This window comes from Triticum urartu, chromosome 2 (genome assembly GCF_003073215.2).
Source record: "Triticum urartu cultivar G1812 chromosome 2, Tu2.1, whole genome shotgun sequence".
Lineage (NCBI taxonomy): Eukaryota > Viridiplantae > Streptophyta > Magnoliopsida > Poales > Poaceae > Triticum > Triticum urartu.
Genome location: NC_053023.1, coordinates 429,775,588 through 429,847,676, shown reverse-complemented (window position 1 = coordinate 429,847,676; position 72,089 = coordinate 429,775,588). Strand labels below are relative to the sequence as shown.

Genomic DNA, 72,089 nt, shown 5'->3' with positions numbered 1-72,089 from the left:
CCTATATGTCTCTAGATATGAATCATACCACTAAAATTACTCTCTCTCTCTTGTAGACACAACATTTGTTGCGGTCTCCTTTTTGTCTCCATCCCAAACTGACATTATTCATTTGTTTACCGATCAGACAAACTCCCCCCTCTCTCTCTCACACACACACACAACTCCTGCTTCCACTCCCCTTCCTGACTACCGTCTCTCTCACACACACACACAAAACTCTCGCTTTCGCACCCCGGACTCGTCTTTATCTCACAAACATTTATCGACTAGCCTATAGATAGGTTTATACACCCGCACACTCGTGCTTCCACTATCGCATACATGTGTCTCTCCCGCTCCTTGTATCTATGTAGATTTTTCTTCCCTTCTTGAGACACGCCCTCTCGATCGTGCACACACACACTATCGCCTCATTCTAAGCCGATTCCTCACACACACACTCTTTGTGTTTTTTCACACATGCACTCCGTCCTCCTCCTCTCTCCTGCTCTCTCTCACACACATGGGATTTTTGCAACAACTGGCAAGATGCCCATGCGTTGCACGGAACATGAAGATGCATTTGTATGAGTAGTTTATCTTGTGGGAGAAAAGTATGAACAAGGGAATGCCTTATTTGCAAGTGTGGAGAGGAGTGTGGGTATCTTTTTGCAAAATTGCCATAGTTTCCTTCCTATCCGTCAAATATAGATCGGACGGCCTATATTGCAGGATGGCAGGCACACGATCATCACCGACTATGCTTTTTATAAGAGTACGGATAAAAAAACAGAGTTGGTGATGATGGTGGGCCTGCCATCCTGCAATATAGGCCGTCCGATTTATATCTGACGAATAGGAACGAAACTATGGCAATTTACCCGCACTCCTCTCCACATTTGAAGATAAGGCCTTCCCTCGTTCATCCTTTTCTCCCAAAAGATCTTGATGTTCCATGGAACGCACGGGCATCTTGCTAGTAAGAGTAGATGTCGGTGTACAAAAGTAGGGGCTCTCCTTTTGACCCCTTTACTTGTGCACGGGCAGTCAGAGCCACGCGCTGCGGCCACACTTAGCAGGGCAGAGGAGGGAAGCCGGAGAGAAGCCAAAGCACAAGACTACCAAGGCAACGCCAAGACCAAAAGCGCAGGAGGGCGAGGTGGACTCCCTCGGCAAGATCCTTGCCGAGGCGACCCCACCCCCTGCAGCCCCGGAAGGGCCTTGCCGGGGCAACTTGCCCAACACCAGCAGAGCGAGCCACCCTTGAGCCCGCAGGCTCCGACCCAGACAACCGCGTTGGAACCAAGGCTCGGGGGGCGCCTCTGTGGTGGCATCCAAATCGTCGTGAAGATCATAAACACAAGATCAGACGAGGACCAGAAGACGGCGACCCACGGCAGGATCCTAGCTGGAGGAATCCACAAGACCCCCGGCAAGATCCTTGCTGGGGATGACAGCAATGTCACCGCATGACCGTTGCTGGGGCCCCGGCAAGGCCCTTGTCGAGGGCATCAGCAGGGCCACTGCCAGGCCCGCACCAGCCAAGACTCCGCCGCCGTTCGCATGCAAGTGCCAGCCCAACCAGCTGGGCAGGCACTTGCGTGGCAACATGCAGCTTCCAGGCCAAATCAGCAAGCACCTGTGTGGCGGCATGCAGGTCTTCATGAAGGCCCTACCACCGCGCCACCTCAGCTGCCTACCTGCCTACATGGTGCTGCATGCATCACTGGTCTGGGCGCGTGTCGAAGCGACGACGGATGGGACGGGCCTCGTTCCCATCCCCGATAAAGCTAATGGACACCTATGTAGCGCATTTAATGCGCTTTGTCCGGTAATGCCGTACGATAAGCTCGTGCACTGTAGGCCTTTCCACCTCCTGTGTGCCACTGTGGCAACCCCTTTTTCCTATAAAAGGAGGCCCGAGGCGACCAGGAGAGGGATTCGGCATTTTGAAAGGGCACGACCACCGTAGCTAGTTCAGAAAGCTCAAGAACACTCAATACAGCTACCAAAGCAGGACTAGGGTTTGATGCATCCTTGCAGCCCGAACCTGGGTAAACGATCTATGTGCTAGCTCCTAAACCTGCTCTTCTCACGACCCCACGCCCACCGACAGTAGAACGGATCCCAGTCAACCCATAGGTGTCGTTCCCACCGACATCTTTGGCACGCCAAGTAGGGGGGCGTAGTTGTTAGAATCTGGTCTAGTAGTTAGCCTAGCAGTTCTTCATCGTCATTGCTCCCAAGAAGAAGAAGGCCACGGCGGTCAGTTCGTCGGGATCCGGACGGCCCGTACCAGTGCGGGCGAGCAGCGGGCCAGTCGCGGACAGAACCCGAGGCGCGACCCGCGAGCACCAGCATCACTCTGACAGTCAGAGCCTGGCGAGCGGCGTCATTCGTGCGCAAGGCGACAGGCCACATGCCGCGAAATCCAGAGACGAAGCTGGGCCCTGGTAGACGGCGCGAGACCCTCCGGGGGCGTTGCCATACCACCCGCGGGCGGCGCGGTGACCTCCAAGACGCCCACTTCGGCGCCCACAGCACGCTCTTCCTAGGTTGTGCGCGACGAGCAGCGTCACCACACCGGTGACCCTGGACGCCGCCGTGGGAAGAGTCATGTGCATCATCCGCGGGACGAAGGAGGCCAGCATGCCTGCCGAAGTGCTGGCGAGGACGGCGCACAGCCGCTGGGCCGTGACCGAGCACCTTCTAACATGGTTAGAAGTCGAAGCGCGCCACAGTCCATGCAGCTTTTGCCGCCACCCACACCAGCAGAAGCCCTGGCGCGTGCGCAGCTGCTCCTCGACTTTCCTCCCGCCGCGGAGAAGATCGACGACTGGAGAGGCACTGTCCGGAGCCTCGTTGGCGTCGCCAACAAAGACGAGCCACGGCCGGCGGGGTCCTCAGGCCGGCGCTCCATCAATCCACTACATGTCGACGGTGGAGGGGCCGGAGGCGCCGCGGCCACGGTGCACTCTCCTCCTCCATGCCAACCACCGCGGATGTCGGTCAATCATCATGACGCTTGTGATGACATTTCCATAGCGTCGTCCGACCCACGGACCCGCCGCGACCAACGCCGAGTTCTTTGGAGAGAGCCCAAGAAGACGCTCGAACCACCATCGAGCGTCGGCGCGATACGCGCCACCAGTCAGACAGGCGGGTGGGGCCCGCTATGGACCACCCAGCACCAGGAGACTCCGGCGGCCTACCTTACGAGGTGGGTTGCCCAGCCTTTACCCGTGAGCTGCGGTAGTTCTAGTGGCCGTCCCACCGCACGTTCAACCCGACGTCGGCGAGAAGTACGACAGCAAGACCCACCCGTCAGAGTTCCTCAGCATCTACACCTTCGCGATGCAAGCCGCTAGAGCTCGTGACGACAATGTTCTTGCCAATTACTTCCCGTTGGCCCTGAAACCCAATGTCATGTCTTGGTTGATGCACTTGTTGGCGGATTCCATTTCTTCTTGGTTAGATATGTGCCACGAGTTCGTTGGTGCCTTCACTAGAGGCCACCACGCTCATGGCCAGGCGAGTGATTTTCATATCATTCCCCAGAAGGAAGGTGAAAACCTGCACAACTACATACAAAGGTTCAGCCGAGTGCAATACAATATCCCAGATGTCCATCTTGCCACCATGATCAGCACATTCCATCAGAATGTGCGTAACCGCAAGATGCGTGAAGAGCTGGCAATGAACAAGGTCGAGGACGTGGCCGAACTTTATGTTCAGGCCGATAGATGCACCCGGGCTGAAGAGGGAAGGAAGTACCCCGGTGAAGACGCCGGTGCGGAAACCGACTCTACCGACGACAACACTGCCACCCCAATGAAGAAGGGTCGTCGTCGCAACAGGAAACGCAAGGACAAGGCCGTGCTTGCCGTCGAGGGATCCGACGACACCAGCGCCGCCAAGAAGGCCAAGGCAGACAACCCCGGCAAGGAGATTGTCGGGTGCGCCGCTTGTCGGGCCTTGGCGGCTGCCGACAAGCCAGGGGCTCTGACAAGCAGTACTGCAAGATCCACCGCACCAAGGGCCACGACCTCCAGAACTGCCGACAAGTTGAGTTGCTTGCTGAAAAGCAAAAAGCCGAATATGAGAGGCGGGACAAGGAGAAGGGTCGGGATGGTGCCGAAGGATCCGGCAAGAAGCATGGCGGCCAAGGAGGTCGCCGCGGCAAGGATAACCAGCAAGAGAGGCCCGCTCAGGGCCGCGACAAGAAGTAGGAAGATGATGATAGCGACGAGGATGATGAGTCTGGTGAGCATGAGTTCCAGAAGGCTACGGAGGCCATGTGCGTCGATGGTGGCGCCTCGCTGCACACTTATCACCGCCAGCTCAAGCAGTGAGCGCGTGAGATTACAGTAGCAGAGCCATCATTCGACGCTCAGAAGCCACTGAGGTGGTCCAGCACGCCCCTCATCTTTGACACCGAGGACCACCCTGACCGCACAACTGCGGTCGGGTGTTTGCCGTTGTTGGTCTCACCAACAATACGCAACCTCAAGGTGAATAAGATGTTGGTTGATAGCGGGGCCGGCCTGAACCTGATCTCGCCCGTCGTGATCAAAAGGCTGCAAATTCCTGATGGAGACCTGGAGGAAATGAGTATGTTTCAAGGGGTCAGCCCAGGAAGGAGCCAGCCGAAGGGGAAGGTCACATTGACCGTGACGTTTGGGGTAGTTGAACTACAGGACAGGGAGGATCGTCTTTGATGTGGCCGAGATCTCCTTGCCCTACAACGGGATCCTCGGCCGCCCGGCACTAGCCAAGTTCATGGCGGCGTCGCACTACGCCTACAATACGCTAAAGATGCCTGGGCCGATGACCATCATCACCGTCCCCTCCGACAAGAAGGATGCACTAATCTGCCCTGACCAACTCTATCGAGAAGCAGTTGCAGCAGCTGCAGCCAAGGCACTTGCTCCTGCCGTTGAGGCCCCGGGAGGGAAGAAAAAGACCAGCAAGACCTCTCGCACCCACTCCGGCAAGCGCACCTCTTCGGAGTTGAAAGTGCTAGTGATCGACTAGAGGGGGGGTGAATAGGCGATTTTTATGAAAGTCTTCAAAACATCGAAGTTTGGAAGACAAATGATAGAAATGAACCTACTACCATGCAGCGGAAGGTAGACTACACTAAGCAAGCCATAGTCAAGTATTCAATGAAATTAAAGGACAGAGACTAATAGCAGCTAGGCAGTATAGATCAGAATGGAAGATAATACGAAGCCAATCAGAACAAGCAGTCACACAGTGAAGACAAATATCTAGTGCAAGCAGGCAATGACTTCACAAGGACCAATCAGCAAATAAAGAGATGGGGAGGATGGAACCAGTGGCTCGTTGAAGACAATGATTTGTTGGACTAGTTCCAATTGCTGTGACAACTGTACGTCTGGTTAGGGAGGCTGAGATTCAACTCAGAAGACCACGTCTTCACCTTATTCCCCTTGAGCTAAGGACACCCAATCCTCTCCCAATCACTCCGGTAAGTCTTCAAGGTAGACTTCCAAACCTTCACAGACTTCGTTCACCGGCGATCCACAATGACTCTTGGATGCTCAGAATGCGACGCCTAACCGGCTGGAGGATACACAGTCCTCCAGTGTAATAAGTCTTCAGATCACATAGACAGGAAGACTTTAGTGATGCCTGACACTCTTTGGCTCTGGGTGTTTAGGGCTTTGTCCTCGCAAGGAATTCTCTCTCAAAGGCTTCAAGGTGGGTTGCTCTCAAACGACAAAAGCCGTATACTAACTCTGAGCAGCCAACCGTTTATGGTTGTAGGGGGTGGGCCATTTATAGCCACTAGGCAACCCGACCTGATTTGTCCGAAATGACCCTGGGTCACTAAGGAACTGACACGTGTTCCAACGGTCAGATTTCAAACACACATGACAACTTTACTTGATCTGCAAGCAAAGCTGACTTATCCAGCTCTGGATAAGATTCGCTCTCATTGTCTTCGCTCGAAGACATAGGATTTTGGTTAAGCATCACTTCAATCATTCTGACTGGTTCACTTGGACCCCACTTAACAGTACGGTGGTTCCTATGACTCAACAAAGAAGAAAAATAACGACGAAACAACTAAGTCTTCGTGCTCCATAGTTTTCACACAATGTCTTCTCTTGTCACAGTCTTCAATGTGAATGTGTTCACATACCACCTTTGACTTCAATGTCTTCATACATTTTTAGGGGTCATCTCCGGTAGGAAAAACCGAATCAATGAGGGACTTCTACCTGTGTTATCCTGCAATTCTCACAAACACATTAGTCCCTCAACCAGGTTTGTCGTCAATACTCCAAAACCAACTAGGGGTGGCACTAGATGCACTTACAATCTCCCCCTTTTGGTGATTGATGACAAACTGGTTGAAGTTTTCAACGGGGAATAAAATATGTGAAATTTTAAAGGATAGGGTATTGTCTTCATAAGTGGCAAAGACTCCCCCTGAAGATGTGCATATGAGTAATTTGCTTTTGGAATGCAAATTCACATGGCAGGTTGTACTTGTGGAGATCCTCTTCAACTTATGATGACAATTCATCATGCATGATTTGATATAACGAAGATAATGACATGCATAATGAAAAATGGACGTCTGCAAAATGACCTAAGTGCGGAAGTTATCATCGCACATGCAGAATTTATCATCGCATCACAGAATAGCAAATAAGTAGCAGACGACCATCGAGTTTAAGTGTTACAACTCAAAGAACCAAATGTATCAAAAAGCGAGAGTTGTAAGCACTTGGCAAAAGTAGCAAAAAGTAAAGTGACACCCATATGGACCCGCTTGAAGACTATCAACTCATATGCTTCTCCCCCTTTTGTCAGTAAGGACCAAAAAGGTTTGAAGACATAAAGCGCCTACTCATTCCCATGAGGTGTAGGCGAGGCGGCAGGGTCGTTATTGAGGTCCATGGTGCAGAAGAACTCGGTGTAGTGTCGACACGCACTAAAGTTGGAGGAGGTGAAGTGGCATCATCTTGGTCATCGATGACTCTGGCATTCACTATCCCATCTGAGGACGAATAGTCAGAGTCTTCAAGTGAGGGAGTCCGACGCAAGTGAGCATTCCTTGGAGGAGTTGAGTCAAACTTGAATCTTTCGGTGAAGCCATCGTCTTGCAGATCAGCTTCAGCACTAAGCAATGTCAAACTCTTCCAAGACCTCCGACAGGTTTCATGTGTAACAAAGGCATTCTTGGTGGCAAGATTGCGAATGCGATTGACGTCCACCAAGAGGCTTTGCATCTGACGCTTAAGCCAGTCATGATGCTTATCCTGTTTCTGATGTAGCGCGATGAGAAGCTCTCGGTCGTTGAGAACACAAGATCGCTTCCGAGGCCTTTGGGCAATGGTGCTTCCAGTGGCGTTAGTTTGAGCGCGAGGGGCACGTGTATTGCCAGCCAAGGGATAAACACGCGAGACTGCCTGAACTCCTTCAATGGGTTGGGTGAAGCTTTGGTGATCAGCATTGTGAAGATAAATGGGATCCTTAGCAGACTCTGGGTAAATAGCTTCAACAGACAGATCAACCTCTGGCAAGAATACAAGATGATTGCGCGCAGACGGTTGATAGTTGAAGGCAGAGTGAAGCTTGATAAGATGCATTACCCATGGAGCATAGAACTTCAGACCAAAAATGTCGGAGCCAGATGTAGCCAACTGCCTGATGAAGAAGTCTTGAGCATTGAAGCTGATGCCACTGAAGATATAGAAAACCAAAGTCTTCATTGCTCCTTGAAGCTTCGGTACAGATGAATGTCCTTTGACAGGCCATAGAGTTTTTCTGATGATATGGTAAGTGGTGCGAGGCAGATACTCTTGATCTTCAACAAAGAATTCAGATGGGTATTCAGCGTCGTGGGGCAAAGGCTTCATCATGCTCAGCATTTGGCTCATGTTGGGTTCTGACTTCTGGAAAATGCTCTCCAAAGCATTCTGGTGTTGTTGACAACCTGGTTCATAGTATTCACCAGGAGTGGGCAGGCCTGTGATCCCAATGATATCAAGAGCTTTGGCTTCATGATGGACATTACCTATCATCCACTCAAGGACCCAAGTCTTTGGATCCCTGTTGTAGCCTCGAATGTGAAGAGTTGCATAGAACTGTAACAGAAGTTGTTCATTCCAGTGTTCCTTGTCAGTGACAACTTGTAGGAGTCCAACGCTTCTTCTAGACAGGGCAGGCCAGCTATAGCTTCAGTGTCAAGACGCATATGAGGAAATATGCGCCCTTGATTGTATAAGACGCAGGAATAGTAGCTGCGCTGCTGATAGCTCCAGAACAGATCCGATGAAATGCGAGGTTTGGAGTATGGATTCTTGGCGCTGTTGAAGAAGGTGTTATGTGCCACAAAGCCATTCACATTGAAGACCTCAGGAGAGGTTGCAGTGCCTGGGAATCTTGGAAGTCTTGGCTTGGGCTTCTGGACTTGAGGCTTGTGCTTGACATGATAGTCAAATTGTGGACCCGCAGCAGGTGGAGGAACCAGAATGGGCCATCGGACCATAACAAGCTGACCACGATCAAATGCCAGCTCAACTGTATGAGGTCTTGGAGGGGGTACATGAGCATTGGCATTGTCGTTGACATGGGCTGCAAGTGGCACAATAGCTTCAGGAGGAATGATTACATCTGGTGCAGCATTGGCTTTAGGGGCCACATTGGCTTCAGGTGCTTGCACTTCAGGCACCACATGAGCTTCAGGCACCACATTAGCTTCAACCATGACAACGTCATTGGCTTCAGTGTTGATGTTGGTGGCTGCCTTAGTATGGGTAACCTCCACTTCAGGAGCTGGAGGGTCGGACACATTCTCCTCGAGAACGACTTCAGGAATTGTTGGTAGTGTAGCAACTCTGGCTTCATCACATGGTTCTTCTTCATCGGCTGATGCAGCCGGAATATCTTCAGCCGGTGTGGCTTCAGACTCAGAAACGTTCATAGTTGGAGTGACGTGGGGCCTTAATCCTTTGTGAAGCCTGCGGAACGCTGGCGACGCTTGTGGAGATGGAGTCGGCTGGGCCTCAAAGTCATCGTCATCTTGTGGTCGGGGAGCACTTGGGGTGTCTTGTTGTTGTGGGTGATCAGCCCATGATGCATCCTGAGCAGTTGGCATCAGAGGACGACCAATGCTAATGAGCTCGTTGTGCGTGAGCATAGGCGATGATACCAAATTGCGCTCGATCTGAGGATGGACTTCAACATCTTCAACATTGTCGTGAGGACCAATGTCTTCAGCTGTGGTGGGGTCAACAGCTGGATTGTCTTCAGCTTCAGGAGCCTCTGTGGATGCAGGCTCATGAACTATTAACTGGCGCTCTCGATGTTCTGACGCAGGACAAGCCACTGAGATTGGCTCGACATCAAGGGGCTCTGTGGGAGCAGCCCGGTCTCTCTTCTTTGTTTTCCGTTTCTTGGTTGGGGGAGCATCATCAGTGTTGGCTTTCGTCTTGCGTTCTCTGGCTTTGGCTTCAGCTACCCTTGTTTTCTTTAGTTCTAAAGCCACTGTGGAGACCTTAGGCTTCGATCCGGTCAGACTGGCTGGGAAGACAATGCGAGGTTCTTCCTGCCTTGATGCTTCGGGTTCTGCCACAGCTGGCTTCTTCTTCTTCTTGGCAGCCATTCGGGGGTCGATGCCTGGTTGCCCCAAATCCTTGCGCTTTTCAGCTTCATTGTATCCTTGAACACATTTGGCAGCAAGGTCCTTCATGCGCTCACGAGAACCTTTGGCTTCTTCGCGTTTCTTGTGGAATGCTTCCTTGAGCTCATGCATCATGACCTTGAAGTTTTGAATGTCTTCAACATTGAGCTTGGCCATGTGCTTCTTAAACTGAGCCTTTTCATAATCGATCTTATGCTTCAGCTCAACAATTTTCTGAGCTAGAGCCAGCTCAGGAGCAATGGCTCTGTGGAAGGCGACGCTGAGGCCAATTGGAAGCTGAAGATCATCAAAGCTGACATTTGGGCTGTCGAACCACTCATCAATGAACTTGTTTAAGATTTCCACATCAAAGAGAGGAAGATCATTGAAGATTTTCGCCTCTCTCTTGCTCTTGATCAACTGCTCAAGAGCATCATCGCCAAGATCGTCGTTGTAAGTGCATCTAGTGCCACCCCTAGTTGGTTTTGGAGTATTGACGACGAACCTAGTTGAGGGACTAATGTGTTTGTGAGAATTGCAGGATAACACAGGTAGAAGTCCCTCATTGATTCGGTTTTACTACCAGAGATGACCCCTAAAAATGTATGAAGACATTGAAGCCAAAGGTGGTATATGAAGATATTCACATTGAAGACTATGACAAAAGAAGACACGTTATGAAGCCTATGGAGCTCGAAGACTTAGATCTTTCGTAGTTCTTTTTCTTTTGTGTTGAGTCATAGGAACCACTGTACTGTTAAGTGGGGTCCAGGAGAACTAGTCAGAATGACTGAAGTGATGCCTAAACCAAAAACATATGTCTTCAAGTGAAGACAATGAGAGAGAATCTTGTCCAGAGCCGGACAAGTCAGCTTTGCTTGTAGCCCAAGTAAAGTTGCCATGAGAGTTTGAAATCTGACCGTTGTGACATGTGTCAGTTCCTTAGTGACCCAGGGTCATTTCGAACAAATCAGGTCGGGTTGCCAAGTGGCTATAAATAGCCCACCCCCTACAACCATAAACGGTTGGCTTCTCAGATTTCAGTGCACGGCTTTTGTCGTTTGAGAGCAACCCACCTCGAAGCCTTTGAGAGAAAATTCCTAGCGAGGAGAAAAGCCCTAATCACCCAGAGCCAGAGAACATTGGGCATCACTTAAGTCTTCTTGTCTGTGTGATCTGAAGACTTATTACACTTGAGGACTGTGAATCCTCCAGACGGTTAGGCGTCGCGTTCGGAGCATCCAAGAGACATTGTGGATTGCTAGTGAACGAAGTCTGTGAAGGTTTGGGAGTCTACCTTGAAGACTTACCAGAGTGATTGGGCCAGGACTATGTGACCTTAGCTCAAGGAGAATACGGTGAGGACTTGGTGTCCTGAGCTGCGTGTTCAGGACTGGGTGTCCGGGACTATGTGTCCTAAGGTTTAAATACCTAGCCGCTCCAACCAGACGTACAGTTGTCATAGCAACTGGAACTGGTCCAACACATCATTGTCTTCAACGAGTCACTGGTTTCATCTTCACTTCCTTTTTCTTACTGTTACTCATTGTGAAGCCATTGCTTGCTTGCTCTATCTTTTGTCTTCACAACGTGAATGTATGATCTGTTTGGCTTCATAACTTCTTCCCACCTGATCCTTATTACACTGCAGCTGTTTGTCATTGCGCTTTCACTTTATTGAATACTTGACCATGGCTGGCCTAGTGTAATCTAACTTCAGCTGCATAGTAATAGGCAAAATCTTCTCTGTTTGTCTTCATAACTCCCACGTTTTGAAGACTTCCATAAAAATCGCCTATTCACCCCCCCCCCCTCTAGTCGATATAACGCACTTTCAGTCGTTGCTGGACAGATCAATGGCGTCATTCTCATTTCGCAAAACAGCAGCAGGGGTCAGTGCTTGACCGGTGGGTTGCATGGGCTTCTTCACTTTGGCGGGCTGGGAGATGCGTGAGAGATCTTCAAACTGCACACTGGCTTCAGGAGGTGCAGTGGCCAGAGGCTTCGCCCGTGAAACCTTTGGTGCAGGGGAAGGCTTCGAAGCTTTAGGTTTCTTCAGCTTCTTTGGCTTCGGTGGTGCAGGCGCTTCGTTAGAATCAGCGTCGTCTGCAGGTTCATCCACGGCTGTCCCTTGAACCATAATATGAGTGATGAGGCCTTCTAGGTTGTAGAAGGGCCCAACAAGATTGGGTTCAACTTCACGTGTGCCATCGGCACGAGGAGCAGAGGGGCCTGGATTGAAGTCTAATCCCCGCGACTTCTTTTTTTCTTTGGCCGAGTTCTTGGAAAACTGGAAGTTGCGCTTGAACAGATTGTTGTCATGACACCATAGCAATGAAGATGGGTCTGCATCTGCAGGCTGTGGTCTACGGACCATGCAAGGATAGAAGCCTTGTTCAATGGCTTCAGCTCTGGACCTGGGTTGAAGGGTTTTGTACAAGATGTCTCCCCAGGGTCGCTTGATGGCATTCTTCTCAGCATATTCCTGGGTCACGAACCTGTGCTTGTACCATTGTTCTGTCCAATATCTTCGAATCCATTGGATTCGGGTTTTCCGCTGATTGTAGTCCTCCTCTGGATTTGTCTTGTACAGCTCATAGAGGTCAGGAGGCAAATCTCTTGAGGTGTTTCCACGGCGCTGTCTGCCACCCTTCCTTGCAGATTTCTCTATTGCCATGAAGTTTAGACTGAAAGGCTTCAACACTGTCAAATTCTTCTGTCTACTGGTCAGACAAGAACTGGCTTCAGGAGAATTTATATGATGGTGTAAGAACTCTGCAAATGAATGCAGACTATGAGAACCAAGGGATTCGCCCACGGACATGTACCTGCGACAGCATTAAAGGTGTGAGGGAAGGGGAAGAGGTCATATGCATTCTCAGAAGATTTTGAAGATAAATTTGTTTAGAAGACATTGACCTCATAGTGTGAAGACATTTAGTCATATGTAGAGAGTTGGTTCCAGATTTGTACGAATCCACGAATAAGTACAAGTGAGGAATCTAACTACTTTGTGAAGCATAAGTGAACATACTAGGCATGCTATGAGTTGCAGAATGAGATAGATCCAACTTGTGTGAATAGAAACCACTTGTGGTTGAAAAGGATGAATCTATCGGATCAAAAAGACTGTAAAAAGCAGGTTTTATTTACCACATGAGGAACTGCTAGACGGACTGGGAGAGGAGGTCAATCAGTTCGATCTTCCGTGCCCTAACTTGGCGACGGAGGACACCTACGGCGACGGCGGAGAAGACAATGTCCGCGGTCGGCGTGAGGACGGCGTCGGTGAGGTCGCGGCAGCTAAGCGCTTCTTCGCCGGTGTCGTCGAGTGCTAGCGGTGGCGCTAGGGTTTGTGCGAGAGTGGAAGAAGAGATAATGACTGGGGTGATCCGTGTATTTATAGAGACAGGGAGGGCACAGCGTTATTACGCAGGTGCCCCTGGCGGTTCACATCTGAAGGACACGTGGCAATCATGCAACACATTGGAGGTTGTTCCTCGTTCCCACGCACGCCTGGATTGTCGGGTGGTCGTTCCCACTTCTCCGGCTTTCAGGCAAAAAGGATTGAGCATAGAAAACAGATTAATGTTTGTCTCTGTGTCTTCTGCTGACAAGGACGCAGAGAAGACGTTTTGACAGTTTCAATAGAATGGATATGATTTGGATAGATAGACTTAAGACAGGAGCATAGAAAGGTTAGGGTCCGATCACATTCACTTAGTTCAAAAGATTCAATGTGAAGACAAAGCTATAAGTGAATGCTGTAGAGGACAGAAACTAAATCGGTATATTGAAGATAAACATGAGGCCATGGTAATATTGAAGACAAACAAAATGCGAAGACTTTGCAAATGTAACGCCATGAGAAAAACACTTCTAAGGGAAGAATTTGGTGGTGGCGTTACCCACCGTATAGGAAGTATTAGACCTAGACATGGCGCACAATTATCGTGGCGCTCCGAAATCAAATTCCACGTTAATGTATTCACACTCAGAATGTAATTCTTCATTGATTGAAGACATACTTTACTTCGTGTGTTGCACATCTAAGTCATCAACATGCATAAGAGTTAGGATGTGTGCCTGATCACAGGACATTTGAGGATTCCAAGATATTTAGCTCACACCGTAACTTGCAAAACCTTTTCTGATCCAAGGGCTTTGTGAAGATATCTGCCAGTTGCTCTTCAGTGTTGACGTGTATGATATCAATATCTTCCTTCATGACATGATTTCTGAGAAAGTGATGACGAATTTCAATGTGCTTTGTCTTCGAGTGCTGAACTGGGTTGTTAGCAATCTTGATGGCGCTTTCGTTGTCGTAGTAGAGTGGCACTTGCTTCAGATGAATGCCATAGTCTTTGAGTGTTTGCTTCATCCATAGAAGTTGAGCGCAGCAAGATCCAGCAGCAATGTATTCTGATTCAGCGGTGGAGAGAGATACACAGTTCTGCTTCTTTGAAGACCAACAGACAAGTGATCGTCCCAGAAAGTGACATGTGTCTGATGTAGACTTGTGATCCACCTTGTCACTAGCATAATCAGCATCCGAGAATCCAACTGGATCAAACTCTGAGCCCTTTGGATACTATAATCCTAGTGTTGGGGTGTGAGCCAAATATCGAAGAATTCGCTTCACAGCTAAGTGATGCGATTCCTTTGGTGCCGCTTGGAATCAGGCACACATGCAAACACTAAGCATGATATCTGGCCTAGATGCACATAAATAAAGCAAAGAACCAATCATGGAGTGGTATACCTTTTGATCGAACTCTTTACCATTGTCGTCGGGACCCATATGGTGTTTAGCTAGCATTGGTGTTGTGTAACCTTTGCAGTCTTGCATTCCAAACTTCTTCAGGCAATCTTTGAGGTATTTCTCTTGAGATATGAAGATGTCGTTGTGTTGCTGTCGTATTTGAAGACCAAGGAAGAACTTCAACTCTCCCATCATGGACATCTGATATTGCTCTTGCATCATGTATCCAAACTCATCACTATATTTATGATTCGTGCAGCCAAAGATAATGTCATCCACATATATTTGGCACACAAACACATCATCATATGTCTTCATGAAGAGTGTGGGATCTAGGGAACCAGGTTTGAAGCCTTTGCTCTTCAGGAAGTCTTTGAGTGTGTCATACCAAGCACGAGGGGCTTGTTTGAGGCCATACAGTGCCTTGTTGAGCTTATACACCATGTCAGGATGTTTTGGATCTTCAAAGCCAGGCGGTTGTGCAACATACACTTCATCTTCAATCTTGCCATTGAGAAAAGCGCTCTTCACATCCATTTGATATAGAAGGATGTTATGATGATTTGCATAGGCTAGCAGTATGCGTATAGCTTCAAGCCTAGCCACAGGAGCAAATGTTTCATCGAAGTCAATTCCTTCAACTTGAGTGTATCCTTGAACAACGAGACAAGCTTTGTTTCTAACAACTTGACCACGCTCATCTTGCTTGTTGCGATATATCCATTTAGTGCCTATGATATTGTGCTTACAAGGATCAGGACGCTTGACCAGTTCCCATACATTATTCAGCTCAAACTGTTGAAGCTCTTCTTGCATAGCTTGAATCCATTCAGGTTCCATGAAGGCTTCATCAACTTTCTTGGATTTAGATATTGAGATGAATGCGAAGTGTCCACAGAAATTTTCTAGTTGTGTTGCCCTTGAACGAGTGAGTGGACCAGGTGCATTGATGCTATCAATTATTCTCTCAATATGTACTTCATTTGCAACACGAGGATGAGCAGGACGAAGATTTTGCTCTTGCTGATCATTGTCATCGTTAGAAGGATTGTCTTCAGGCTGAGCATTGTCTTCAGGTTGATCAGGTGCAGAGATGATGAGTTCTTCTTCGGGCTGTGCTTCAGACGGTATGATCTCTCCAGTTCCCATAAGCTTGAAGGATTCACTGGATGGAACTTCATCTAGCACATTTGGCAGGTGCTCTCTTTGCGAGCCGTTAGTCTCATCGAACCGCACATCCATAGTTTCAACCACTTTATAGTGAAAGAGGTTGAAGACTCTGAAGCAGTGCGAATCCTTTCCGTATCCAAGCATAAAACCTTCATGTGCTTTTGGTGCAAATTTTGAAGTGTGATGTGGATCCTTGGTCCAGCACTTGGCACCAAATACTCTGAAGTAACTGACATTTGGCTTCTTACCAGTGAGGATCTCATAGGATGTTTTGTTCAGAAGCTTGTGAAGATAGACATGGTTGATGATATGGCATGCAGTATCAATGGCTTCAGGCCAGAACTTTCTTGGAGTCTTGTATTCATCGAGCATCGTCCGGGCCATCTCAATAAGTTTTGTGTTCTTGCGTTCCATGACGCCATTCTGTTGCGGCGTTTATGGAGCTGAGAACTCATGAGTGATGCCCAAAGTATCAAGATAAGTGTCGAGGCCAGTGTTCTTGAATTCAGTGCCATTGTCACTTCTGATGTGGTTGATCTTGACGCCATAGTTTTTCATGGCTCGATTGGCTTCAGAAGTGACACAACTATGGTGTCAAGATCAAGCACATCAGAAGTGACAATGGCACTGAATTCAAGAACACTGGCCTCGACACTTATCTTGATACTTTGGGCATCACTCATGAGTTATAAGCTCCGTAAACACCGCAGCAGAATGGCGTAATGGAATGCAAGAACACAACACTTATTGAGATGGCCCGGACGATGCTCGATGAATACAAGACTCCAAGAAAGTTCTGGCCTGAAGCCATTGATACTGCATGCCATATCATCAACTGTGTTTATCTTCACAAGCTTCTGAACAAAACATCCTATGAGCTCCTCACTGGTAAGAAGCCAAATGTCAGTTACTTCAGAGTATTTGGTGCCAAGTGCTGGATCAAGGATCCACATCACACTTCAAAATTTGCACCGAAAGAACATGAAGGTTTTATGCTTGGATACGGAAAGGATTCGCACTGCTTCAGAGTCTTCAACCTCTTTCACTATAAAGTGGTTGAAACTGTGGATGTGCGGTTCGATGAGACTAACGGCTCGCAAAGAGAGCACCTGCCAAATGTGCTAGATGAAGTTCCATCCAGTGAATCCTTCAAGCTTATGGGAACTGGATAGATCATACCGTCTGAAGCACAGCCCGAAGAAGAACTCATCATCTCTGCACCTGATCAACCTGAAGACAATGCTCAGCCTGAAGACAATCCTTCTAACGATGACAATGATCAGCAAGAGCAAAATCTTCGTCCTGCTCATCCTCGTGTTGCAAATGAAGTACAGATTGAGAGAATAATTGATAGCATCAATGCACCTGGTCCACTCACTCGTTCAAGGGAACACAACTAGAAAATTTCTGTGGACACTTCGCATTCATCTCAATATCTAAACCCAGGAAAGTTGAAGAAGCCTTCATGGAACCTGAATGGATTCAAGCTATGCAAGAAGAGCTTCAACAGTTTGAGCTGAATAATGTATGGGAACTGGTTAAGCGTCCTGATCCACGGAAGCACAACATAATAGGCACCAAATGGATATACTGCAACAAACAAGATGAGCATGGTCAAGTTGTCAGAAACAAAGCTCGTCTCGTTGCTCAAGGATATACTCAAGTGGAGGGCATTGACTTCGATGAAACATTTGCTCCTGTGGCTAGGCTTGAAGCCATACGCATACTGCTGGCCTATGCAAATCATCATAACATACTTCTATATCAAATGGATGTGAAAAGTGCCTTTCTCAATGGCAAGATTGAAGAAGAAGTTTATGTTGCACAACCGCCTGGCTTTGAAAATCCAAAACATCCTGGCATGGTATACAAGCTCAACAAGGCACTGTATGGCCTCAAACAAGCCGCTAGGGCCTGGTATGACACACTCAAATACTTCCTGAAGAGCAAAGGCTTCATACCTGGTTCCCTGGATCCCACTCTTTTCACGAAGACATATGATGGTGAACTATTTTTGTGCCAAATATATGTGGATGACATTATCTTCGGCTGCACCAATCAGAAGTACAGTGAAGAGTTTGGATATATGATGCAAGAGCAATATCAGATGTCCATGATGGGAGAGTTGAAGTTCTTCCTTGGTCTTCAAATACGACAGCAACACAACGACATCTTCATATCTCAAGAGAAATACCTCAAAGATTGCCTGAAGAAGTTTGGAATGCAAGACTGCAAAGGCTTCACAACACCAATGCCAGCCAAACATCATCTAGGTCCTGACGACAATGGTAAAGAGTTTGATCAAAAGGTATACTGCTCCATGATTGGTTCTTTGCTTTATTTATATGCATCTAGGCCAGATATTATGCTTAGTGTTTGCATGTGTGCTCGATTTCAAGCGGCACCAAAGGAGTCGCATCACTTAGCTGTGAAGCGAATTCTTCGATATTTGGCTCACACCCCAACTCTAGGATTATGGTATCCAAAGGGCTCAGAGTTTGATTTGGTTGGATTTTCGGATGCTGATTATGTTGGTGACAAAGTTGATCACAAGTCTACATCAAGCACATGTCACTTTCTAGGACGATCACTTGTATGTTGGTCTTCAAAGAAGCAGAACTGTGTATCTCTCTCCACTACTGAATCTGAATACATTGCTGCTGGATCTTGCTGTGCTCAGCTTCTGTGGATGAAGCAAACACTCAAGGACTATGGCATTCATCTGAAGCAAGTGCCACTTTACTGCGACAATGAAAGCGCCATCAAGATTGCCAACAACCCAGTTCAGCACTCGAAGACAAAGCACATTGAAATTCGTCATCACTTTCTCAGAAATCATGTCATGAAGGAAGATATTGATATCATACACGTCAACACTGAAGAGCAACTGGCAGATATCTTCACAAAGCCCTTGGATGAGAAGAGATTTTGCAAGTTACGGTGTGAGCTAAATATCCTGGAATCCTCAAATGTCCTGTGATCAGGCACACATCCTAACACTTATGCATATGATGACTTAGATGTGCAACGCACAAAGTAAAGTATATCTTCAATCAATGAAGACATACATTCTAAGTGTGAATACATTAATGTGGAATTTGACTTCGGAGCGCCACGATAATTGTGCGCCGTGTCTGGGTCTAATACTTCCTATACGGTGGGTAACGCCACCACCAAACGTTCTATTTTGAAGTGTTTCACTCATGGCGTTACCTTGCAATATCTTCACATTTGGTTTGGCTTTGAACTTAACATGTCTTCATGATTATCTTCACTACGTTGATTATATAGATATATACATAGTAGTGTTCTGTCCTCTACAGCATTCACTTATAGCTATGTCTTCTTGGTTGAATCTTTTGAACTAAGTGAATGTGATCGGACCCTAATCTCTCTATGCTTTCTATCTCAAATTCTATCTCTCCAAGTCATATGCATTCTATTGAAACTGTCGAATGTCTTCACTGCGCCCTTGTCAGCAGAAGATATAGAGACAACCATAAAGTCCGTTTTCAATGCTCATTCCTCCACATAAAATCCGGAGAAGCAGGAACGACCGCCCGACAATCCAGGCGTGCGTGGGACATGGAACAAACCCCAAACTTCCGCAAACTGGCCACGCGTTTCTCAGATGCGAATCGCCAGGGGCACCTGTGTAATAGCACAGTGCCGCCCCTGTGCCTATAAATTCACACTTACCGCGGTCATTATCTCCTTCTTCCACCCTCGCACGAACCCTAGCGCCACCGCTAGCTCTCGACGACGCCGGGGACGAAGCGCTTCGCTGCCGCAACCTCTCCGACACCGTCCTCACGCTGATCGCGGACATCGTTCTCTCCACCGTCGCCGTAGGTGTCTTCCGTCGCCAAGTTAGGGCACGGAGGACTGAACTGCTCGGCATCATCTCCTACTTCCGTCTAGCAGTTCCAAGTGTGGTAAATAAAACTTCTTTTTACAGCCCCTTTTGATCTCATGGTTCTGTCACTTTCTACCATAAGAAGTTTATCTTCACACAAGTTAGATCTCTCAATCTGCATCTCATAACATGCCTAGTATATTCACTTGTGCTCCATGAAGTAGTTAGATTCCTCACTTGTACTGATATGTGGGTTCGTACAAATCTGGAACCAACTTCTTATCTATGAGTGAATGTCTTCGCACGATGAGGTCAATGTCTTCTAAACTGATTAATCTTCAAAACCTTCTGAGAATGCATATGACCTCTTCCCCTTCCCTCGCACCTTAATGCTGTCACAGGTACATGTTCGTGGAAGAATCCTTCAGTTCTCATAGTCTGCATTCATTTGCAGAATTCCTACAGCATCACATAAATTCTCCTGAAGCCAGTTCCTGTTGGTCCAGCAAAAGAAAGCCTTTGAAGCCTTTGAAAGTTTTGAAGCCTTTCAAGTTAAAGTATATGGCTTCAGAAGCAGCAGCAAGGAAGGGGGGCAGACAGCGACGTGAAGGAACTTCTAAAGATCTGCCTGCTGACCTGGCAGAAATGTATAAAACAGATCCTGAAGAGAATTATGGGCAGCGCAAGACCAGAATCCAATGGATTCGACGCTACTGGGCAGAACAATGGTTCAAATACCGCTTCACAACCCAAGAGTATGCTGAGAAAAGTGCCATCAAGAAACCGTGGGGGGACATCATTTACAAGAATCTCATACCCAGGACCAGAGATGAAGCCATTGCTCAAGGCTTCTACCCATGCATGGTCCGAGGACCACAGCCTGATGATGCGCATCCGTCGTCACTCCTCTGGTGTCGTGACGACAATCTGTTCAAGCGCAACTTCCAGTTTGCCCAACAATCAGCGAAGCAGGACAAGAAGAAATTTGGGTTAAATTTCAACCCTGGTCCCTCAGCACCAAGAGCAGATGGCACACGCGAAGCCGAACCCAATATCATCGGTCCGTTTGCCAACCTTGAAGGCCTCATCACCCACATCCTAGTCCAAGGGACTGCCGTGGATGACCCTCCAGCTGACTTTGAGTCTGATGAAGCTCCTACTGTACCGAAGCCAAAGCAAACAAAGAAGCCAAAAGCTTCAAAGCCGGCCCCTTCCTCAAAAATCTCAAGGGCGAAGCCATTGGAAACTGCACCTCCTGAAGACAGTGTGCAGCCTGAAGACATATCCCGCGTCTCCAAGCCCCAGAAGGCCAAAGTGCCTCAGCCACACACCGGCAAAGAGCTCACAGCTGCCGCCATCCTGTGCAGCGAAGCCATAGATCTGTCAAGTGATGAAGATCTTGGAGATGACGCTCTAGAGCAGCTCATCAAAAGCAAAGAAGAAGCTGAAATCTTCAACAATTTGCCTCTCTTTGATGTCGCCATCATCCACAATTTCATCGACGAATGGTTTGCCACACCAGATATAAGCTTCGAAGATCTGCAGCTGCCTGTTGGCCTCAGCGTCGCATTCCAAGGCGCTATTGCTTCAGAACTTGCTATTGCCCAGCGCATAGTTGAACTGAAGCAGAAAATTGATCATGAAAAGGCTCAGTTCAAGAAGCATATGGCCAAGCTCAGCATGCAAGAAGTGAGGAGTTTCAAGACCATGTTGCATGAACTTAAGGAAAACTTTCTGAAGAAGCGTGCAGAAGCTCAAGGTTCACGTGAGCGGATGAAGTCTCTGGCAGAAAGATGTGTGCAGGCCTACAATGAGGCTGAGAAGCGCAAGGCACTTGGGCATCCTGGCATCAACCCCAAGATGGCCGCAAAGAAAAAGAAGAAGACTGTTCCAGCTAAACCAGAGGCACCAAGGCAAGAAGCAGTTCAAATTGTCTTCCCAACTGCAACGACTGGCTCGAAGCCAAAGAGCCGGTCAACAGCTTCAGAGCTCAAGAAGACAAGAACTGCTGAGGCTGAAGCCAGGAAGAGGAAGAGCTCTGAAGCCTCTCCTACTGCCCCCAGCAAGAAGAAGAGAAAGATCAAGAAATCTCGGGCTGCTCCCACAGAGCCCTTGATAGTTGAACCTATTGCTATGGTGCACCCGAACGCAGAACGTCAACTGACGGTTCATGAGCCTGCTTCCACAGAGGCTCCTGAAGCTGAAAACATACCAGCAGCCGACCCCATTGCTGCTGAAGACTTTGGTCATCAGGACAATGTACAAGATGATGCAACCCTTCCTCAGTATGAACAAAGCGAGCTCATCAGCATTGGTCGTCCTCTGACGCCAATTGCACAAGATGCGTCATGGGCGGATCGCCCTCAAGAGGAAGAAGACTTTGAGGCCCAGCCCACTCCAACCCCACAAGCGTCGTCTGCGTTCCGCAGGCTTCGCAAAGGTCCAAGGCCTCAAATCTATGCTGAAGACATTCCGGCTGCATCAGCCGAAGAAAATGAAGAAGCACCACAAGATCCCACTCCCCTGCTACACCAAGAAGCAGTTCTCCAGGAGAACATGCTTGTGACTGACCCTCCAGCTAGTCAAGCGGAGGCTAAAAATGTTGAGGCTACCACAACCAACACTGAAGCCAATGTGGAGCCCTCCCCACCAAAAGCTTCAGCAGACAGCGAAGCTACTGAACCAGACACTTCTGTTCCTGAGTCTGCTGTAGGTCCTCAATTTGATTACCATGTTGAGCACAGGCCTCATGTACAGAAACCAGTCCCAAGGCTGCCAAGGTTCCCAGGTCCTGCATCAGCACCTGGCTCCTTTGACATCAATAGCTTCAGGGCAGACAATACGTTTTTCAACAGCTCCAAGAACCCCTATTCAAGGGAACGGATTTCATCAGATAGGTTCTGGAGCTATCCTCAGCGCAGCTACTATTCATGCATCCTATACAACCAAGGTCGCATCTTCCCTCACAAGCGCCTTGATGTTGAAGCCATTGCTGGTCTGCCCTGCTTAGAGGAAGCGTTGGATTGCTTCAAGCAAGTGGGTCTGCTGCCATTTATAACTAATGAAGAGCACTGGAATGAAGAGCTTCTGTTGCAATTCTATGCCACCCTACAAATCAAGGGATACAACAGAGATCCGAAGACTTGGGCCCTGGAGTGGATGACCGGCAATGTCCATCACGAAGCCAATGCATTCGATATCATTGAGCTCACCAGCCTGCCCACTCCTGGCGAACTCTTCGAGCAAGGTTGTCCACTACACATTGAAGCTCTTGAGAGCATATTCCAGAGGCCTGAACCAAATATGAGTCAGATGCTCTCCATGATGAAGCCACTGCCTCTCGATGCTCCTTATCCAACAGAGTTCTTCGTTGAAGACTTTGAGTACCTGCCCAGAACAATCTATCACATTATCCGGCGGACTCTCTGGCCTATTAAAGGGCACTCTCCAAATGCCAAGATTGAGGGTGCAATGAAGACTCTGATAATCTATATCCTTCATGGCAAATGCTTCAACGCACAGGATTTCTTCATACGCCAACTCGCTGCATCAGGCTCAGATCTGTTTGGCTTAAAGTTCTATGCTCCTTGGGAATGAGACTGATCAAGCTTCACTCTGCGATCTCATATCAGCCTTCAGCCCGCAACCATCGGATCTTCTTGCCAGATGTGTATACCTCTGCCGAAGTTATATATCCTGAGCCTGCCAAGCAACCTATAAGTCTTCAGAATGCAGAACACCAGAGCTTCACTCAAAACAATGAAGGTGTTGAAGCCATCTCCAGGGTGTATCCTTTGGCTGGCACTACACGTGCGCCACACCCTGCTTCAACTGAAGCCACTGATAGTGCAACTGCTTCAAGACCCAAGAAGCGCGCTCGTGTTCTCAATGACCGAGAGCTTCTTGTGGCCCTTCATCAAAAACAAGATAGGCATCACGACTGGCTAAAGCGTCAGATGAAAAGCCTCTTGGTAGATGTTAATCGTCTTCAAAATCTTGCCACCAAGAATGCTTTCGTCACTCATGAAACCTGCCGGCGTACATGGAAAGGGCTATCAATGATATGTACTGAAGCTGAACTTGAAGAGGATGGCTTCACTGAGCGCTTCAAGTTTGACACCACACCTCCTAGAAGGGCGGTGATGCGCAACACACCATCACTTGAAGACTCTGAATTTTCTTCATCTGCTGCCACAGTCACTGCCAGAATCATCGATGAAGAAGACGATGCTACATCACCGCCACCTGCTTCAGCACCTCCAAGCTCTTCTGCACCGCCAAACACCTCCAACGACCCTGCTGCTCCTGGGAACGAGTAGACACTCTATGTCTTCAAACCTTTTTGGTCCTCGCTGACAAAAGGGGGAGAAGCATATGAGTTGATAGTCTTCAAGCGGGTCCATATGGGCGGGTGCTTTATGTTTTGCTATATTTTGCTTCGTGCTTACAACTCTCGTTTTTGCTTCATTTGGTTCTTATGAGTTGTAACACTTAAACCAGATGGTCGTCTGCTACTTGTTTGCCACCCTGTTTTGCGAAGATAAATTCCGCACTTATCTCATTCCGCAGACGTCCATTTTCCATTATGCATGTCATTATCTTCATATACTTTCACATGCATAGTGGATTGTCATCATAAGCTGAAGTGGATCTCCACAAGTACAACCTGCCATGTGCATTTGCATTCCAAAAGCAAATTAACTTATATGCACATCTTCAGGGGGAGCCCTTGCAACTTATGAAGACAATTCCTTATCCTTTACAATTTCACAGACTATATTCCCCGTTGAAAACTTCAACTAGTTTGTCATCAATCACCAAAAAGGGGGAGATTGTAAGTGCATCTAGTGCCACCCCTAGTTGGTTTTGGAGTATTGACGACAAACCTAGTTGAGGGACTAATGTGTTTGTGAGAATTGCAGGATAACACAGGTAGAAGTCCCTCATTGATTCGGTTTTACTACCAGAGATGACCCCTGAAAATGTATGAAGGCATTGAAGCCAAAGGTAGTATATGAAGATATTCACATTGAAGACTATGACAAAAGAAGACACGTTATGAAGCCTATGGAGATCGAAGACTTAGATCTTTCGTAGTTCTTTTTCTTTTGTGTTGAGTCATAGGAACCACTGTACTGTTAAGTGGGGTCCAGGAGAACTAGTCAGAATGACTGAAGTGATGCCTAAACCAAAAACCTATGTCTTCAAGTGAAGACAATGAGAGAGAATCTTGTCCAGAGCCGGACAAGTCAGCTTTGCTTGTAGCCCAAGTAAAGTTGCCATGAGAGTTTGAAATCTGACCGTTGTGACACGTGTTAGTTCCTTAGTGACCTAGGGTCATTTCGAACAAATCAGGTCGGGTTGCCAAGTGGCTATAAATAGCCCACCCCCTACAACCATAAACGGTTGGCTTCTCAGATTTCAGTGCACGGCTTTTGTCGTTTGAGAGCAACCCACCTCGAAGCCTTTGAGAGAAAATTCCTAGCGAGGAGAAGCCCTAACCACCCAGAGCCAGAGAATTGGGCATCACTTAAGTCTTCTTGTCTGTGTGATCTGAAGACTTATTACACTTGAGGACTGTGAATCCTCCAGACGGTTAGGCGTCGCGTTCTGAGCATCCAAGAGACATTGTGGATTGCCAGTGAACGAAGTCTGTGAAGGTTTGGGAGTCTACCTTGAAGACTTACCAGAGTGATTGGGCGAGGACTATGTGACCTTAGCTCAAGGAGAATACGGTGAGGACTTGGTGTCCTGAGCTGCGTGTTCAGGACTGGGTGTCCGGGACTATGTGTCCTAAGGTTTAAATACCTAGCCGCTCCAACCAGACGTACAGTTGTCACAGCAACTGGAACTGGTCCAACACATCATTGTCTTCAACGAGTCACTGGTTTCATCTTCACTTCCTTTTTCTTACTGTTACTCATTGTGAAGCCATTGCATGCTTGCTCTATCTTTTGTCTTCACAACGTGAATGTATGATCTGTTTGGCTTCATAACTTCTTCCCACCTGATCCTTATTACACTGCAGCTGTTTGTCATTGCGCTTTCACTTTATTGAATACTTGACCATGGCTGGCCTAGTGTAATCTAACTTCCGCTGCATAGTAATAGGCATAATCTTCACTGTTTGTCTTCATAACTCCCACGTTTTGAAGACTTTCATAAAAATCGCCTATTCACCCCCCCTCTAGTCCGATATAACGCACTTTCAGTCGTTGCTGGACAGATCAATGGCGTCATTCTCATTTCGCAAAACAGCAGCAGGGGTCAGTGCTTGACCGGTGGGTTGCATGGGCTTCTTCACTTTGGCGGGCTGGGAGATGCGTGAGAGATCTTCAAACTGCACACTGGCTTCAGGAGGTGCAGTGGCCAGAGGCTTCGCCCGTGAAACCTTTGGTGCAGGGGAAGGCTTCGAAGCTTTAGGTTTCTTCAGCTTCTTTGGCTTCGGTGGTGCAGGCGCTTCGTTAGAATCAGCGTCGTCTGCAGGTTCATCCACGGCTGTCCCTTGAACCATAATATGAGTGATGAGGCCTTCTAGGTTGTAGAAGGGCCCAACAAGATTGGGTTCAACTTTGCGTGTGCCATCAGCACGAGGAGCAGAGGGGCCTGGATTGAAGTCTAATCCCCGCGACTTCTTTTTTTCTTTGGCCGAGTTCTTGGAAAACTGGAAGTTGCGCTTGAACAGATTGTTGTCATGACACCATAGCAATGAAGATGGGTCTGCATCTGCAGGCTGTGGTCTACGGACCATGCAAGGATAGAAGCCTTGTTCAATGGCTTCAGCTCTGGACCTGGGTTGAAGGTTTTTGTACAAGATGTCTCCCCAGGGTCGCTTGATGGCATTCTTCTCAGCATATTCCTGGGTCACGAACCTGTGCTTGTACCATTGTTCTGTCCAATATCTTCGAATCCATTGGATTCGGGTTTTCCGCTGATTGTAGTCCTCCTCTGGATTTGTCTTGTACAGCTCATAGAGGTCAGGAGGCAAATCTCTTGAGGTGTTTCCACGGCGCTGTCTGCCACCCTTCCTTGCAGATTTCTCTATTGCCATGAAGTTTAGACTGAAAGGCTTCAACACTGTCAAATTCTTCCGTCTACTGGTCAGACAAGAACTGGCTTCAGGAGAATTTATATGATGGTGTAAGAACTCTGCAAATGAATGCAAACTATGAGAACCAAGGGATTCGCCCACGGACATGTACCTGCGACAGCATTAAAGGTGCGAGGGAAGAGGAAGAGGTCATATGCATTCTCAGAAGATTTTGAAGATAAATCGGTTTAGAAGACATTGACCTCATAGTGCGAAGACATTTAGTCATATGTAGAGAGTTGGTTCCAGATTTGTACGAATCCACGAATAAGTACAAGTGAGGAATCTAACTACTTTGTGAAGCATAAGTGAACATACTAGGCATGCTATGAGTTGCAGAATGAGATAGATCCAACTTGTGGGAATAGAAACCACTTGTGGTTGAAAAGGATGAATCTATCGGATCAAAAAGACTGTAAAAAGGAGGTTTTATTTACCACACGAGGAACTGCTAGACGGAGTGGGAGAGGAGGTCAAGCAGTTCAATCTTCCGTGCCCTAACTTGGCGACGGAGGACACCTACGGCGACGGCGGAGAAGACAATGTCCGCAGTCGGCGTGAGGACGGCGTCGGTGAGGTTGCGGCAGCTAAGCGCTTCGTCGCCGGTGTCGTCGAGTGGTAGCGGTGGCGCTAGGGTTTGTGCGAGAGTGGAAGAAGAGATAATGACTGGGGTGATCCGTGTATTTATAGAGACAGGGACGGCACAGCGTTATTACGTAGGTGCCCCTGGCGGTTCACATCTGAAGGACATGTGGCAATCATGCAACACATTGGAGGTTGTTCCTCGTTCCCACGCACGGCCTGGATTGTCGGGTGGTCGTTCCCACTTCTCCGGCTTTCAGGCAAAAAGGATTGAGCATAGAAAACAGATTAATGTTTGTCTCTGTGTCTTCTGCTGATAAGGACGCAGAGAAGACGTTTTGACAGTTTCAATAGAATGCATATGATTTGGATAGATAGACTTAAGACAGGAGCATAGAAAGGTTAGGGTCCGATCACATTCACTTAGTTCAAAAGATTCAATGTGAAGACAAAGCTATAAGTGAATGCTGTAGAGGACAGAAACTAAATCGGTATATTGAAGATAAACATGAGGCCATGGTAATATTGAAGACAAACAAAATGCGAAGACTTTGCAAATGTAACGCCATGAGAAAAACACTTCTAAGGGAAGAATTTGGTGGTGGCGTTACCCACCGTATAGGAAGTATTAGACCCAGACATGGCGCACAATTATCGTGGCGCTCCGAAATCGAATTCCACGTTAATGTATTCACACTCAGAATGTAAGTCTTCATTGATTGAAGACATACTTTACTTCGTGTGTTGCACATCTAAGTCATCAACATGCATAAGAGTTAGGATGTGTGCCTGATCACAGGACATTTGAGGATTCCAAGATATTTAGCTCACACCGTAACTTGCAAAACCTTTTCTCATCCAAGGGCTTTGTGAAGATATCTGCCAGTTGCTCTTCAGTGTTGACGTGTATGATATCAACATCTTCCTTCATGACATGATTTCTGAGAAAATGATGACGAATTTCAATGTGCTTTGTCTTCGAGTGATGAACTGGGTTGTTAGCAATCTTAATGGCGCTTTCGTTGTCGCAGTAGAGTGGCACTTGCTTCAGATGAATGCCATAGTATTTGAGTGTTTGCTTCATCCATAGAAGTTGAGCGCAGCAAGATCCAGCAGCAATGTATTCTGATTCAGCAGTGGAGAGAGATACACAGTTCTGCTTCTTTGAAGACCAACAGACAAGTGATCGTCCCAGAAAGTGACATGTGCCTGATGTAGAATTGCGATCCACCTTGTCACTAGCATAATCAGCATCCGAGAATCCAACTAGATCAAACTCTGAGCCCTTTGGATACCATAATCCTAGTGTTGGGGTGTGAGCCAAATATCGAAGAATTCGCTTCACAGCTAAGTGATGCGATTCCTTTGGTGCCGCATGGAATCGGGCACACATGCAAACACTAAGCATGATATCTGGCCTAGATGCACATAAATAAAGCAAAGAACCAATCATGGAGTGGTATACCTTTTGATCGAACTCTTTACCATTGTCGTCGGGACCCATATGGTGTTTAGCTAGCATTGGTGTCGTGTAACCTTTGCAGTCTTGCATTCCAAACTTCTTCAGGCAATCTTTGAGGTATTTCTCTTGAGATATGAAGATGTCGTTGTGTTGCTGTCGTATTTGAAGACCAAGGAAGAACTTCAACTCTCCCATCATGGACATCTGATATTGCTCTTGCATCATGTATCCAAACTCATCACTGTATTTACGATTCGTGCAGCCAAAGATAATGTCATCCACATATATTTGGCACACAAACAGTTCATCATCATATGTCTTCATGAAGAGTGTGGGATCTAGGGAACCAGGTTTGAAGCCTTTGCTCTTCAGGAAGTCTTTGAGTGTGTCATACCAAGCACGAGGGGCTTGTTTGAGGCCATACAGTGCCTTGTTGAGCTTATACACCATGTCAGGATGTTTTGGATCTTCAAAGCCAGGCGGTTGTGCAACATACACTTCATCTTCAATCTTGCCATTGAGAAAAGCGCTCTTCACATCCATTTGATACAGAAGGATGTTATGATGATTTGCATAGGCTAGCAGTATGCGTATAGCTTCAAGCCTAGCCACGGGAACAAATGTTTCATCAAAGTCAATTCCTTCAACTTGAGTGTATCCTTGAGCAACGAGACAAGCTTTGTTTCTGACAACTTGACCATGCTCATCTTGCTTGTTGCGATATATCCATTTAGTGCCTATGATATTGTGCTTAAAAGGATCAGGACACTTGACCAGTTCCCATACATTATTCAGCTCAAATTGTTGAAGCTCTTCTTGCATAGCTTGAATCCATTCAGGTTCCATGAAGGCTTCATCAACTTTCTTGGGTTTAGATATTGAGATGAATGCGAAGTGTCCACAGAAATTTTCTAGTTGTGTTGCCCTTGAACGAGTGAGTGGACCAGGTGCATTGATGCTATCAATTATTCTCTCAATCTGTACTTCATTTGCAACACGAGGATGAGCAGGACGAAGATTTTGCTCTTGCTGATCATTGTCATCGTTAGAAGGATTGTCTTCAGGCTGAGCATTGTCTTCAGGTTGATCAAGTGCAGAGATGATGAGTTCTTCTTCGGGCTGTGCTTCAGATGGTATGATCTCTCTAGTTCCCATAAGCTTGAAGGATTCACTGGATGGAACTTCATCTAGCACATTTGGCAGGTGCTCTCTTTGTGAGCCGTTAGTCTCACCGAACCGCACATCCACAGTTTCAACCACTTTATAGTGAAAGAGGTTGAAGACTCTGAAGCAGTGCGAATCCTTTCCGTATCCAAGCATAAAACCTTCATGTGCTTTCGGTGCAAATTTTGAAGTGTGATGTGGATCCTTGATCCAGCACTTGGCACCAAATACTCTGAAGTAACTGACATTTGGCTTCTTACCAGTGAGGAGCTCATAGGATGTTTTGTTCAGAAGCTTGTGAAGATAAACACGGTTGATGATATGGCATGCAGTATCAATGGCTTCAGGCAGAACTTTCTTGGAGTCTTGTATTCATCGAGCATCGTCCGGGCCATCTCAATAAGTGTTGTGTTCTTGCGTTCCATGACGCCATTCTGCTGCGGCGTTTACGGAGCTGAGAACTCATGAGTGATGCCCAAAGTATCAAGATAAGTGTCGAGGCCAGTGTTCTTGAATTCAGTGCCATTGTCACTTTTGATGTGCTTGATCTTGACGCCATAGTTGTTCATGGCTCGATTGGCGAAGCATCTGAAGACATCCTGCACTTCAGTCTTGTAGAGGATTATATGCCCCCATGTATATCTTGAATAATCATCAACAATGACGAAGCCATAGAGACAAGCAGTAGTAGTAAGAGTTGAGTAGTGAGTGGGACCGAAGAGGTCCATGTGTAGCAGTTCAAAGGGTTGAGTCGTTGTCATGATTGTATTCGAGGGATGCTTGGCCCTCGTCATCTTTCCAGCTTCACAGGCACCGCATAAGTGATCCTTCTTGAACTTGACGCCCTCGATGCCTATGACATGCTTCTTCTTTGCAAGAGTGTGCAAGTTCCTCATGCCAGCATGCCCTAGCCTTCGATGCCAGAGCCAGCATTCTGAAGCTTTTGCTAGAAGACATACGGCAAGCTGTGGTCCTGCTGAGAAATCTACCACGTATAAATCATCTTTCCGATACCCTTCAAAGACTAGAGACTTGTCAAATTCCATTAGAACAAGGCAACGATATTTTCCAAATATCACAATCATGTTTAAATCGCAAAGCATTGAGACAAACATCAAGTTGAAACCAAGGGATTCAACAAGCATCAGTTTATCCATGTGTTGATCCCTTGAGATTGCAACTCTACCTAGACCCAATACCTTGCTTTTACCAGTATCAGCAAATGTGATGTGACTCTTGTCAGATGGACGTAAAGTTGAGTCCATGAGAAGACTTCGCTTTCCAGTCACGTGATTAGTACATCCACTATCAATAATCCATTCTGAAGCAGCTGGTGTCATACCCTACAGTGCAGTTAGGGGGATAGGCTTCACGAAGAGAATTGTGAAGCATAAACATTTGATGAGCAAGTGGATTATGAAAGCTTTGATCGAGGTTAGGACTGATAGGGCAAGTAGCAAGCGACTTAGGAACAAAGTACATAATAAGACCATTTGGGCATTTGATCTTGCGCCCTACAAGATGTTTAAGGTCCCCAGCAATAGCTTCAGACGAATTTGATTTTCGGCTAGAGACCCTTCCCTGCAAAAGAGAGTTAAGCTTTCTTAGCCACCCACATCTTCAAGGGTGGCTTCGAAGCAATGAGTCTAAGTGCAGCATCTGAGAACTTTGGCTTTAAAGCCCTAGCAAATAGTCTTGCAGGAGGGCAATAGTACTCATAAGAATAAGCAGAGTAGTTCTTGGTCTTATGAACATGGTGGTTTGATGAAACGCGCTCATATTCATAGGCATGAGTATGGTTTCCCTGCAAAACATTTGCGTTAGTGCGACTTAGGAGAGTCCTCTGTCTGTATGAAGCCTTTGTACCATATGAAGCCCGTGGTCTGGGGTTTGTCTTCTTCACTTGTGGTGTCATGATGACATACACAGGAAGATTTTCCAGAAATTTTTTCGGCACCCAGACCTTCTTCATAGGTGGCCCATACATGCAGTTAGTACCAATATACCTGGCAAACACTTCACCATTCTGATTCTTAAACAGTTTATAGTTTGCATCAAAGGATTCATCAATAATAATGGGATTAGCACAAGTGAAGCTAGATAGGGTGGATGGATCCACTGAAGGTTCCTTTGCAGCAACCCATGTGGTTTTGGGGTACTGCTTAGGCTTCCAGTAAGAGCCATCGGCATTCATTTTCCTTTCGAACCCAACACCCTCTTTCCTAGGGTTTCGGTTCAGGATCTGTCTTTTGAGGACATCACATAGTGTCTGATGCCCTTTGAGAATTTTCTACATCCCTGTTTCAAGCAATGTCTTCAACCTAGCATTTTCATCAGCAATAGCAGTGGCATCCTCAGCAGAGGGGTTAGTTACCACATCAATAGTTGAAGATATTGCAACAGTAGCAGAAGTGGAACATCCAGCAACAGAAGTAGCGTTGTCACGCTCAATGCATTTAAGACATGGTGGTTCAAATCCTTCCTGAGCGGAACTGATCTGTTTGGCACGAAGCGACTCGTTTTCCTTTTGAAGATCTTCATGAGCCGCTCTCAATTTCTCAAGATCTTGCTTCCTTTGAAGATAATCATAGGAAAGCTTTTCATGAGTTGTTGAGAGCGTTTCATGACGACTTTCAAGTTCCTCATACTTAACATGAAGATTTTTTATGTCTTCAATTAAGGATTGGGATCGAGTCATTTCAGCGTCTAACAGGTCATCGCTTTTGTCTAACAGTTTTTGAATATGTTCCATAGCTTTCTATTGTTCAGTTGCAATTTTAGCAAGTGTTTTCTAGCTGGGTTTGGAACCACAATCAGAATCATCTTCACTGGATGTTTGATAGTGAGTAGTGCGTGAGTTTACCTTGGCACCGCGTGTCATGAAGCAGTAGGTGGGAGCGGAGGTGTCCTGGTCATTAGCATCGGCGTCGGTGATGAAGTCATTGTCTTCAATGTTGAAGATGGACTTGGCAACGTAGGCTGTAGCCAGACTTGCAATGCCAGAATCGGACTCCTCCTAAGACTCCTCCTCCGCCTCCTCAGAAGCTGACTCCTCCTCTGAATCCATTTCCTTGCCAACAAACGCACGAGCCTTTCCAGATGAGCTATTCTTGTGTGATGAAGACTTTGATGAAGACTTGGAAGAAGACTTTGAGTATTTCTTCTTCTTCTTGTCGTCGGAATCATATTCCTTGTTCTTCTTCTTGTTGTTGTTCTCATTGTCCCATTGCGGACACTCAGAGATGTGGTGGCCAGGTTTCTTGCACTTGTGGCATGTTCTCTTCTTGTAGTCATGAGCAGAAGCTTCATCATTCCTTGAGCTAGATCATGAGGACTTTCTGAAGCCTTTCTTCTTAGTGAATTTCTGGAACTTCTTCACAAGCATAGCAAGCTCCTTTCCAATGTCTTCAGGATCATCAGAACTGCAATCAGATTCTTCTTCAGATGAGGAAATAGCTTTTGCCTTCAAAGCACGAGTTCGCCCATAGTTGGGACCATAGATGTCTCTTTTCTCAGAAAGCTGAAACTCATGTGTGTTGAGCCTTTCCAGTATGTCAGACGGATCGAGTGTCTTGAAGTCAGGGCATTCTTGAATCATCAGGGCTAGGGTGTCAAACGAGCTGTCAAGTGATCTTGGGAGTGTCTTGACGACTTCATGCTTGGTGATCTTAGTAGCGCCGAGGGCTTGAAGCTCATTTGTGATGTCAGTGAGTCCATCAAACGTGAGCTGAACATTCTCATTGTCGTTTCTCTTGAAGCGGTTGAAGAGGTTGCGAAGGACACTGATTCTTTGATCTCTCTGGGTTGATACGCCTTCGTTGACCTTGGAAAGCCAGTCCTAGACTAGCTTAGATGTTTCCAGAGCACTCACAAGGCCATACTGCCCTTTGGTCAGATGACCACAGATGATGTTCTTGGTAGTGGAGTCCAGTTGAATGAACATCTTGACATCAGCAGCGGTGACACCTTCACCAACCTCGGGGACGCCATTCTTGACGACATACCAGAGGTCGACATCAATGGCTTCAAGATGCATGCACATCTTATTCTTCCAGTAGGGATATTCAGTTCCATCGAAGACTAGGCACACAGCGGAGACTTTGATTATCCCTGCAGTCGACATAGCTAAAACTCCGGGTGGTTAAACTGAATCACACAGAACAAGGGAGTACCTTGCTCTGATACCAATTGGAAGTGCTAGTGATCGACTAGAGGGGGGTGAATAGGCGATTTTTATGAAAGTCTTCAAAACATGGAAGTTTCGAAGACAAATGATAGAAATGAACCTACTACCATGCAGCGGAAGGTAGACTACACTAAGCAAGCCATAGTCAAGTGTTCAATGAAATGAAAGGACAGAGACTAATAGCAGCTAGGCAGTATAGAACAGAATGGAAGATAATACGAAGCCAATCAGAACAAGTAGTCACACAGTGAAGACAAATAACTAGTGCAAACAGGCAATGACTTCACAAGGACCAAATAGCAAATAAAGAGATGGGGAGGATGGAACTAGTGGCTCGTTGAAGACAATGATTTGTTGGACCAGTTCCAGTTGCTGTGACAACTGTACGTCTGGTTAGGGAGGCTGAGATTCAAATCAGAAGACCGCATCTTCACCTTATTCCTCTTGAGCTAAGGACACCTAGTCCTCGCCCAATCACTCTAGTAAGTCTTCAAGGTAGACTTCCAAACCTTCACAGACTTCGTTCACCGGCGATCCACAATGACTCTTGGATGCTCAGAACGCGACGCCTAACCGGCTGGAGGATACACAGTCCTCCAGTGTAATAAGTCTTCAGATCACACAGACAGAAGACTTTAGTGATGCCTAACACTCTTTGGCTCTGGGTGTTTAGGGCTTTGTCCTCGCAAGGAATTCTCTCTCAATGGCTTCAAGGTGGGTTGCTCTCAAACGACAAAAGCCGTATACTAACTCTGAGCAGCCAACCGTTTATGGTTGTAGGGGGTGGGCTATTTATAGCCACTAGGCAACCCGACCTGATTTGTCCGAAATGACCCTGGGTCACTAAGGAATTGACACGTGTTCCAACGGTCAGATTTCAAAAACACATGACAACTTTACTTGATCTGCAAGCAAACCTGACTTATCCAGCTCTGGATAAGATTCGCTCTCATTGTCTTTGCTCGAAGACATAGGATTTTGGTTAAGCATCACTTCAGTCATTCTGACTGGTTCACTTGGACCCCACTTAACAGTACGGTGGTTCCTATGACTCAACAAAGAAGAAAAAGAACGACGAAACAACTAAGTCTTCACGCTCCATAGTTTTCACGCAATGTCTTCTCTTGTCACAGTCTTCAATGTGAATGTCTTCACATACCACCTTTGACTTCAATGTCTTCATACATTTTTAGGGGTCATCTCTGGTAGGAAAAACCGAATCAATGAGGGACTTCTACCTGTGTTATCCTGCAATTCTCACAAACACATTAGTCCCTCAACCAGATTTGTCGTCAATACTCCAAAACCAACTAGGGGTGGCACTAGATGCACTTACAGGAGTGCTGTGCTACCGTCGAGGAAGTGCCCGAGAGCTCTACCGGCAAGAGCAAGAAATCCAGAGCTGCACCACCAGAGACCAAGAGGGTGTCCGTCAAGGATAATGGCACCGGAGGGGCTTTCACCATAAGCTCCACCCTCGACAGCAAATAGGAAAGCTTGCTCGTCACTTTCCTGCGGGCTAATGTCGATGTGTTTGCATGGAGAGCATCCGACATCCCCGGCATTCCCAGGGAAGTGATTGAGCACCACCTTGCTGTCTGTCCCCATGCGCGACCCGTCAAGCAGATGGTTAGGAAGAAAGCTTTGGAACGACAAGAGTTCATCACAGAGGAGGTCAGGAAATTGGAAGCGGCGGGTTTGGTGAGAGGAGTGCTCCATCCGACGTGGTTGGCCAATCTGGTGGTGGTGCGCAAGGAAAATGGGAAGTGGAGGCTGTGTATTGACTACATAGATATCAATAAGGCTTGCCCTAAGGACCCCTTCCCGTTGCCGCGCATCATCCAAATTGTTGACTCCATGGCCGGGTGTGATCTGTTGTCATTCCTCGATGCCTACTCGGGCTACCACCGGATCTTCATGGCAAGAGAAGATGAAGAGAAGACAGCCTTTATCACCCCATGTGGTACGTATTGCTTTTTACGGATGCCTTTCAGGTTGAAGAGTGCTGGCTCGACGTTTGCAAGGGCGGCCTAGATTGGTTTTGAGCCCCAGCAACATAGAAATATGGAAGCTTATATGGATGACATAGTGGTCAAAACCAAGGACAAGGCGACCCTTGTACAAGACCTAGAAGAGACGTTTGCCAACCTACACAAGATCAACCTCAAGCTGAACCCTGAGAAGTGTGTCTTTGGCGTCCTGTTAGGAAAACTTCTCGGGTTCTTTGTGTTGTAGCGTGGGATCGAGGCAAACCCAGACAAGATCGAGGCTATTGAGCAGATTGAGGCACCCAAGCAGATCAAGGATGTGCGCCGGCTCACTGGCTGCATTGCTGCCATGAGCAGGTTCTTGTCCAAGTCCACTGAGCGTGCCCTTCCCTTTTTCAAAATCTTGAAGAAGGTAGGCCCAATGGAGTGGACCCCAGAGGCCGAGGCGGCGTTGCAGGATCTGAAGAAATACCTTTCCTCTATGCCAATACTGATTGCGCCTAAACCACAAGAGCCGTTGATGCTGTATCTGGCGGCAACGAATCAAGTGGTCAGCACCGCACTAGTGGCGCAGAGGGAGGTCGGCGAAGAGGCGGTTGCCGCGGCAGGACCGACGGATGGCAAGTTAGAGATTCCCCCGGCAGCGCCTGGTGCCGGCAAGGCAAGGCCCCGGGCAGAGTCCGACGCCATCAGGGTAGGGCCCGCACAGCCAAGTGAAGTGGTGCAGAAGAAGAAGATGATGCAGCACCCGGTTTACTTTGTCAGCTCCCTCTTGCAGGGGGGCAGGTCAAGGTACTCCGGTGTGCAGAAATTGCTCTTCGGTCTCCTTATGGCCTCGAGGAAGCTGCGTCATTACTTCCAAGCCCACGAGATCACTGTCGTCACCTGCCTCCCGTTGCAACGGATACTGCACAACCCAAATGCACCCGGAAGGATTGTGGAGTGGGCCTTGGAGTTGTCAAGCTTTGGGTTGAAGTTTGAAAGCACTTCAACAATCCAGAGCAGAGTCTTGGCGGAGTTCATTGCAGAATGGACCTCAATGCCCGACAAGGAAATCCAGGAGACAGCTATCCCCGGCAAGGAAGCAAGTCGCGGCTGGAACATGTACTTTGACGGGGCTTTCTTGCTGCAAGGCGCCGGTGCCGGTGTGCTGCTTGTTGATGTCTACTACACAACCTTCTTCTTGTAGACGTTGTTGGGCATCCAAGTGCAGAGGTTTGTAGGACAGTAGCAAATTTCCCTCAAGTGGATGACCTAAGGTTTATCAATCCGTGGGAGGCGTAGGATGAAGATGGTCTCTCTCAAGCAACCCTGCAACCAAATAACAAAGAGTCTCTTGTGTCCCCAACACACCCAATACAATGGTAAATTGTATAGGTGCACTAGTTCGGTGAAGAGATGGTGATACAAGGGCAATATGGATAGTAGATAATAGCTTTTGTAATCTGAAAATATAAAAACAGCAAGGTAACTAATGATAAAAGTGAGCATAAACGGTATTGCAATGCGTTGAAACAAGGCCTAGGGTTCATACTTTTGCTAGTGCAAGTTCCCTCAACAATAATAACATAATTGGATCACATAACTATCCCTCAACATGCAACAAAGAGTCACTCCAAAGTCACTAATAGCGGAGAACGAACGAAGAGGTTATGGTAGGGTACGAAACCACCTCAAAGTTATTCTTTCCAATCAATCTGTTGGGCTATTCCTATAAGTGTCACAAACAGCCCTAGAGTTCGTACTAGAATAACACCTTAAGACACAAATCAACCAAAACCCTAATGTCACCTAGATACTCCAATGTCACCTCAAGTATCCGTGGGCATGATTATACGATATGCATCACACAATCTCAGATTCATCTATTCAACCAACACATAGAACCTCAAAGAGTGCCCCAAAGTTCCTACCGGAGAATCACGACGAAAACGTGTGCCAACCCCTATGCATAGGTTCATGGGCGGAACCCGCAAGTTGATCACCAAAACATACATCAAGTGAATCACGTGGTATCCCATTGTCACCACAGATACGCACGGCAGGACATACATCAAGTGTTCTCAAATCTTTGAAGACTCAATCCGATAAGATAACTTCAAAGGGGAAACGCAATCCATTACAAGAGAGTAGAGGGGGGAGAAAACATCATAGGATCCAAATATAATAACAAAGCTCGCGATACATCAAGATCGTACCACCTCAAGAACACGAGAGAGAGAGAGAGAGAAAGAGATCAAACACATAGCTACTGGTACATACCCTCAGCCCCGAGGGAGAACTACTCGCTCCTCGTCATGGAGAGCACCGGGATGATGAAGATGGCCACCGGAGAAGGATTGCCCCCTCCGGCAGGGTGCCGGAACGGGTCTAGATTGGTTTTCGGTGGCTACGAAGGCTTCTGACGGCGGAACTCCCGATCTATTGTCTGTTCTGGAAGTTTTAGGGTACGTGAGTATATATGGGTGCATGAAGTACGTCGGTGGAGCTTTGGGGGACCCACGAGGCAGGGGGCGCGCCCTAGGGGGGCGCCCCCCACCCTCGTGAGCACCTCCCTTGGCTCCTGACGTGGGGTCCAAGTCCATCCGGTAGCTTTCCTTCCAAAAATAACTTCTTCGGTTGATTTCGTTCCGTTTCGACTCCGTTTGATATTCCTTTTCTTCGAAACACTGAAATAGGCAAAAAACAGCAAATCTGGGCTAGGCCTCCGGTTAATAGGTTAGTCCCAAAAATAATATAAAAGTGGATAATAAAGCCCAATATTGCCCAAAACAGTAGATAACATAGCATGGAGCAATCAGAAATTATAGATACATTGGAGACGTATCAGCATCCGCAAGCTTAATTCCTGCTCGTCCTCGAGTAGGTAAATGATAAAAACAGAATTTTTGATGCGAAGTGCTACTTGGAATAATTTCAATGTAATTCTTCTTAATTGTGGCATGAATATTCAGATCTAAAAGATTCAAGACAAAAGTTCATATTGACAAAAAATGATAATACTTCAAGCATACTAACAAAGCAATTATGTCTTCTCAAAATAACATGGCCAAAGAAAGTTCATCCCTACAAAATCATATAGTTTAGTCATGCTCCATTTTCGTCACACAACAATGCTCTCATCATGCACAACCCCGATGACAAGCCAAGCAATTGTTTCATACTTTAGTAATATCAAACCTATAAACTTTCACGCAATATATGAGCGCGAGCCATGGACATAGCACTATGGTTGGAATAGAATATAATGAGGGGGGTTATGTGGAGAAGACAAAAAGGAGAAAGTCTCACATCAACGAGGCTAATCAATGGGCTATGGAGATGCCCACCGATTGATGTTAATGCAAGGAGTAGGGATTGCCATGCAACAGATGCACTAGAGCTATAAATGTATGAAAACTCAACAAAAGAAACTAAGTGGGTGTGCATCCAACTTGCTTGCTCACGAAGACCTAGGGCACTTGAGGAGGCCCATTGTTGGAATATACAAGCCAAGTTCTATAATGAAAAATTCCCACTAGTATATGAAAGTGACAAAACAAGAGACTCTCTATCATGAAGATCATGGTGCTACTTTGAAGCACAAGTGTGGTAAAGGATAGTAGCATTGTCCCTTCTCTCTTTTTCTCTCATTTTTTGGGCCTTCTCTTTTTTATGGCCTTTCTCTTTTTTTTGGGCCTTCTCTTTTTTATAGCCTTTCTTTTTTTTTTTTCCTCACTTGGGAAAATGCTCTAATAATGATGATCATCACACTTCTATTTATTTACAACTCAATGATTACAACTCGATACTAGAACAAAGTATGACTCTATATGAATGCCTCCGGCGGTGTACCGGGATGTGCAATGATTCATGAGTGACATGTATGAAAGAATTATGAACGGTGGTTTTGCCACAAATATGATGTCAACTACATGATCATGCAAAGCAATATGACAATGATAATGCGTGTCATAATAAATGGAATGGTGGAAAGTTGCATGGCAATATATCTCGGAATGGCTATGGAAATGCCATGATAGGTAGGTATGGTGGCTGTTTTGAGGAAGATATAAGGGGTTTATGTGTGAAAGAGCGTATCATATCACGGGGTTTGGATGCACCGGCGAAGTTTGCGCCAACTCTCAATGTGAGAAAGGGCAATGCACGGTACCGAAGAGGCTAGCAAGGATGGAAGGGTGAGAGTGTGTATAATCCATGGACTCAACATTAGTCATAAAGAACTCACATACTTATTGCAAAAATCTACAAGTCATCAAAAACCTCGGTACTACGCGCATGCTCCTAGGAGGATAGATTGGTAGGAAAAGACCATCGCTCGTCCCCGACCGCCACTCATAAGGAAGACAATCAAATAACACCTCATGTTTCAAATTTGTTGCATAAAGTTTACCATACGTGCATGCTACGGGACTTGCAAACTTCAACACAAGCATTTCTCAACTTCAGAAATACTCAACTAGCACGACTTTGATATTATTACCTCCATATCTCAAAACAATCATCAAGCATCAAACTTCTCTTAGTATTCAAAACACTCATAAGAAAGTTTTTACTAATCTTGTATACCTAGCATATTAGGATTTTAAGAAAATTACCATGCTATTAAGACTCTCCAAATAATATAAGTGAAGCATGAGAGTTCATCTATTTCTTCAAAATAAAACTACCACCATGCTCTAAAAGATATAAGTGAAGCACTATAGCAAACGACAAACTACTCCAAAAGATATAAGTGAAGATCAATGAGTAGTCGAATAATTATGCAACTATGTGAAGACTCTCTAACATTTAATAATTTCAGATCTTGGTATTTTATTCAAGAAGCAAGAAAAGCAAAATAAAATGACATTCTAAGAATGGCAGACATCATGTGAAGAAGCAAAAACTTAGGATCAACCGAAACTAACCGATAGTTGTTGGAGAAGAAAGGTGGGATGCCAACTGGGGCATCCCCAAGCTTAGACGCTTGAGACTTCTTGAAATATTATCTTGGGATGCCTTGGGCATCCCCAAGCTTGAGCTTTTGTGTCTCCTTAATTCCTCTCATATCACGGTCTCCCTAAATCTCAAAAGCTTCATCCACACAAAACTCAACAAGGACTCGTGAGATAAGTTAGTATAAATCAATGCAAAAACCTTACCATCCTATACTGTAGCAAATGAAAAAAAAATACTATTCAACATTGCATACCAAATGCCTCTACATATTTAATAGTCCTATCCTCAAATAGAATCATTAAAGAAACAAACATATGCAAACAATGCAAGCATAACAGCAATCTGCCTAAACAGGACGGTCTATAAAGAATGCAGCTAGATCCATACTTCCCTAACTCCAAAAATTATGAAAGAAAATTCCCACTGTAGTAAATTTATCAGAGCTTAATATGCAAAAGGTTTCAACATTTTATCACATTCTGACTTTTCTAGGGAATTATTGCAACAGCGGTAAACTTTCTGTTTTCAAACAGCAACATGAAGACTTGTAAAATAGGCATTGTAAAGGCTATCAATGCCACTTTTATTGAAATAAAAGATGCAAAACATTGTTCTAAATAACAGAAAGAAAATTATAACAAGATAAATTGACACTCCAAGCAAAACATATATCATGTGGTAAATAAAAATATAGCTCCAAGTAAAGTTACCGATGAACGAAGACGAAAGAGGGGATGCCTTCCGGGGCATCCCCAAGCTTAGGCTCTTGGTTGTCCTTGAATATTACCTTGGGGTTCCTTGTGCATCCCCAAGCTTAGGCTCTTTCCACTCCTTATTCCATATTCCATCGAATCATTACCCAAAACTTGAAAACTTCACAACACAAAACTTAACAGAAAACTCGTAAGCTCCGTTAGCGAAAGAAGACAAAACACCACTTCAAGGTACTGTAATGAACTCATTCTTTATTTATATTGGTGTTGAACCTACTGTATTCCAACTTCTCTATGGTTTATAAACTATTTTACTAGCCATAGATTCATCAAAATAAGCAAACAGCACATGAAAAACAGAATCTGTCAAAAACAGAACAGCCTGTAGTAATCTGGATCAAACGTATACTTATGGAACTCATAAAATTGTCAAATAAATTGGTGGACCTGAGGAATTTATCTGCAAAAAGAATTAACTAAATAGCACTCTCCAAATAAAAATGTCAGCAGTTCTCGTGAGCGCTAAAGTTTCTGTTTTTTACAGCAAGATTAACAAGACTTTCCCCAAGTCTTCCCAACGGTTCTACTTGGCACAAACACTAATTAAACACAAAAAAACACAACCAAAACAGAGTCTAGATAATTTATTTATTACTAAACATGAAGAAAAAGCAAGGAACAAAAATAAAATTGGGTTGCCTCCCAACAAGCGCTATCGTTTGACGCCCCTAGCTAGACATGATGATTTCAATGATGCTCACATAAAGGATAAGAATTGAAACATAAAGAGAGCATCATGAAGAATATGACTATCACATTTAAGTCTAACCCACTTCCTATGCATAGGGATTTTGTGAGCAAACAACTTGTGGGAACAAGAATCAACTTGCATAGGAAGGTAAAGCAAGCAAAACTTCAAAATTTTAAGCACATAGAGAGGAAACTTGATATTATTGCAATTCCTACAAGCATATATTCCTCCCTCATAATAATTTTCAGTAGCATCATGAATGAATTCAACAATATAACCAGCACCTAAAGCATTCTTTTCATGATCTACAAGCATAGAAAATTTACTACTCTCCACATAAGCAAAATTCTTCTCATGAATAATAGTGGGAGCAAACTCAACAAAATAACTATCATGTGATTTAAAATTAAGATCAAGATGACAAGTTTCATGGTTATCATTATTCTTTAAAGCATACGTGTCATCACAATAATCATCATAGATAGGAGGCATGCTTTCATCATAGTAAATTTGCTCATCAAAGCTTGGGGAACAAAAAATATCATCTTCATCAAACATAGCTTCCCCAAGCTTGTGACTTTGCATATCATTAGCATCATAGATATTAAAGGAATTCATACTAACAACATTGCAATCATGCTCATCATTCAAAGATTTAATGCCAAACATTCTAATGCATTCTTCCTCTAGCACTTGAGCATAATTATCTGAATCCTTATTTTCATGATAGATATTAAAAAGATGAAGCATATGAGGCATCCTTAATTCCATTTTTAATAGTTTTCTTTTATAAACTAAACTAGTGATAAAACAAGAAACTAAAGGACTCGATTGCAAGATCTAAAGATATACCTTCAAGCGCTAACCTCCCCGGCAACGGCGCCAGAAAAGAGCTTGATGTCTACTACACAACCTTCTTCTTGTAGACGTTGTTGGGCCTCCAAGTGCAGAGGTTTGTAGGACAGTAGCAAATTTCCCTCAAGTGGATGACCTAAGGTTTATCAATCCGTGGGAGGCATAGGATGAAGATGGTCTCTCTCAAGCAACCCTGCAACCAAATAACAAAGAGTCTCTTGTGTCCCCAACACACCCAATACAATGGTAAATTGTATAGGTGCACTAGTTCGGCGAAGAGATGGTGATACAAGGGCAATATGGATAGTAGATAATAGTTTTTGTAATCTGAAAATATAAAAACAGCAAGGTAACTAATGATAAAAGTGAGCATAAACGGTATTGCAATGCGTTGAAACAAGGCCTAGGGTTCATAATTTCGCTAGTGCAAGTTCCCTCAACAATAATAACATAATTGGATCACATAACTATCCCTCAACATGCAACAAAGAGTCACTCCAAAGTCACTAATAGCGGAGAACGAACGAAGAGATTATGGTAGTGTATGAAACCACCTCAAAGTTATTCTTTCCAATCAATCTGTTGGGCTATTCCTATAAGTGTCACAAACAGCCCTAGAGTTCGTACTAGAATAACACCTTAAGACACAAATCAACCAAAACCCTAATGTCACCTAGATACTCCAATGTCACCTCAAGTATCCGTCGGCATGATTATACGATATGCATCACACAATCTCAGATTCATCTATTCAACCAACACATAGAACCTCAAAGAGTGCCCCAAAGTTCCTACCGGAGAATCACGACGAAAACGTGTGCCAACCCCTATGCATAGGTTCATGGGCGGAACCCACAAGTTGATCACCAAAACATACATCAAGTGAATCACGTGGTATCCCATTGTCACCACAGATACGCACGGCAAGACATACATCAAGTGTTCTCAAATCTTTAAAGACTCAATCCGATAAGATAACTTCAAAGGGGAAACTCAATCCATTACAAGAGAGTAGAGGGGGGAGAAAACATCATAGGATCCAAATATAATAACAAAGCTCGCGATACATCAAGATCGTACCACCTCAAGAACACGAGAGAGAGAGAGAGAGATCAAACACATAGCTACTGGTACATACCCTCAGCCCCGAGGGAGAACTACTCCCTCCTCGTCATGGAGAGCACCGGGATGATGAAGATGGCCACCGGAGAAGGATTGCCCCCTCCGGAAGGGTGCCAGAACGGGTCTCGATTGGTTTTCGGTGGCTACAGAGGCTTCTGGCGGCGGAACTCCCGATCGATTGTCTGTTCTGGAAGTTTTAGGGTACGTGAGTATATATGGGTGCAGGAGGTACGTCGGTGGAGCTCTGGGGGGCCATGAAGAAGGGGGCGCCCCCCACCCTCGTGAGCACCTCCCTTGGCTCCTGACGTGGGGTCCAAGTCCATCCGATAGCTTTCCTTCCAAAAATAACTTCTCCAGTTGATTTCGTTCCGTTTCGACTCTGTTTGATATTCCTTTTCTTCGAAATACTAAAATAGGCAAAAAAACAGCAAATCTGGGCTAGGCCTCCGGTTAATAGGTTAATCCCAAAAATAATATAAAAGTGGATAATAAAGCCCAATATTGCCCAAAACAGTAGATAACATAGCATGGAGCAATCAAAAATTATAGATACGTTGGAGACGTATCACTTGTCGCACCTACCAGAGAGCACTTTCCAGGGAGATGTCCACAAACAACACTGCTGAGTACGAGGGGCTGCTTGCCGGTCTCAGGATCACGGCAGACCTCAGGGTGAAGAAGCTCATCGTTAGGGGTGATTCGCAGCTTGTCATCAGACAGGTCAACAAAGATTACCAGAGTTCGTTGATTGAGGCCTATGTAGATGAGGTGAGGAAGCTGGAGGAGCGCTTCGACGGTATTCCAGCAGAGCACGTTCCCCGAGAGGAGAACGACATCGCCGACTACCTGTCAAAGCGCGCTGCATTTGAGCTACCTGTGGAACCAGGTACCTTTTTGCTTCGCTTAACTCAACGATCCGTTGAACCATCAACGGAGCAGAACAAGCGGAGGAAATCGGGCCCCGGCAAGTACTTTCCTGCCGAGCCCCCTGGGGCCGCCGGCAAGGGTGTTGCCGCGGATTCCGAGCTTGCCAAGGGGCAGCTGGCTCCGGCAGGGCGCCAAGCCCTGGCCGTAGAGACGGCTGCCCCCATGGCGGAAGAGATGCCTTTGGTCCTTGCCGTCGAGCCCCAGGCTCCGGCATGGGCACGGCATACCATCCGTTTCCTCCAGACAGGGGAACTTCCTGAGGAGCAGGAAGAAGTGGAAAAAGTAGCCCGTCGGTCTGCCCTGTACTAGTTCGTTGATGACGTCCTGTACAGAAAAAGATCGAACGTTGTGAAATTGAAGTGCATCCCCCGGGAGGAAGGACTGGAGCTGTTGGCAGAGATACATGGAGGCATATGTGGCTCCCACATAGGGTCGAGGGCCCTTGCCGGCAAGGCATTCCGGTAGGGATTCTTCTGGCCCACCACCCTTCAGGATGCGATGACACTAGTAACCAGGTGTGAAGCGTGCAAGTTCCATTTGAAGAAGCTTCATCAACCAGCTCAAGCCCTTAAAACAATCCCTCTCTCCTGGTCGTTTTCGGTCTGGGGGCTCAATCTACTGTGCCCTTCCCCCTATGCTATCGGGGGCTTTGAGTACTTGTACGTTGCAATCGACAAGTTCATAAAGTGGTCGGTGGTGGAAGCAGTGAGGAAGGTGACAGCACAGTTAGCCGTCAAGTTCTTCAAGGGACTAGTCTGCCATTTTGGTGTGCTAAACAGAGTCATCACCGACAACGGCATGCAGTTCACAAGCCACGCCATCATGCAATACATCCGAGACCTCGACAGCAAGGTCTGTTTTGCTTCCGTGGCACACCCATGGAGCAATGGCCAGGCGGAGAGGGCAAATGCTGAAGTACTGCGAGGCCTGAAAACAAAGACTTTTGACAAGCTGCACAAGAGCAGAAGGCGCTGGATTGATGAGTTGCCGACGGTTCTTTGGTCGATCAGGACGACGCCAAATCGAGCCACCGGCCAGACACCCTTTGCCCTGGTATAGGGGCAGAAGCAGTTCTCCCCATAGAATTCATATACGGGTCACCTCGAGTGCTCGCTTATGAAGAGCTTGAGCAAGAGCGATTGCGGCAAGATGACGCAATGCTCCTTAAGGAAGATCGTCTTCGGGCGGCTGTGAGAGCAGCACGCTACCAGCAAGCCTTGCGTCGCTAACATAGCCGCAAGGTTCATGCCCGAAGCTTTGAGGAAGGCGACCTTGTTCTTCGGCGCGTTCAGTCGGCCAAGAATTCCAACAAGTTGACGCAAAAGTGGGAAGGCCCTTATCGGGTAATACGAGTCACCACGCCCGGCGCAGTTCGCCTGGAGACCGAAGACGCTGTCCCAATAAGCAATTCTTGGAACATCGAACATCTTCGCAAGTTTTACCCATAAGGCGCGGTTGCCGGGCCTCCCGACGAACCACCTTTTGTACGAGCCTTGCCGGCAAGGCATGTAGCCCTCTGTACAAAGCCATGCGCAGACCCTGAGCATAAATAAACGAAGCACTGGCGCCCTAAGTTATAGCATGAATACTAGGTTAAGTCTTTCCCTCGGTTAGGGTTGATAGTGCTTAGCAGTGACTAACCCCTAGCCTAGAGGTCGAGTGGGCGTCTTTCTGTTCTCTTTGGTTCACAGGGCACGCGGACACTTCTGCTGAGCCGCTTGGGAAAGAGAGAACGAACCGGCGCTCCAGCCCCGGCAAGCCAAGACTGCCGGGGCTGAAGACACAAGGGTCCAACCACGGCAAGCCAAGGTTACCGGGGGCTGCGGATTCAGATAAGTCTTTCATCCCCCCTGTTATGCATTTCCGTATAGAACTGGGACATGTGAAACCTCATTTATGTTCTTAAAACCACCGTGCTCCCCTTTCCTATACCCAAGGGCTACCTCCTGGGTCGGAATTTGGTAGTAGTTGCGGTGGCGATGAGATGAACGAGGGGCCTAACTCTACTTCGTCCCTGCCTCCGCCAAGAGGGTGAGAATGGTCGACCGAAGTGGGGAGACGGCAAGGCCTGTTGCCGGGTGACAACGTTTATCTTAAAAATAACAAGGATTCATCCTTGGCATGGGCCTCGCTCACGCACAAAGAACCCGGCAAGCACCCTTTTTTCATTACAAACATCCCATACAGTTACAGTTCATATAGAATTAAAAACATGAGCAAAGGGGATTACAAGTCTTAGAATTAACAAGTGCCCGCAGGCGTACAAACTAAAAAAAGAGATAACATGCTCGTAATCCCTTTCTTGTCCATCTCCTCAGAAGGTGAAACAAGAGGGCAGGAGGGCAAAAAGAGCGCCTAGGCGAGGTGCGAAGAGCAGAAGGTACCAAACGAACATCTCGGTGCCAGAAAAGAAGCTGCAAGATGAGGCAGCGGGCCGGAAATACTCGACGAAGGTGTCGGTGCCCGCGTACTCCGACTTGATGGCCGCCACCCGCCTTCTTCGCCCTCTCCGGCCCTCCTACGCCAGCCGCCCAAGGAGACGACGGGGAGCACCCCGATGGAGAGCTTGGCGAGGATGGCCCTCGGCAAGGCGCGTGACCGAGGGAGGGGCGGCGCGGTCACTCGAAGTCGGAGTCGGCATCCTGCCACTCGACTCCCTCGTCGTCGCTATCGCTGTCCTCCTCGTCACTCCCGCTTGAGGAGGAATCTTCATCGTCGGAGGAGCTCTCCATGCAGCACTTCAAGCGAGTTCCGAGATCTCCGAAGACCTTGACGGAAAGCAGGTTGCCCTCCGTTAACTTGAAGTAGAGGACAAGCCCCGCCGTCAAGATGTGGTTGCGTGTGAACGTCTTCCATCCGTGGCGGAGGTACATGACGTGAGGGGAAGGGAACTCGACGTGGACCCGCGTGCCGCGGTTCCCGCAGCCCTTCATGTGCAACCAGAGGGTCTGTGGTGGATCGAGCTCCATCTACCGAGAAAATGCAATAGGGAGACGGAGGCGGCGACGCGGTGGCCGGCGCAGCCTGATGAAGAACTCGCGGGGCTGGTCCCCGATGTGTTGCTCCATCAGGTGAGGCACCGCTGGCGGAGGCGAGGCCGATGTGCTGCCCCGTCCTCCTCTCCCCTGAGCGCCACGACGACCTCGGCCTCGCCCCCTCTCCCTTCCTCTCATGGCCGGTTCCACCGCCAGGAGCTCTTGGGGAGGAGGAACGCGTTGACGAGCAGCGACCCTCGCCGCCACCGTCGAGGGGCCGACGCTTCCTCTCGGCATGGCAGATGGAAGAAAGAAGCGGAGGTGGAAGGAGATGGATGATGGAAGAATGTGGAATGCCACCCCCTCCGCTCCTTATAAAGGGGCGGAGTCGGGGCTCGGCCGCCCCACTCGACCAATCCAGTCATCGGGGGCGCAGGGAATCAGGACCGGCCCGCTGCCCCAATCAGCGATGGCCCGATTTCCTGCCTCCAGCTCCTGCCACTTGCATGAGGGACACATGGCGAGCGAGCAGCATTGAAGGGACAGGCGAAGCGTCTGCTCCTCACCCCGTGATCGTGGGGCGCGGGGGCCTTGAAGGCCATGACCCGAGTCCACCCGAGTAAATGGGTCGTGCCTCTACGCCTCCCTCCTTTTATGGGGAAGGTGCGAGCCGCCTCTTTACCATGATGTGATGCATGCGTGCAGGAACCGCCCCACACATGACCCCCACGTCACGCACGACCCTCCACGTTGTGCGTTCAATGTGGGTCGTGGGGAAGCGCAGCGGATGAGAAGTTACTATCGTAAAATCCGCCCCACCTGTCCGCGCACCGTTCTCGGCCTAGCCTAACAACGCGCCGCGCTTATGTGTGGCCCAGGCCCGGGGGCTGCTGCCGGTGTACAAAAGTAGGGGCTCTCCTTTTGACCTCTTTACTTGTGCACGGGCAGTCAGAGCCACGCGCCGCGGCCACACTTAGCAGGGCAGAGGAGGGAAGCTGGAGAGAAGCCAAAGCACAAGACGACCAAGGCAACGCCAAGACCAAAAGCGTAGGAGGGCAAGACGGCGAGGTGGACTCCCTCGGCAAGATCCTTGCCGAGGCCCCCCCCTAGCAGCCCCAGCAAGGGCCTTGCCAGGGCAACTTGCCCAACACCAGTAGAGCGAGCCACCCTTGAGTCCGCAGGCTCCGACCCAAACAACTGCGTTGGAACCAAGGCTCGGGAGGCGCCTCTGTGGTGGCATGCAAATCTTCATCAAGATCATAAACACAAGATCAGACGAGGACCAGAAGACGGCGACCCTCGGCAGGATCCTAGCCGGGGGAATCCACAAGATCCCCAGCAAGACCCTTGCCGGGATGATAGCAACGCCACGGCAAGACCCTTGCCGGGCCCCCGGCAAGGCCCTTGCCGAGGGCATCAGCAGGGCCACTGCCAGGCGCGCACCAGCCAAGACTCCGCCGCTGTTCGCACGCAGCTGCCAGCCCAACCAGCTGGGCAGGCACCTGCGTGGCAACATGCAGCTTCCAGGCCAAATCAGCAAGCACCTGCGTGGCAGCATGCAGGTTTTCATGAAGGCCCTACCACCGCGCCACCCCAGCTGCCTGCCTGCCTACATGGCGCTGCATGCATCGATGGTCTGGGCGTGTGTCGAAGCAGCGACGGACGGGACGAGCCTCGTACCCGTCCCCGATAAAGCTAATGGACACCTACGTAGCGCATTTAATGCGTTTTGTCCCGCCGTGCGATAAGCTCGTGCACTGTAGGCCTTTCCACCTCCTGTGTGCGAATGTGACAACCCCTTTTTCCTATAAAAGGAGGCCCGAGGCGACCAGGAGAGGGATTCGGCTTTTTGAAAGGGCACGACCACCGTAGCTAGTTCAGAAAGCTCAAGAACACTCAATACATCAACCAAAGCAGGACCAGGGTTTTACGCATCCTTGCGGCCCGAACCTGGGTAAACAATCTGTGTGCTAGCTCCTAAACCTGCTCTTCTCACGACCCCGTGCCCGGCGACCATAGAAGGGATCCCAGTGATCCCATATGTGTCGCTCCCACTGACAGTAAAAATTAGACATATACCACTTCTTGAATCTTGAAACCAACAACATTCCTCCCTTATCTCATCAAAACTAGATTTTTTTCTATCAAATCGGTGAATATGTATTAATCTACTCTGATCATGTGGCAACGCATTGACACATTGCTAGTAGTTATTATATTTTTTTGGACACCAGACAAATGGTGGAGTACATATACGAAGAAAAGAGGCAAACGCACGCAGTCGGTCTCTCACTGTCTCGCACATGTGGCACCCCGGCTCAGAGCGACCGATTTACCATGCATTGCCAGCCTAGAGACCATGTCTTCTGGCAACACACAACATCTTGGTACATAAAACAACCGCTTTATTGATGCTAGCGGATCAAAGTTTACATTACAACAGGTAGCGAGGCCAAGCGACACACACGATGCCGCTGAACAATATGTACATTATTTAGTGAACATAAAGGCCTCGATCATAACAACTACGTGGCAGCGGAACAACGTCGTAGTGGAACTCCATAGCACAGAGACACCGATATGGACACGATCTAGACTCGGGCAGCTCTCCTTTCCGACAATGCTTTCCTGAAATCTGGCATGACACGCCAGGTCAATACATTGAATGTACTTGCAAGCTTACAACAGACATAAACATAATGACAGACAATCTATCTATCTATCTATCTATACCTCTATATCTATCTATCTATACCTATACTAATTAGGCACTTCCAAGAAATTCCCATGTTAATTAGTAATTACGGGTCGTTCATCTGGTGGGACAGAATTATTATGGTGCAGATTAACGCTATGAATTTTCTTTTTAGATAACAAGTCCAATAGGCTCACGTAGGCCAATTAAAATTATACCAAAACAAATCCATCTCCATTGTAGAAAAAACATCTCCAAAAATAAAAGAACAACCGACCCGTGCAGGCAGGATCGGTCGCTTCTCCTCTACAACGGCATCGACGTAACCCCTTGCTTCTTCTCTCCCTCATCGACAGATCGGCGAGAGCCAAAACACTTCTCATCCTCGAATCGATGTAACATTTTTCTCTCCCCGATCCTCTCTGTCCTATAACTGATTTCAGGTTATAACTACAGTATATTACAATCTTGAAATCGTTTTCAGCCCTATCAATAAATCAATCTCGTGGTTTTTGATGCAGCAGAGGTGGTGCACGGATAGGCAGATAGCAGTTTGAAGCAGCCTCGGCGATTGCCGTCGTTGGCAAGGTTTCAGAGTGCACATTCGTCAGCAGTTGCTGCTGGCCCCAATCCGCACGAAAGTAACATGTAGCCTTTATTCTTCTGTTATATTACTCTTCTTTCCTATTGGCGCTTTGTTGAGCTGAAGCCCTAGCGCTGGTGTTCATCTTTCTTTCCATCTACGGGTGCCATCTTTTAGCTGTCCTTGACATCAAGATTCATCAGCGCCCACTGCAATTATCAATGAAAATTGACATCAAGATTCATCAGCGCCCACTGCAACTGCAATTATCAATGAAAATTGACATCAAGATTCATCAGCGCCCATTGCAACTGCAATTATCAATGAAAATTGACATCAAGATTCATCAGCGCCCACTGCAATTATCAATGAAAAGGCACGACCCACAATCCAAATCTTACACATGACATCGTTGACTGTAGGCTGGGAGGCACGTATTCAGGCAGGCAGCCAGCAACGGACCTGGGTTAGGGCAGATTCCAGGAACTACAATGGATTGGCAGCATGCAAGATTCACACCCCAAACTCGGTTTGAGTTCACGCGCTGCGCCAGAGCAGCGCCGGCGCCAGAGAGCCAATCACATCGTGTGTCCTGTCCGTACTCCGTATAGTGTGCTTGGGATGATATCTACAAGCAGATCAAGCAGATTACCATATACTATATGCAAGTATTAATGTTTTGTTTCATTGGTATAATTAGATCAGTTCGTAGTTCATAGATTTTGGTTAGTGCATTCAGCCACTAAACTATCTAATTACCAACTAAGATCGATGATGAATTTACTGCTCTAATACAATGCAGATGTGCCAAGTCATTGTCATGTGTGCATGTACGACTTGCTAATGGCCTGAAACAGTCTCTCCCTGGTATGTACACAAGCCAATGAGCATACCCATCTACACTGGTATGAATACATTGCATATGTACAATTGGGGGAAAATCTCTTTGCCATTTAGGTTTTGAAAGTTATGTCCCAATTTTTACAAGTTCAACTATATACCTTATTTAATTTTGCAGTTACACAGTTAAGGTTATCAGATCAACGTTAAAGTTTTAAATATCTGTGGGGTTCATAGATAATTGCTTCAGCTTTCACTAAGTGCGCTAGCACACTATATTTTGTATCTGAAGGAAACAAGTGATCTAGCAATAAAATCAATTATTTACTTTTATGTGGATATCATTTTTATTTTGTAGGTATATGCAGTTTTGTTGATGCCTTATGTTAGATTTTGTTCGTAGCTGGTAGTGAGCAGACTAAAATTAATTTTGTTGCAAAAAAAAATTGATGTCAGCAAATAATACCAATGCAGAATTGTTAAATCTCCATATTAAGCTTTGGAGAGGAAAATATTTCTCAGTTGGTGATGTGGGAATTGTTGGAAATATGAGCAAATTATTACGATATTTAATCCGAATAAACAGAAGATAAATCATGACCACAACAGCAGAGATTAAACTAATCATGCGAACTAGCATAGCAGATGAACATATCACATCTAGGGCACATACTAGAAGCATGAATTCTACCACGATCTCGAACAGGAAGGATAGAATCACATACGGTGCAGCGGGTGCAGCACCGCCGGCGTTGACGTTGTCGCCCATGTCGTCGAGGACGAGGTTGCTGAGGTCGGGGAAGAAGTCGTCGTTCGCGAAGTCGTCGCTGCCAGCAGTCGCGCGAGTGCGCTCCCCAAAAACCTGATCGCCCCTCTCCCGTGCAGGATCACGAGAGGCGGGGTTCCGGAGGCCTGCTGTCCCTTCTTACGGCGCACGCCGGAAGGAGGGATGGAGAAGACTTGCTTGGCGGCGCAATGATCTGGAACGGTGGTGAGAAACCATACGAGGCGGCGGCTAGGGTAGACGTCTGCCTGACTATATAGTGCGGGTCGGGTAGGTCGTGGGAGTAAACCCCACGTCCGAGTCGTCACGATCCAAAAGAATCGGAAATGGTTCAGTAATTAACGCGTCCGTTAATTATTAATTAATGACATTAATTTTCCCATGCAGCAAAAATATAGACAACGTGCATAGCTCTGTCCTGGGCTCGGCTCAATCCCGCAACCCGCGGCGCGGCGCGTCGCGTCGTGCCGAGGCGTGGCGTGGCGAGGCGAGCGAGGAAGAGGAGCGCGCGTGTAGGTCTCCTCTTCTCATGCTCATACAAGTGCTAGAAGAGCTCACCTTATAAAGAGGTGCAACTCTCTCTCAACTTCCGGGGTGGGACTAAACTTTAGCCTCACTCATTCCACTTACATGTGTGCATGAATGGGCCAAGAGAATTTCAGAATTTTAGTTGGGCTTTGGGCCAAAGGCCTACTAGCAAAATTCCAACAATCCTCCACAAAGTCTCATTGGCACATCTCATCATTTAGTTCCAAAACATTGTTTTATATATCGGTGCTTAGTGGAGACTGTGAAGTTGAACTTCCACTTAGAAATTTATGCTACACTAGATCACAACTTGAATAGTGGACTATGCCTTGAACTACAAGTTTTCTGTGAAACTAGTTTCACATAAATTCTTGACCGATACTGGGCTGCCGCAAGACTTCCCCGTGGGTGGAGAGTATACGTCATACTCCAGGGCCTTTCATGAATTTATTAAAGAACACCCAATTCTCACAGACTGCGACGTTAACAGTCAAATTCATATAAGTGTGTTCCTCGGAAGATGTTCTGCAGGATAACATCTCTGCTTACCCGAATAAGCCACTTGGAACACATTAAGATAAGTATCAACCTGCCATGCAGATCAGGAGAGTATTGCATCTTCACGGAGTGGGATAATTAATATAGGGATACTCTCCTCCCAGCTGACCAACAGCTTGTCTCCCACTTCTACTTCACGGGATCTCCGATCACATAGAGTGGTTTACCACTATGGACAACTCATGCGGTGGGTCTCAAACCCATCTCCATCGATGCATTATCTATCACATTACGTGATAGACCCTTTGTGAAGGGATCTGTCAAGTTTTTTGACGTTTGGATATAATCCAACGTAATAACTCCGGAGTTCCTCAATTTTCTGACAGATTTTAGTCTCCTCTTCACATGCCTTGAGGACTTCATATTGTCCTTAGAACTGTTTATCTTGACGATCACAGTTTGATTATCACAGTTCATCAGGATAGGGGGTATTCGTTTTTCAACCATATGTAAGTCCATCAAGAGTTCACGAAGCCACTCTGCTTCAACAGTGGCAGTGTCTAATGCTGTGAGTTCTGCTTCCATAGTTGACCTCATTAAGATGGTCTGCTTGCAAGACTTACAGGAAACAGCGCCACCACCAAGTGTAAAAACATAACCACTTGTGGCCTTAATCTCATCAGCATCAGATATCCAGTTTGAGTCACTGTAACCCTCCAGTACTTTTGGATACCCGGTGTAGTGAATCCCATAGCTCGCGGTGCCTTTCAAATAGCGCATAACTCTCTCAAGCGCATGCCAATGATCATCTCCCGGTTTTGACACAAACCGACTCAGCTTGCTCACAGCAAAAGAGATGTCAGGCCTCGTGGCACTCGCCAAATACATAAGCGAGCCAATAATCTGAGAATACCTCAGTTGATCTCTAGCAATCCGTCGATTCTTTTGAAGCAACACACTAGCATCATATGGAGTTGGAGAAGGCGTGCAGTCGCTATACCCAAAACGACTCAAGACCTTTTCCACATAATGAGACTGAAGCAGTGTGATCCCACCATTCTCATCTCTCAACAGCTTGATGTTTAAGATAACATCAGCTACTCCTAGATCCTTCATCTCAAAACAGCGAGATAAGAAATCCTTAACCTCCTTGATTAAATCAAGTTTGGTTCCAAAGATCAATATGTCGTCGACATACAGACAAAGAATAACTCCTTCGCCCCCACCATAGCGATAGTACACGCACTTGTCACCATCGTTTACTACAAAGCCGGCAGCAGTTAATGTTCTTTCGAACTTCTCATGCCACTCCTTAAGAGCTTGTTTAAGGCCATATAAAAACTTTAATAACTTGCACACCTTTCCTTCTTGACCAGGCACTACAAAACCATCTGGCTGATCCATGTAAATTTCCTCCTTCAACTCTCTATTGAGAAAAGCCGTCTTAACGTCCATTTGATGAACGAGAAGACCATGTGAGGCAGCCAGTGATAGTAGCACCCGAATTGTGGTCAGTCTAGCCACGAGTGAGTAAGTATCAAAGAAGTCTTCACCTTCTTTCTGAGTATAACCTTGGCCACAAGCCGTGCCTTGTACTTTTCAATCGTACCATCAGGTCTAAGCTTCTTCTTGAACACCCACTTACATCCTACAGATTTGCACCCATAAGAACGGTCAGTGATCTCTCAGGTACCGTTAGCTAAGATGGAATCCATCTCGCTACGTACAGCTTCCTTCCAGTAGTCAGCATCAGGAGATGCATAGGCTTCTGAAATAGTCCTGGGTGTGTCATCCACGAGGTACACAATGAAGTCATCACCAACAGACTTTGCAGTCCTCTGTCTCTTACTCCTCATAGGAGTTCCATTGTTACCCTCAACAGGATTCTCAACGTGTTCCATCGCAATGGTGGGTTCAGGAATTACAGTGAATTCCTCACTAGATAGAGTAGGTATCTCCTGATTTGATGAACTCGACATATCCTTCATAGGAAATATGTCCTCAAAGAAAGTTGCATCATTTGATTCCATAATCGTACCAACATGCATGTCGGATACCTCAGATTTTATTATCAAAAATCTATAGCCGATGCTATGAAAAGCATAGCCCAGAAGAACACAATCCACGATTTTTGGTCCAAGCTTGCGCTTCTTGGGAATTGGTATATTGACTTTCGCCAAACAACCCCAAGTACGTAGGTAAGAGAGTTTCAACCTTTTCTTTTCCCATTCCTCAAATGGAGTCATGGTCTTATACTTTGTGGGAACTCGGTTTAAGACATGACACGCAGTCATTAGCGCCTCCCCCCACCATTCCTTGGATAGACCCAAAGTGTCTAACATGGTGTTAACCATATCAGTTAGAGTTCGGTTCTTTCTTTCGGCTACCCAATTTGACTGGGGTGAGTAGGGAGGCGTCCTCTCATGGATTATACCATGTTCGCACAAAACAGATCAAATTCATTGGAAAAATACTCTCCACCACGATCGGACCTAAGCCGTTTAATTTTTCGATCAAGTTGGTTCTCTACCTCAGCTTTATAGTTTTTAAAGAAAGTCAAAGCCTCATCTTTTGATTTCAGAAGATACACATAACAATATCTAGTGGAGTCATCAATCAACGTCATGAAGTATCTCTTTCCACCTTTTGTCAACATGCCATTCATCTCACAAAGATCAGAATGTATAAGCTCTAGTGGCGCCAAGTCTCTTGCCTCTGCAGTCTTATGGGACTTGCGAGGTTGCTTAGCTTGCACACATACTTGGCACTTGGAGCCTTTTACAGTAGAGATTTTCGGAATTAAATTCATATTGGCTAACCGCGTCATGCAACCAAAGTTAATATGACAGAGTCGTGAATGCCAAATATCAGACTCATTATTGTGGCAAACATTATTAATAAATTTAGTGCAAATATCTGACAAAGATAGACGGAACAGGCCTCCGCACTCATAGCCTTTTCCAACAAATTGTCCACACTTAGAAATTACAACTTTATTGGATTCGAAAACCAACTTAAAACCATCTCGACATAAACGGGAACCGCTAACGAGATTTTTATTGATGGACGACACATGATGAACGTTCTTCAGACGCACAGTCTTCCCCGAAGTAAACTTCATATCGACCGTATCAACACCTCAAACGATGGCATGTGACCCGTTCCCCATCAGCACGGGTGAAGTCCCTGTTGCCTGGTAAGAAGAAAACATGGAGGCGTCAGCACAAACATGTACATTGGCACCGGTGTCAATTAACCAATCAGGGGATTGAAATACTGAAAGGATGGTAGGAAAAATACCGTACCCTGATTCCTTCATATCAGTATCACCGATGACAACATTAGCGGACTTGCCGCTCTTCTCATGTTCGTGCTCCTCAAAGCGGTTAGGACACTTCGGAGCCCAGTGATTAGGATCACCGCAGACATGACAAAGTCCCTTCCCCTTCTTATGAGAATTCTTCTTGAAGTTGGTAGAATGTGATGGCTTGTTCTTTGTATCAAACTTGCCTTTGCCCTGAGTTTTGTTCTTATTGTTTTTGAACTTGTTGGGCTGAGAGTTCTTCTTCTGTACCATGTGGGCACTAGAACCTCCCTCAGCAACTCGAGCACGTGTGTCCTTTGCTCTCGCCTTCTCTTCAACATAAAGAGTACCAATGAGATCCGCAACGGAAAACTCATGTCTCTTGTGTTTCAGGGAAGTAGCAAAATTGTTCCACGAAGGTGGAAGCTTGGCAATGATGCCTCCGGCAACACACACTTGAAGTACTCAAGTTCTTTTGCGAGCGACTGTATCTCATGAGCCTGTTGTACAACAGGGCGCTCATCAGTCATCTTGTAGTCATAGAATTGCTCCATGACGTACAACTCGCTGCCGGCGTCCGAGGCACCAAACTTGGCCTCGAGCGCAGCCCACATGTCCTTGCCGTTGTCAAACGACATATACGAATCCACAATGGAGTCATCAAGAACACTCAGAAGAGCGCCTTTAAAGAGGGTATCGATCTTCTCAAAAGCTTCCAGCTGTGCTGGATTAAGATCGCCCTCAGGCTTGCCCTTGGTGGCATCATAGCAGCCCATGGTCTGAAACCAGTAGACTGCTCTCGTGCGCCACCTCTTATATTGCGCCCCCTTAAAGGCAGGCGGCTTCAGATGCGCAGCAAAACCACTCGGAGTAAATTGCCTATAATCAGATTTTTGGATTGTTGGAAATATGAGCAAATTACTACCAAGATTTAATCTGAATAAACAGAAGATAAATCATGACCACAACAGCAGAAATTAAACTAATCATGCGAACTAGCATAGCAGATGAACATATCACATCTAGGGCACATACTAGAAGCATGAATTCTACCACAATCTCGAACAGGAAGGATAGAATCACATACGGTGCAGCGGGTGCAGCACCGCCGGCGTTGACGTTGTCGCCCATGTCGTCGAGGACGAGGTTGCCGAGGTCGGGGAAGAAGTCGTCGTTCGCGAAGTCGTCGCTGCCAGCAGTCGCGCGAGTGCGCTCCCCAAAAACCTGATCGCCCCTCTCCCGTACAGGATCACGAGAGGCGGGGTTCCGGAGGCCTGCTGTCCCTTCTCGCGGTGCACGCCGGAAGGAGGGATGGAGAAGACTTGCTTGGCGGCGCAATGATCTGGAACGGTGGTGAGAAACCATACGAAGCGGCGGCGGCTAGGGTAGACGTCTGCCTGACTATATAGTGCGGGCCGGGTAGGTCGTGGGAGTAAACCCCACGTCCGAGTCGTCACGATCCAAAAGAATCGGAAACGGTTCAGTAATTAACGCGTCCGTTAATTATTAATTAATGACTCATTAATTTTCCCATGCAGCAAAAATATAGACAACGTGCATAGCTCTGTCCTCGGCTCGGCTCAATCCCGCAACCCGCGGCGCGGCGCGGCGCGGCGTGACGAGGCATGGCGTGGCGAGGCGAGCGAGGAGGAGGAGCGCGCGTGTAGGTCTCCTCTTCTCATACTCATACAAGTGGTAGAAGAGCTCACCTTATAAAGAGGTGCAACTCTCTCTCAACTTCCGGGGTGGGACTAAACTTTAGCCTCACTCACTCCACTCACATGTGTGCATGAATGGGCCAAGAGAATTTCAGAATTTTAGTTGGGCTTTGGGCCAAAGGCCTACTAGCAAAATTCCATCAGGAATTTGGTCTCCTGTTTACATTTCCCATTAGTGAAATCCTGAAATATGACTTCTCGACTTGCATGGAAAGAGATTCTGGATTACAAATATATCCATATATTGGTCATGACAAAGTTATCAGGACACACAAGTAGATTATGTTGAAACTTCACCGCCAGCTCAAGACAAGAGGACTAGGTAATTATTAGTCCTATTAATGTTTCTTTCCCACTGCCACGAGTTAGATTTCATTGATCTTCAAACTTATGTTGATGTGAACATTTTCTGCTTACAATAATCATTATCTTATTAAGATATGTCTGATAATTTTGAACCTTACAGTATATACATGATAACATATATCTATATAAGCATTGGCTATATGGCTAGTCTTAATACATACCAGCCAGACATTTTCGAATGGCTAATTTCCATTACCATTTTCTTCATTTAAGGAAGTTTCTAATCTTGAAACTCAGTGTTTACAAATCTTGAAGATGAAACAGAAGAGCAACAAAGAGAAGCAAGAGGTGCCAAATTAACAAACAGGGACGACGAAATCAAGAGGTACCTTGATGCTTGGTACATATCCGAATGTGAAGCCTCATGGCACATACTTCAGTTTCCTCTTCAGTATAGAGAGCCTGCGGTTGAAAGGTTACAATTTCACCTAGAGAATGAACATGTTATGGTATTCCTGGACTCGGTGGATTTATATAAAATTGTATCTCGCCCGAACATAGAAAAGACAATGTTCACAGAATGGATAACAGTCAACCAATTGCATGACGAAGCTCGCAGTTTGACGTATGCACAGTTTTCAACCAAATGGACTTGGCATGCAAAAGAGAAAGAATGGAGGAAAAAGCATGGTGGGAAAAAACATAGGCAAGATTTAGTATGCACAACCAACAAGCGGTTAAAAATACTACTTGAGAATGCTCCTAAATACCAAGAAAGGATGCAGATTCTATGAAGAAACCCGAACTGTTGATGGGGTTGTACATCCAACATACAAATCTGCATGTTATGCTCTTGGTCTACTTAATGACGACAAGGAGTGGGATGACTGCATCAAGGAAGCATCCCATTGGGCCTCTGCTCCTCAAATGCGCCAACTTTTCTACACGATACTTTGATTTTGCAAGGTAACGGATCCTGCAAAGTTGTGGCAAACAAACTGGGAACTACTATCTGAGGACATCCAACGTTGGCAAAGAAGAATACTCAATTTTCAGGCCCTAGAACTCAAGTCAGCGCAAATAAAGAGGATCCTCTTGGCAGGGATGGAAGACCTGTTGACCAAAGGTGGCAAGTCCCTCAAAGATTTTCCAGGAATGCCACTACCAGATAGTTCAATTCTTCAAGATATAAATAATAGATTAGTAAACGAGGAACTAAACTAAGATAAAGATTCATTAAGAATAGAGCACACAGAGTTACTGCAAAAGCTAAATCAAGATAAGAGGATGGCTTTTGCTGTTATAATAGAATCAGGTAATAACAGTCTTGGAAAATTGATTTTCATTGACGGATATGGTGGAACTGGAAAGACATTTTTGCGGAAAGCAGTCACAAGAAAATTAAGATCTGAAGAAAAAATAGTTCTAGGCTTCTAGCAGTAGCTTCAAGTGGTACAACAACGCTTCTTTTACATGGTGGAAGAACAGCTCATTCAAGATTTCACATTCCGCTCAAGATCATTAACGAGTCGACATGCAACATCAAGCAAGGAACATTTCTCGCGGAACTAATAAAGAAAACTTCACTGATAATATGGGATGAAGAACCTATGACACCCAAGCACTGTTTTGAGGCACTAGACAAGAGTTTGAGAGACATACTTCGATTCACAAATGAGGATGCCGAGCATAGACTGTTTGGAGGAATGATGGTAGTCTTGGGAGGTGACTCCAGGCGAATCCTACCAGTTATTCCAAAGGGGGAAAGGGAACATATCATTTCTGCATCTGTCAAGAGATCCTAAACATGCGTCTGAATTGATCTAAGTTTCTAAATAGTCTAACATTTTCTGGAATACCAGATCATGAACTGAGGCTGAAAGTAGGATTACCAGTAATGCTTACGACTATGAGTAACTTCAAACAAAGTGCAGGACTTTGCAATGGGACAAGACTAACAATAACACAGCTAGAGAAGCGTTTGATCGAAGGCCAGGTCATAACAGGTACTAACATTGGCGACAAAGTTTACATCCCACGAATTATTATGTCACCAAGTGATTCAGAATGGCCTTCCATTCTGAAAAGGAGACAATACCCTATATCAGTGTGCTTTGCTATGACTATAAACAAAAGTCAGGGGCAATCTCTCAAAAAGGTTGGACTCTACTTACAAAGGCAAGTGTTCACACAGCTCTATGTTGCAATGTCAAGGGTTACCAGCATAAATGGATTGCGGATACTGATATCAGATGAAGAGCGTCGATCCGACAAGGTTGCAGAAAACATTGTTTTCAAGGATATATTATAGATATTTGTTTTTCAATAGCTAGAATTACAACAGATACAACCATTCTTATATAACTAAATATAATGTGTTGAAGACATAGCAGCCATATCTTTTTAAAATTGAATTTTTAAAATTGTTTTAAATAGTTGCCTCTGAAATATTTTATTTGTCAGCAAGGTACTTCTCTCTGCATTTACAGTCAAACAAAAATATTGGGGTAAGGACTCACAACTGATTTCACAAAATCAATATCAGTTATATATGTATATGCATCAGGGACGTGGTTCTAAAGTTACAAAACCATTAAGGAACAAAGATCATTTTCTCAATTACTATAACATTTATTTCTTAGATAGCCTAGCAATTCATATCCGGTCTCATAAATAATAGAAAATTGGACAATGTAATTGCAAAACGAAATACTGGAACAAGTAATTTCGTAGCTGCATCTGCCCAGCAATCTCGTTGATGGCTCCTTCACCATCGTATCTGAAGTACACTGTACAGCAGGATGCGGACATACGCTACTCAAATTTATTTAATACATTGAGGAAATGGTAAGGCAAAGGGACGATATGCACCTGTTCGTACAAACGCTGGCGCTGGATAAGATAATGCTCCTTTCTTTGGTAGATGGATAGGAGCCGCCAGCGCTGCTGCTGGATGAGAAACGCTGCTCAACAACGCTGGCGCCGGAGGAGATTGCAGCTGCGGCGGAGACGGCGTACCACACCGCAAAGGGGAACGGCCAGATGGCCGGCGCTCCGGCCGGCGATGCGATGCAGTTCGCGAAGGAGGACTTTAGAAGGTCACCGATGCACGCGCCATGCACGAGAGCCACCGGCGCAGCTGCTCTCATGGCGCCGGTCACAGGAGCTCACTAGACAGCACGGCAGCGCCGACCGCGGCCGCCGAACCCGCCGCTCATGCTAGCAAAAATCTGTGCCGCACATGTAAGAAGCCACGGTGTCACTCACTACAGAAAATACAATTGTTACTAATTACATTTGGTTTCATATATTAAAAAAATCTGTAATACCTAAAAAATGAATTATATACTAATTTTAGTTTTAGATTTAACTTTAATTTTAATTAAAAAACATAGTTTCAAAAAAGAACACATTTAGCAATCTTTGTATCCAACAGTATATTCATTAAGGCCACGAATAACCGTATATTTTCTTCATTTGTCCCCGCAATTAATATGCTAGCCCGTGCGAACGCACGGGTCGACGACTAGTATCATGATAATTAACCAATTATTAATAATGCAACAATATAACCAACATGCTGTGATCATGCTCTTGTGAGAAAAATCCCTTTTATCAACGGTGATCACTTCTTGAATCACAACAGTACCATCCTCAAAATCTTAACTATGAATATCTCGTGATCTTTCCGGCGATCACAACCACGACCCAAATTTGTCCTAAAACGATGATCCTTCCGGTGATCACAACCACGACCAACACTTGGTCTTGTCCAACCCGATGGCCTTCCCGCCATCATCAACAGTGCAGAGTTCATAACTTAGTGTGCAAGATTTATTAAATGTTGACCCATGGTGTGACCTACTTTCGAGCATGTCCGTAACCGTGGACTCGGCTATCGATAGATTAATACACTCTACAGAGATAGCGCACTGCACCCACACCATGGAACCCATGGCCTCGCACTCCCATTCGGGTGGACCAACAGCGTTCCGACGAAACCCCTCCGTTGCCATGACAATCTCCCGGCCACTCCGACTCACTCCCCTCTGGGCTAGTCCTGGGTGGCCCCGTGTCTACCAAAGACACACGACCACCATCGTGGCCAACTCGTAAACTATCCCACACGGGGACACGGTACCAAAAATCTCAACAACGGGCACACAAGGATGTCTGATTACCGGGCCAGGGTACCGCACGCCCATAACCTTCCCTCCTTGGAGGCACCGGCCGGAGGCATGACAACGTATCGAATAAAGGCCTTTCCATAAAGGAAAATGTGGTTGCACTAGGAAAAACTCGATTCAGTGGCACCATGACCCGGTCAACGATATATTCAAGTTGAGTTATTATCAGGTTCAACTTAAAGTGAAAATAACCGGTGTCATAATATGCCATGAAATGCACCACTAACATATGCATCACATATCATCTGAAATGACTGGGTCAACTATCTCCACACCAAGCAAAACATCGACAACTCATGATACCTCTCTGGTTAGGATCAAACCTTACTTTAACCCAATCTGTTCTAGAAAGTTTAGCATTTTCTCAAGCATGAAAATAACTCCATATAATTACTTATATCCATAACTATATTAATCTACCATAACAAACTTTAATTCTAGTTTCTTAACCATCTTAGTTAGCTTTAAACTTTCTGTAAATCAAGCATATTAACTTAAACAAGCAACTACAGAATATAAATATCATAATAGTTATCTAAATGCATGGATTAAATCATTCATTCAAGTAGGAAAATCACAAATATTGTAATGGCACCATGAAAATGTTGTTGTGGCTTGCCTTAGTGCAGATGAGGTTCACAAGCCTCCTGGTGATCCTCAAGACAAGCCTCACCCTCTGAAAATAATTATAAACACAAAATGAAAACATCAAGAACCCTTCTGAAAATCATCAGAAAATCCAGACAGTAGGGAAAAATCCCATTTTTGGTGAGCTGCTAGATTTCTTTACAAAGAACACAATGCAAAAAGAATCAATTCATTTGGACATATGGTTAAAGAGTTATGGCTGTTTGAAGCTCTGTGGAAAAATATGAAATTTGAATTAAATAGAAACATATTGGGGGGTGACGTCGAAGGCGTAAAGTCTCGGGGCACCACCACTCATACCGCTTCGTGCGCGTACTGAGTGGCTGACTAGCGGGCCCCGCTAGTCAAGTGAGGGGGAGAGGGGAACGAAACAGGGGACGACGCGGCTTCGCTGGAGCAAACGCCGGCGACGAGAGCTTCTTGGCCAGAACGAGAGGAGGGATCGAGAGAGAAGATGGAGGCGCACCTTCCCATACCCGTAGAGTAGCTAGGGGTGGTCGGACGGCGTCGGAATCATCCTCTATAGCGGAGACAGGAAGCAGAGCTCGCCAGAGACGAAGATGACAGCGAGCAGAGGCGACTCTAGGGGCTCCAACCGGGCGAAACGGCACCACCGCAGAGTGGCGGAGGCCCTGGAAGGGTTGCCCAGGCCTGCGAGGGGCCGGAGCTACGAAGACGACCCGAGGGGATCACCGGCGAGCTCGAGCTTAGGGATGGCGGCCTGCGGCCTGCCCAGCGGGGCTACGGCTATCTACGAGGTTATGGAGTGTGTGGGAGGGGAGGATGATGCGCAAGGAGGCTGAGAGGGCTCTATTTATAGCCGAGCGTCGAGGGGGGTTCGGGCTCCGCCGGTGGACACCTGGACACGGCGCCCAGCGACAAGCGGCATCAGTGAGAGGGGGAGGAGACGTGGCTCACGTGGGGGCTGTGGGCGAATGGGGACGAGCACATGATTGAGAGGAAGGCGACGAACACAATGCAGAGCGCACTATTGTGTTGGCCGGACCGCGCCCGTGCTCGCTGCGGCGAGCTCCGGCGTCGGTGAGTGCCAGGGGAGAGTTAAGGGAGCTAGGACGAAGATGGTGGCGAGGTTTGGCACGCTTAGGCAGGCGGGGAAGCAAGCACGCGCGAAACAGAGCGCTCGGCGGCACTCAGAGCGCGTCGACACGCAGGCTGGCATCGTGTACACGCGTGGTCACCGCATGAACTTTGCTCTCAGGCCGACCTAAGTCCAAAACTCATGTCTGGCTTGTTGTTCGTGGTAGTTTTGAAGATTACCACGCTTTGGTTTGGATCCAGACGCAGTAGAAAAGATTTCACTAGCCTAGTAAGTTTCTGATCAGTAACTTTGAGAGGTTACTGAGGTCGAACGGCTGGGAGTTTGGCGTTGGGCTTTGGAGGTTAGCAATCATCTACTAAGGTGATGATGCACAAGAAAAATCAGCTACATTGGAGTAGGTAAAATGGTAGTTGCTGTAGAAACCACCATTTTTGTACAGAACGAAAAATATTTTCTGTAGAAAAAATATTCCAAAAAGTGATGAAATATTTTTGCTCAGGAATGTGCCCTAGGGTTCAAAGAATATTTGTGAATTTTCTCAGATTTTTGTGGGCAAGGAAAATTGGGGTTGCTTTGGAGCACATTGATCTGACTAGGGTTTAAGAGAGGAAAATGAATATTTTCATTTAAGAAAAATATTCCAATAATGATTTTGAGATGAACCAGAGTGGGAATGATGGTTAGAGAGGGAAATGGGACACTTGGGTGAAAGCCAAGGGGTACCCAAGTGTTTAAGTCCATATGAAAAGATTCAAAAACTCCAAATTTCAAATTCAAACCAACTAAAAATCAGGCAAAGAAAAGAGGGCAAAAATCAGGCTGTCACAAACCTCCCCCACTTAGAATGAATCTCGTCCTCAAGATTCGGTTGCTTGGGAAAACCATTCTTGATAATGAGCCTTAAGAAATTCCTCTTGTTCCCATGTTGATTCCGACTCTGTGTGATGCTCCCACTGAACCTTGTAGAACTTCCTTACTTTGCTACGAGTGACCCTTTCATCTGATCCAAAATTTTAACCGGTCTCTCTTCATATGTTAAGTCCTTTGCCAACTCTATCTCAGTCAGAGAAGTCTTTTTCTCCAGCGGCGATATGCATCGCCTCAACTATGAAACGTGAAACACGTTGTGCACGTCCGACAATTCAGGGGGTAGTTCCAACTGATATGCAACAGTACCCACTCGTGACATAACTTGAAATGGGCCAATATGTCTGGGTGCCAACTTTCCACGGGTCTGAAATCTCTTGATTCCTTTCATAGGAGTGACTCGGAGGTATACGTGTTCTCCGGGTTCAAAGCTGATCTAACGGTGCTTTGCATCATAATAACTCTTCTGTCGGGATTTGGCCAATTGCAATCTGTCTCTGATTTCCCTAACTTGCTTCTCAGCTTCCATCATGAGATCTGTTCTGAAGATACGGCTATCTCCGGTTTGATACCAATTTAATGGGGTGCGACACTTACAGCCATACAAAGACTCATATGGTGACATTTTTAGACTGGTTTGGAAGCTGTTGTTGTAAGAGAACTCTGCATATGGCAGGAAGTCTTCCCATTTAGGTCCTTGGGCCAAAGCGCAGGCTCGCAACATATCTTCGAGTATTTGATTTACTCGCTCTGTCTGTCCATCAGTCTGAGGATGATAAGCGGTACTGTATTTCAGGGCTGTCCCCAAGGCTTGATGGAGACGTGACCATAAAGAGGAGGTAAAAAGTGAACCTCGGTCAGACGTGATAGTTCGGGGTATGCCATGCAGACTGGTTATTCTGGATACATACAACTAAGCAAGTTGATCTGCTCGATATGTGGTTCTGATTAGGATAAAGCGAGCAACCTTGGTTAAGGTATCCACTATGACCCAGATTGCATCATTGCCTCACTGAGTCTTGGGTAGTCCTGTGATGAAATCCATGCAGACATCATCCCATTTCCATTGTGAAACTAGCAATGGTTGGAGAAGTCCGGCTGGCTTCTGATGCTCCGCCTTTACCTTGTTGTATATGTCGCAATAGGCCACAAAATAGGCAATGTCTTTCTTCATTCCATCCCACCAGAATATTTGTCGAAGGTCTTCATACATTTTTGTACCTCCAGGGTGAATATAATATGAAGATTTGTGTGCTTTTGACATGATTTTCCGCTTTAACTCCGTTTGATTGGGTACACAAAGCCTTCCACGGAAAACAGAGGGTACCAAATTGATCCTTCGAGAAGTCTGAAGTCTGTCCTGCCAACATGTTCTTGGCACGCTTCTGCAGGACGGTGTCAGCTGGCTGGGACTTGCGGATCTCTTCCTGAAGTGTGGGGGCTACTTCCAAAATATTAGCAAGGTCGGCATCAACTATGACCAGGCTGACCTGAGCAATCTCCTCTTGAAGTTCATGAGGCAAGGATTTCAATATGACATTCAGGCTGACAGGCTTTCGACGGAGTGCATCAGCAACCACGTTGGCCTTACCCGGGTGGTAATTGATTGCAAGGTCATAATCCTTGACTAACTCAAGCCATGTTTGTTGATAGAGATTTAAATCTGGCTGAGTAAATATATACTTGAGACTTTTGTGATCGGTAAAAATTTGGCACCTCTTCCCGATGAGATAGTGTCTCCAAATGTTTACATCATGAACCACCATGGCCAATTCCAGGTCATGAGTAGGATAATTTCCCTCATGGGGTCGTAACTTTCGTGATGCATAAGCTACTACCTTGCCATCTTGCATAAATACGCACCCAAGCCCTTGTCTGGAGGCATCACAGTACACATCGAAACTGCGGTAGATATCCAGAAGAGTCAGCACCGGTGCAGACGTCAACCGTACCTTTAGCTCATTGAAACTTTTCTCACAGCCCTCAGTCCATTCAAACTTCTTATCCTTTTTTAGTTGCTCCGTCATTGGTTTAGCAATCTTGGAAAACCCTTCAATGAAATGATGGTAGTAACCGGCTAATCCAAGAAAACTCCGAATATGTGATACAGTTGTAGGTGGCAACCAATCGAGCACATCCTTTACTTTGCTCGGGTCCATGGCTATACCCTCGGCGGATAGCACGTGTCCAAGAAATCCCACCTGCTTGAGCCAAAATTCGCATTTACTGAATTTGGCGTATTGCTGATGGTCGCGCAGCCGTTGTAACACTGCTCGGAGGTGTTCTTTGTGATCTTCTTCACTTCTCGAGTAAATAAGTATGTCATCGATGAAGACTACCATGAACTTATCGAGGAAGTCCATGAATACTTTGTTCATCATATGCATGAAAAAGGCAGGGGCGTTGGTGAGACCAAAGGACATAACTGTATATTCATAAAGACCGTATCGAGTGGTAAATGCGGTCTTAGGAATATCTTCCTTTTTAATCTTGAGCTGATGATAGCCTATTCGTAAATCAACCTTGGAGAATACCTTGGACCCACTGAGCTGATCAAACAAGTCATCAATCCTTGGCAATAGATATTTGTTTTTGATGGTGACATCATTCAGCTGACGGTAATCCACACACATGCGGAGACTGCCATCCTTTTTGTCCATGAAGATAGCAGGTGATCCCCATGGTGAAGAGATGGGACGGATATATCCTTTCTGGAGCATTTCATCGAGCTGTATCTTTAGCTCCACTAATTCTGATGAGGGCATCCAGTAATAATTCTTGTATAACAGTTCGGTTCCGGGCACAAGATCTATTGCGAACTCAAGCTCTCGATCTGATCGCATGCCTGGCAGCACTTCTGGAAATACATCAGGAAATTCACTGACCACAGGAATTAATTCCAATTCAGCCACAACGGTGAAGACAATTTCTTTCTTGGGCATGCTTCTGCGAGCATAGAATTTGGTAGTCTGCCCCTTCTGACTGGTCAAAGTGACTTCTCGGGTCGCGCAATTTATGCATACTTGATATTGAGTCAGCCAATTCATACCCAAGATAACATCCAGCTTAGCAAACTCAATGATTATCAAAGAAATTGAAAAGCAGACTCCGTTGATATTGATTTCCAAATTGCGACAGACCAGATTGCTCTTGATTAAGGATCCCGGGGTTTGTACCAGCATATTCTTGCCCAAAAGCGAGCAAGGAATTTGTTTTGGGCAACAAACTCCGAGAGATAAAAGAGTGGAAAGCCTAGAGTCAAATAAAATAACTGCAGGTATGCTATTAACAGGAAACATACCAATGACGACTTCGGGGTTTTCTTGGGCTTCATCTACGGAGAGGTGATGAACATGCCCAGTGATGTTTTGCTGGTTCGGGCATGATTCCATAAAGTTGACTTGTGGTCTGAATAGAGCATTTGCCTTGCTGTTCTTGGGACATTGTCTGGCATAATGTCCGGTTTGCCCACAACTGAAGCAAGAATTGTTGCGTTGTCGCTCCTCGTGCACTGGGTTTGTCACGACATTCTTGATTTGAGTGGTGGTCTTGTTGACATTCTGTTGCCAATTGGGCTTGTATTCCACCTGAGTCTGCTGCCAGGTACGAGCCTTTTGCACGGGTTGCCCATCCTTCTTTGGCTCAAACTTGCGCTTGTGGTCATTGCTAGCAGGCTTATTATATGATACAAGCCTGTGTTCCCTTTCAGCAATGAAAGCCTTGTTCACCAGAGTTTGGAAATCTGGGAAATCAAACATACTGAGAGTACACCGGAGTTGCGGGTTTAATCCACCAAGAAATCTGTCAATCTTTGTTTCTTCAGTGGCCATGTCATGAAGGGTGTAACGTGACAGATGATTGAATTTTTGCAAATATTCATCCACAGACAGATTCCCTTGGTGGAGCGCGAGAAATTCTTGCTGCTTTGTCTTCATAATTCCAGTAGGGATATGATACTTCCGGAACTAATCCTTGAATTTTGACCAGGTGATTTCTTCATCAGCCGGCCAAATGACTTTTACATTTTCCCACCATATGGCAGCAGCGCCTTCAAGATAATGACTTGCAAATGGAACTTTATCACCTTCCTCAGTACGAGCAATCTCAAGTTTCCTCTCAATGGTTCTCAGCCAATCGTCTGCTTCCAAGGGGTCAATAACCTGACTGAAACTGGGAGGCTTGGTCCTTTGAAAATCTGACAGCTTGGAGTGATGACCGACATGATTCCCATTCTGCCCAACCATAGCTTGCACACTTCTTAAAATTTCAATCAGATCATTACTCCGTCTTTCCTCAAACATTCTCAAAATTTGCTCGGTGGAGGGCGTATTTGGCGGTGGAGGCGGTGGTGGAACGTATGGCTCGGGGGAGTGTCATGCCTGTCATGCAGAACGACGAACAGGAGTACCCTCGCGAACGTTGCTACGGCTGCCTCCCCGCGGCATCCTATTGTGATTTTTTCCCAAGACAACGCAACCAAGATGAGAAGCATTCAAAATAAAATGGGGAAAATCTGGCAACAAAAGCCCGAGGAAAACCGAAATGACGAAAAAGATACGGTGAATAAAACAGAGTCCCAACATAATTATACATAGACTCATACATGAAAGATACATAACATGCCAGGTTCAACTACTCTCATACACGACACGAAACCTCATGACTCGTACAACTTCACTCGTACACCATCCCGACGACTGCGAGTACTCAAAAGCTCTACTGCTCGGCTGGTGCTGCGGGGTCCTCTCCTAAAGCGGACTCGGATCCTGAACTGACGAGGTTAACTGAGACCTCTGTCTTAAAGGTAACACGGCGACGCTACCTCGAGGGCTCTGATAACTCACAAGTATAGGGGATCGCAACAGTTTTCGATAAGTAAGAGTGTCGGACCCAACGAGGAGCTAAAGGTAGAATAAATATTCCCTCAAGTTCTATCGACCACCGATACAACTCTACGCACGCTTGATGTTCGCTTTACCTAGAACAAGTATGAAACTAGAAGTACTTTGTAGGTGTTGTTGGATAGGTTTGCAAGATAATAAAGAGTACGTAAATAAAAAGTAGGGGTTGTTTAGATAAAGAAACAATAAAGTAAATATAGAGAGTGTGGAAAAGTGGTGGTAGGAGTTGCGAAATTGCCCCTAAGCAATTGACTACTTTACTAGACCGATAGCAAGTATTATGTGGGAGAGGCCACTACTAGCATGTCATCCCTGACTTGGAATTCTATGCACTTATGATTGGAACTATTAGCAAGCATCTGCAACTACTAATGTTCATTAAGGTAAAACCCAACGATAGCATTAAGATATATTGGCCCCCCTTCAATCCTGTATGCATCAATTTCTATGCTAGGTTGAAGCTTCTGTCACTCTTGCCCTCCAATACATAGTCCTATCAACATACAACTAACCCTATGGTGTGATCTACGCACGCAATCATATGATGGGCACCAAAGGACATCAACATAACCACAAGCAAATTAAATCAATCATAGCAATTCATCAACCACCGATAGGACAATGAAAATCTACTCAGACATCATAGGATGGCAACACATCATTGGATAATAATATGAAGCATAAAGCACCATGTTCAAGTAGAGGGTACAGTGGGTTGCGGGAGAGTGTACCGCTGTAGATAGAGGGGGAAGGTGATGGAGATGTTGGTGAAGATGGCGAAGGTGTTGGTGAAGATCGCGGTGATGATGATGATGGCCACGGCGGCGTTCCGGCGCCACCGGAGGAGAGGGGGAGAGGGGTCCCCTTCCCCAAGATTGGATCTATCTCTCTGTTTCTCTCTGGTTCTGCGTTCCGTTCTGGCTCAGTTTCACCGTTTCGTATATATATGGAGATCCGTAACTCCGATTGGCCTGAAACCTTCG

General features: G+C 46.4%; 1 protein-coding gene across 16 annotated transcripts; it reads right to left on the bottom strand.

The window, feature by feature from the left end:
• Nucleotides 1–50,575: 50,575 nt before the first annotated feature.
• Nucleotides 50,576–62,694, bottom strand: LOC125537674. 16 transcript variants are annotated; one of them, XR_007296041.1, is made up of 7 exons: nt 62,315–62,694; nt 61,458–61,523; nt 61,106–61,185; nt 60,250–60,622; nt 59,833–59,931; nt 51,867–52,093; nt 51,071–51,674 (listed from the first exon to the last, which is right to left on the bottom strand). XR_007296041.1 is itself a non-coding variant. In XM_048700991.1 (4 exons), exons 1-4 carry the CDS (start codon nt 62,590–62,592, stop codon nt 50,779–50,781), a joined length of 501 nt encoding a protein of 166 aa, XP_048556948.1. In that variant the 5' UTR covers nt 62,593–62,694; the 3' UTR covers nt 50,576–50,778. The 16 variants fall into 16 exon arrangements, 5 of the variants coding, with proteins under 5 accessions (XP_048556948.1, XP_048556949.1, XP_048556950.1 ...); XR_007296040.1 differs by lacking the exon at nt 60,250–60,622; XR_007296038.1 differs by lacking the exon at nt 61,458–61,523.
• Nucleotides 62,695–72,089: the final 9,395 nt, after the last annotated feature.

Coding starts and splice junctions, on each gene's coding strand:
- LOC125537674 (XM_048700990.1), bottom strand. CDS start 62,592: ATGAGAGCAGCTGCGCCGGTGGCTCTCGTGCATGGCGCGTGCATCGGT. Junction 61,186..62,314: donor GCCAGCGTTTGTACGAACAG/GTGCATATCGTC, acceptor AATAACTGGTAG/GATTCGCCTGGAGTCACCTC. Junction 59,932..61,105: donor ATCCTCATTTGTGAATCGAA/GTATGTCTCTCA, acceptor TTCATTCTCTAG/GTGAAATTGTAACCTTTCAA.